Source organism: Pinus tabuliformis, chromosome 7 (assembly GCF_031772625.1).
Source record: "Pinus tabuliformis cultivar Carrire ecotype Pingquan chromosome 7, CPIR1, whole genome shotgun sequence".
NCBI classification, from domain to species: Eukaryota; Viridiplantae; Streptophyta; class Pinopsida; order Pinales; family Pinaceae; genus Pinus; species Pinus tabuliformis.
The window spans coordinates 1,082,411,926-1,082,484,014 of record NC_142293.1 but is presented as its reverse complement, the minus strand read 5'-3'; positions in this window follow the sequence as shown (position 1 = coordinate 1,082,484,014).

The following is a 72,089-nucleotide window of genomic DNA, read 5'->3' as shown; positions in this document are numbered from 1 at the left end:
ATGAACTGATGTAATGTTCTTTTTGATCGAAGTAATAGCATGAGCACCATCTTAGCCTACAAAAAAAAAAAAAAAAATTACTAAGTAAAATGCTTTTAATCTAAATCTAATTTAAAACATGTAATTGTATTCTAATTAACAAAAATATCTAATTCTAAAAATAACCTGGGATTCAACTTCTCAGTTATGCGATCTAAAATAATTTCTAACAGCAGTTGGTAATAAAGATCATTCAATTGCTACGAGAAAAGAATTTGATAAAAATAAATTGTTTCGTATAAAAAGTTAGCCGAAACAATTGTGAGAAGCATATCGTATAATAATTCATTCATACATTAAGCATAAACGGAATAGTCATCACCGTACAAAAGTGCCAAATGACAACTCAAACATTCAAGCCTTCATATATAAATAACTGAACATAAATATCACTTTAACACATAAGCAGAAATCATTAAGAGATAAAAGTACCATTGATAACAAGTTCTACTCATGAGCTTCAACAATATAGATTTATCTCTTCCTAATTCAACATCTACTAAGAGTACAAAATTGCATTTCAGTAGCATACATTAAACACAGATATCAATAAATCCTGTTCCATTCATTCATCAAAACCTCCTTCGAGGATGCAGAAGTGCATGTTCTGAGGAAATTTTTTTGACAAATATCAGGACCCTTCTCTAAATGCATGAGAGGGGTTGAAACACTACTAACTAAATACTAAAAATAGTCTATTACAAAAATATAGGAGGAGGTTTAAATGACCATCCTCATCTAAGGAAAAAATAAATCAAAACTAAAACTAAAACTGAATTTGGAAATTAATTATCTATGTATTTGTACTCTGAGATTGCAAGTATTCAGCATCGGCTTGAGGAGCATCAGTTGGCCGACCTCGGATTTTAGTTGCCCTGTGAAAACAAAATCGGCAAGTGTTGGCGCTATCTTCTCAGCAAAGTTCGTAAGGCATTTTAGAGTCATGCATTGACTGTGCGGTTTAACCAAGTACTGCTAGTAAGAATCCCAATTCAACTTGGTTAACTTTTTTATGGACTCTGCTCTTTCTTCAGTCTTTTGTCTCCAGCTTGTCTGCAAATTCTAAGCCAAATAATCAGAAATTTGCATAACACCTAAGGATATCCCCGATAAATACCACTAGTTTTGGGGCGCGGGTCTCGTCTTTAGCCTTTAGCACTTTTTCTACGATTTTCCAAGCTTACAGTTGACTGAGCGATCAGAGGCTTTCCTTCTCGAGGGGTTTTTCCCAGCGATGCATGATTAGCGCTTTAGTGCTAAGTGCTAATCACGCATCAGAAACTTCCTCCTTTTCCCAATCCGGGCTTCCCTGATGCTAGTTTTGCCTCTTGTGCGGTTTTGGTAGATGATACATAAACTGTTAATCTTGTGCAGTGAATGACCCAATGAGGTCCTGACTCTGAGTCTTGAATTTTCTGTCTGTTATATCAGCATTGTCCAGTACCCACTTAATCATGTCTGTGTATGGAAGAATCTTGGGTCTTGCCGCTATCTGGTGCAAGAACGAACATGCAAGTTTTGTGATTGATCCTTCAGACGACCCGCGTGAGTCTTCTATTGCTTTAACCTCCATAACTCTGGGACTTTCTTCTTTGAGCAGACTGTACATGCCTTCCCAAGTAGTTATGCTGGCATCTCTGTTACAAGTGGTTTCTGTGTATAAGGGTGTCATTTCTTTTTCCTCAGCAACCGAAGCTTTTCCCTTCTTTCCCATTACGCTCTGAACACTACTGCATATATTTTTTTGCTTTCCGCTCCTACAAATTTACAAGTAAGGAAAGAATAATGATAAGAGATAAGGTGACGGGAGACCTCTTAATGCTAAAATCATATAAAATATATCACCCTACGTGAAACGACCTTTTGATTAGATCTAAATCTTATCTCATTAATGACCATCAACTAACCCATTAAATAGACATTAATGCCCATAACTTGGTATCAGATTACGAGTTAAACTTTATCGAATGATGAGCCCTGCAAATTTGCAATAAAGCGATTTTGTGATTTGCTTCGCAATATCGCTATTTCATTTTTTTAACAGTCATTTATCACCACATGTTTCTGCGAGATGTGAGTTGCGAGATTCCCTATCGTATATCGCTAGTTCAGGATATCTTACCTTGAGTGATACTTGCGTCATAGGAAAGCTGTGACACACGATGAGTCTTCAGGGCATGCGATCTTGCATCGTGTTTTTGCAATTTTGGTAGTTTGCTTATATGATGCCCTCCATTACCCTTTGCGATGCAATGTCTTATTGTTGAGAGAACTATTTTATTTGGGACTTATCATAAAACTTAAGTTATTTGGGTTTTGAGGGTGGTTTCCTAAGTTTATGATAGTATGTTTTATTCAAAGGGGAATATAAGTGCTACATTTTATTTTTTAGAAGTGTCCCCATTTATTTAGTGTTAGTAATAAAACTAAATAAACAAGGGGGGGGTTGTTGCTGGCCACAAAAGAAGGATAACAAATAAGAAGGATGACTCTTTCAAGAAAAAAAATTCAAAATTTTATTTATCTTTCCCATCCATGTGAAGTTGTGCAACTGCTAGAAGGGGGCCGAAATTCTACAGTTACTGGGAGGTCAAAATTCTGTTGTTGGGGATCAAAATTCTGCATCTGGGAAGTCGAAGTGCTAGATTGTTATTGGGTTGAAGTTTTTGGATAAGAAGAGACTACTACATCATCTTGGAAGGTTTACTTGGTGAAGAAGGAAGATCTCTTGGTCTAGGGTCCTGGTCCATCTCAATTTGAATTACTGAAGGAAGAGTTCTTGACTGGGTTTTCCCCTATATGGGGGTTTTATCCCTAGTTGTTTACCTACATCTGGTGTCCCTGATCTTCTTATTTTTCTTTTGATAATTTCTTGATGAAACAAAGATAAAATAATACCATAATAAAGTTAATGAGAATATAAAAGTATCACAGGTGATTATCAACATAAGAAAATCTTTCTTCCTTTATAATTTTTGTAATAGAGTCAATTCCAACCACTACCACTATAATCCCTAGGTGCCTACATAGCCCCTTCCACAGACACAGGTTAGTCAGTAGGATTTGAACTCCAATCACTTCGATCATAACTCTTTGATTTACATGGGCTTGTGAGTCGAGTTGTCCCCCGGGGAGCCTCCCTAATATCATATTACCTAGAAAGAAAAATGAAAATATAAAAATATGTGATGTTGTATTATAAAAAAATTTCCTTGGGGCGGAATGCTTAATAGAAAATTAATTTAAAATTATATTTTAACTTTAATTTCAAAGAAAACAAGCAAACCTAACCCTAGTGTCAGGTAGAAATAATAGAAGGAAATATCATAAATTATTTCATTATTATTATGATCATTATTACTATTATCATTATTATAAAACAATGTAAATAATGTTGTGGTCTTGATATTTAGCCATGTGATCAGGGACACTTATATCAACCCCCTGAATCATCCCTAAATCTAGTAGGAATTATTCCATAAATTATGGTTCCACCCCATTGTTCAGGACTTTTCTCGTGGAACGTTTCCTTCCAAATAGCTCCAACAAATCCACCAATAAGATGAGAGACAAAAATATCTTGCAATATTGTGATGCAAAACGCAAATATAAAGATGTTAATTATGTATGGTCCTATTGTTTGTGGGATGGAGTGTTGTCCTCTCCATTCAAGTTCTATTTCTATAAATGACATGTTGAGCTCATAATGAGTATTCTTTTGTAGTGAATTCGATCCCTATTGTTTACTTAACCTTGTGCCCAAAATAATTTCGAGATTACTCTAGGTACCATCCTTGGAATGAATAGAAGTGCTCAAAGAGTTTCCCTAGTATCATATTTCTTAGAAAGAAAATGAAAATATAAAAATATGTGATGTCCCATTATACAAAATTTTCCTTAGAGCATGTTGATGGTGCTGGAAATTCGTCATCCAAGGGGTCTCCCTGATGTGAAGTCCCAACTAGACCTCACACAATTTGGAGAAGGAACCCCAACTGAAAACAAGGTTGGTTGCCATTGTCCTTGGGGATTTTCCTTGGCATCAATTATTAACATAAGCGTTTACACAACATTCTTTGGAGCAAACAAGTAAGTTTACACTGTGAGACATACAATTGCAATGTATAAAAAATACTTTCACGGTGGGGAGAAAGAGAGTGAGCCTATAGAAGAAAATTAATAGTGCTATCCTAAAAGAGACACACAAGAGTATAATAGGATTGCAAGTTAGCCTGCAAAGTAGTTCACAAGACAACTGTGATCATAAAACCAAATACAACTTACCTTCAATAAGATAAGTACCAAACCCACCGAAATTGTTCTTCTTTTTCATCATTTTCCTCTATTTTATTTTATTATTACTCTATTTTATTTAATTGTTATTTATTTATTTATTTATTTCATTTTTATTCATTTGTTTGTATTGCCATTTCTTCCTCTATCCTTCTCAATTTATTCCATTATTTTATTTTATTTTATTTTATTTTATTCTATTTACTTCCATTTCATCTATTCCTTTTGGGTTAATCAATTAATTTATTTTATTTTATTTTATTGTTTCGTGTTTATTCATTTCACCTCTTCTTTCTACCATAGGTCTTGTATTCCCATTGACTATTGATTTATTTATATTTATTTTAACTTTAAACTTTATTTCTATTTATTTTAACTTTAAACTTTAATTTTATGGCGTCTTGTGTATTTATTTTATTATTTTTATTTTTATTTTATTTAACTTGATTTTTATTTACTTATTATTATACCTCCTATTTATTATTTTCCTTTTATTATTATTCTCGCCATTCTTGTTCTCTTGTTATTATTTTTCTTATTTTATTCTTATTTGGTCGGCTATCTTATTCAATTGTTTCTCCATGTCCTTCCTATTGTCTTTTATATTTATACGGAATCACTTGACATTCCTCTCTCTTCTCTCGACAATCTCGTCCTAATGCATTAGGGGATTTTTGAGGTCTAAAATGGGCCTCCTTAGGAAATTATAAAATAAAAGTGGAAATAATCAAATAAGATTAGATTACATCATCAAATTTTAGAGGGAAAAATAAAAAAAACTATTTTTTCAACTTATCTCCCTATGGGTTTACTCAAATTTCTAGTTGAAACACTCATTGGATGAAAATTTTGATTCTTCATCCAAAGAGTACCCATGTTGCATACTTTTGATGGACCCTACTACACGAAAAATGAGAAATACATGAAAAAATGTTATTGCAATCATGTCCTTCCATGCATTTCTCATTTTTCGTGTAGCAAGGTCTATCAAAAGTATGCAACATGGGTACTCCTTGGATGAGGAATCAAATTTTGTATCCAACAAGTACTCCTGCTTGAAATTTGAGTAAAACCTTAGGGAGATAAGTTAAAAATACGAGTTGAAAATGTAGTTTTATTATTTTATTAATTTTTAATATTTTTACTTTTTTACTCCAAAAATGGTGAATCATCCCCTATGGTTGACATCATCATCTTGAATCCTATTGGTTCTTATAAAGTTTATTTTTGTTGTACAATTTTCTTAGGACACCTATTTTAGACCACAAAAGTCCCCTAATGATGAGTCATGTTTTTGACTCGAAAAGTAGACGAAAAATGACAACGGTCGATATAACTCTAGAACATCATTCTTCAATAGTTCAATTTCCTTTGTACATGTGAGAAAAACATATACCGCAAGCATATAAATAATAGCCTTACTATATTTATGATACATGCATGAAAATGTGTTGGCTCATTAAGCTTCATATATTAAGTGGAAGTTCCAATATATACAAGTACAATGTTGCCACACTAGCCCCAATGGTGGTACATTAAGTCACCACTTGCTTCTCCAAAGAAAGATCTTCTCTCCTATGTCAATGCTAGAGAATCCAAGGTGAAAGTTCAAGTCCCAAAAGTCCATTTTCTTGAGTTATGAGGGTTCTTCTATAGAAATGAGGTGACTCTTCACCTCCCATGTGAATCTTAACCTCCCTCATGACTCCTGAGCTTATACATTGACTTTTCAAATTCTTACATGACCTTTGAACTTCTACATGACTTTAGAACTCAATACTGACTCTTCATATTCCATGTGGGACCCTTGGTCTTCCACCCATTTTACATTACATAATTACTTTCCACAAATGATGTGGCAAGACACTATGACACATGTGACTCTTGAGAGGACTCTTGACAATGATGACATGGAACTTCATGATGATGTGGCATTTCCAAGCTACTCCTTTTGTTTCTTTCTTTGCATCTTCATGATGGATCTTGCATGTCCTTTGTATTCATCCTCCAAGGGGTTTATTTATATGGAGTCTTCATGTGATCATGATATTTGATCTTTTGTTGGAAACTAGTGTCTCTTCATCTTCTCTTCAATGATAAGCTTTGTCTTTGCAACTACAAAGGTGTCTTTTGACAGGGTCTCCTTCATATCCTTCATCATCATCTTGTCATAACATGATATGATACATTCAACTAAGATCCACTCATGACAAGACGACATTAGTTTGATAAACCCCTAGTCTCACATGCTTCATAACAACCATTAATTGAGTTGGAACCTGATGATAGGCTCAGATATAGGCTCAAGGATTGCACCATTGTGGAACTCAGGAGGTTAGGGGCCACGACTGAGCCTTGAGAATGTGCAGTTCACAATTCATGTTGACCAAGGAAAGACTAAGGGATCAGGCTAGAGGCGTGAGGTTTGAGGTTTCCCACTACGCAATTTAGGAAAAACAGAGGCCTAGGGATTGTGTAGTTGCACAGTTCAAGAAGTCAAGGTCGTGGCTTGTTGCTTGAGACTGCATAGTGCGCAAAAGAGGTTGACTAAAGGAAGAGAATGCATAGCTCTAGAGGTCAAGGATGTATTCTTGAGCCTTGAGATTATGTAATGTGTAGTTCTGGAGGGAGACTGATCGGTGGATTGCATAATTGTGAAGCTCAAGGACTCATGGATACAACTTGATAACTAAGAATTTACAATGTGCAATAAAAGACGAGCTAGGAGCAAGGTTGTGTAGTTTTAATCTCAATGGATTAGGGTTGAGCTCTAAGACTACATAGTGTGTATTTCCAGAAGACAAGGACTATGCATTGCACAATTCCAAGAGGAAAGGTTAAATCTTGAGGATAGATACTACACAGTGTGCAGTTTGGGAAGGTTGAGAAAGGCCAAGTTGTTCGGGAGGGGAATTTTCTGTATTTGAATGAGTGTGGGACCAGTGAGGTAAAAGTGAACAAGGACAATACTTGAGGATGATCACACACTTAGAATAGTTTAAGATGCAACATTGATAACTCATAACACATGAACAACATACTTCCCTCAATGCGACGACATTGTGATGCCTTACCCCAAGTGCAACACAAAAGGTACACTTTGTGACGATGGTGACAGCACTTGTGAGACAGTGCTTGAAAATTTTGGAATGAGTTTGATACATGTATATATGATAAGAATAACTCATTGACACCAAGGTTACCCCTTGAAACATACCAAAACTACATTGTGCGATATGCAATGATTTTCATGCCAAAAGATGACATTTGCGACGACACTTGCAAAATGTGAATGACATTGAAAGTGACACATTCTAGAGGATAGATAACATGAAAGTGACACTTATTGAAGTGAAAAAAGAAAAAGATGCAGTCATAAACATGAATGAAACACTTGAAAAAGCAAAGCTGTGTAGAAGCGAAGCTAAAACAAATCACTGAAATAAAAGTACAATCCCAACTAAAAGTGAGAGACTTTCAATTAAAGGTGTGCACTAACTGTACAATCATAGGTTGAACATTGCATAGAAATTGTCTTGATGGAATGTGGTATTCTTATTCAATATTGTGTAAAATAATGTGCCCATGAATTTATTACAGACTTAACATGCGTATGCAAGTGGCCACGACACTCAGAAACCAAGAAGAAGACTTAAATAGTTAGCATAACTTGCATCGATCATGAGGTGAATAGATCACTAGATCCTCAGTAGGCTCTAAAATTCACATGTAGGAAAAAAATTGGAGGGTGTTGATCATGACGTCAACACTCGGCGACACACTGGCCGAACTCCAACTTCTTTGCCTTGGTCAAATATTTCATGCAAGGTTTATTTTCTCAGGATGTATAAAATTATTCTCCAAGTAGATTATTGTAGTTTCCCCACTTAACTTAGTTATAGATATATTCCCCTTCATCTATTTCTCTGTTTAACACAATCATAAAGTTAGTTTTATAACAATGTTTCGAATCGGGAGAAGGGTAATGTTATTCGTGAGCTTAAGATTTTCAGAGTATAGTTTTTCATCTCTGGTGTTTCTCTACTGCCAGCAAGCCTTGACAGTACCCCAATAGAGACTTCAAGAATACAAGCATTGCTTAACTACCAGAAACCTTGGACAATACCTTGACAAAGTTACTTTCTTCACCTCCATGCACAGGAAGCCTTTCTCTTCTGTCACCCTTTATTTATTTATTTTATATAGGATTGTGCATCGACACTTATTTATTTCATGGGGTGTGTTGTTGGGAAAAGTATCTATTCAGAATGCCCCTATCCCACTCTAAGGTGTGATAGTGCCTTAGCAACAAACAAGGAAAACTACTTGAGTATTCTTCTTTATGAAATGTAAATGAGGAGAAAGGATGTAACTAACCTGTGTCTTTTGCTAGTTTGTTGATCCAATTGCTCCTCTCTTCAATAGCTCCCAGCTCCCTGCTCCCTTACCGGCCCAGCTTCACCGAATTCCTACAAGATCACAAAAGGGAGAAACTACACGAAGATATAGATATACATTCATAAAAAGCTCAGGATCAGATTAAGCTAAACATGCAAATATAACAAAACATCATTGATACATAGCATGTAGGAGAAACTCAAATAGTTTATTGATAGAATAAGAAAGTCCAAGAGGAGATACAACCAAGTGAGTCCCGATCCAACATCTACCTCCCAGCAAAGGAATCCCTTCCTCTCCTCCAACAAAGCATAAATCACCCAATGTACTAATCTCAATCTCAAACCAACAACAATTCTCTGCAAAGTACAAAATTCCAACCTCCTGGATCTCTGGGATGAGGGATCCATATATAGATGTAAGCAGAGAGGATGAGTCAGCTTATGTTTTGACTTGTGGCTTCTCTCTGTCAGTTCTTTCTTCCACTTGGAGACTGAGAGCCTCTTACTCATCACTTGGTCGAATTCAGTGAGGCAAGTGTCATTGGAGAAGATTCTGGAAGCTTCCATGGTCTTTCCACCTCGTTGGATGACTCTGCCACTTGTCATTTCCCGCTCAACGCACCTGGGTAGTGCATTCAAGTGCGTTGCAACTCACCTAGCTAGTGTACTGGGGTGCTTTGCAACGCAGGCAGCTAGTGGAGCTTCTGAATTGATCCTGATTTGACTAGTTCTGAGTGGTTTTTGGTGGAGAACTTCTGGGAGAAGCTGTCATTGGTTGACCTTGTTCCTTTAAGAGCTGTAACAACATCTTTAGGGACTTTGGATCCCTTGGATTATGGACATTTCATGCTTATAGCTGCAAGGCACAAAAATGTCTATAACAGTTGCCCCCTAAAGTATGAGGTCGTTTATCGGGTGAAATGCTTTATTAGGAGGATCCGAAGTTCATTCAATGTTGGGAGGAGACCTGTAATAAGATACAATACAATACATTATTTTTCATACTGTTTTCATGATCTAGCTGAGGCGGGCATTCCCATGCTCAGTTTTATAAATTCATTTTTATGTACATAGGACAGACAATCGTCTGATGGTAGACTGATGATTCTGATGAAATCATCATCCTTTTGGTAGGATGATTATCTGTTCTGCAATGTTGTACATGTCAATGTCTTTATTTTTCCTGAATATATATCGCAGCCCGGATGGATGAAACTAGATCCGGGGTCTTCAATCTCGTCCGATCTTCACTCGAAGTACAAGTTGATCCATGTGAGAAATGTTTTGAAGTCGAACATGGAAAGACATCGCTTGATTACCAGTCAATGAGGTAAACTGTTAACAAGCGCGAGAGGAATCACCGATAATGATAATGACCCTCAAGGTACTGCAGTACAATTCACGTGGTGTGAATAAAGGACTTGGCATCGAACACCACGAAAAATCTTTCGGTCGAAGGTCATTGATGTATACCTATCGCTGGAAGTGACAAACTTGCCATTGAGGCATGCAAGCTTCAAAGTACTGAAGGGGGTGTTCCTAGATCAACTTCTTGGATAATGAGCTGATGTCGACAAGAAGCGATCCGTCAAAGGAGGGCCTTAATGAATCCCACATCGATGACACGGGACGGAGCAAATGATTTTGATGGAGGTGAAAACGATCTGATGATATATGGTTCAGGGTGGTGGTCATGAAATAATGAAGTATAATGTATGGTAGTGGATGGGACACGGGTGACTTCTCTGGATGACTTCTCTTGAACATATCGGCGACACTTATATGATGGATTGGTAGCATTTACCCCAAAGGTGGATGGTATGGTGAGACCATGGTGATGTGGCCGGTGAATGAAACAACCCAACCCGACTCAAGCACGGAGTGGAAGTGTCATGTTCAAGAGCGACTTGCTACCAATAAAGGTTCTTTGAGTTTCTTCCCAATTTTTCCCCAATAATTGCTGACCAGTACCTCTTTATTTTTGTCAAGCTTGAGGAGGATAACATATGCTTGTTCTATAATTTGCCCTTCGGGCAAACCCATCGCTATGTTTTAACGAGCCTAGCGATAGTGAAACTCGTTCTCATCTAAAGACAAGTTTGTCGCTATTAATCTTTTTAACGAGTCTAACGACAAAGATAACTCGGTCCTTTTCATTTTTAGAGAGTCTGAAAAGGTACGTAAAGTTAACTCCGAAATTCCTTTTTCGTCATCTAATCCCTTAAGTCCAAAAAAGTATAAAACAATACAGAAGGGATGAATTTTCGATAGTTTTAACGAGCCGAACAAAACAAGCGCTCGATCTTTTTGTGCAATAATCCCTCAGGTCCAAAAAGATTAAAATCTAGAGGAGGGATAGCTCTTCCTGTCACTTTAACGAGCTGGAAGGCCAAAACTCGGCAATCTTTTCATATTTTACGAGTCAGATGAAAAGAGCTTAAAGAAGACTCGTCTTTTGAGGAACGAGTGATAAAATGGGTGGCAGCTGATTCCAGGTAAGGGTTGGAATTTTCCAAGCACGGCAGTGTCACAAGGATGGCTAGTGAAATCACTCTTCGCAGTTGTTCCTCAAAATGGGTAAACAATCAAATGGAAGTGAATGATCGGCCAATGGAAAAGTGGAGGTGACGGTGCAAACATGACCAAGGCTTTAATGGCTGATAATGTTACATTCACGGTGGTTATTTACCGATGGATAGTTCATTTTTTTAACGAGCTTAAACACGGGTTGAAACACTTGCTCGATCTTATGTTTATTTTTTAACGAGCATGAACTATGTGCTAAAACTGCTCGATGCAGGTTTATTTTTTAACGAGCTTGAACCCTGCAGTAATACTGCTCGTGATAAGTTTGCATGCCCCCAGCATAATAACGCAAATCGAGGTGCATGCCCCCCAAGCTCCATTGCATTCAACTCGGTGGTTGGAATGAAGGTTTACCTTTGAGATTTGAAAAGGGGATTTGTTTCATTTTTTAATGAGGTTGACACAGTAAAAGAACTATCCTCATGAATCCTTGTTTCATTTTTTAACGAGGTTGACACGAGATAAGAACCATCCTCGGAACCCACTGTATTTACAGTATTTGATAGAAAATCGAAAACTGAAGGATGATAAAGGTCATCTTGAGTATCTTCTCCGCAATCCGGGAGAAGGGAACGATGGTGGGAATCATTCCATGGTGCCCCGTCAATTACCATTGATTGGACAATTCCTTCATTGGTGACATGCACTTGTGACCAAGGATCTGAAGGGGTACCATATTCTTTAGATCTATCTATCCAAATGCTTGGTGAGCATTGATTTGGGGTTGCCCCCCAGGCCAAGAAAATTGATTGCTACAATATTTCTAAAATGGCGATGATCCATGCTGACAAAATGTTCAGGAATCTTTGGAATTCATTAGATATAGAAGATTTCATATTGTAGGTTTCCACTGTGGCCACTTCCGCCAGATTACTTGGAGGCGGTAGGGCAAAAGTACCCATTAAGGCAGGGTCTTTTAGGAGACCTACTCCAATATTTTGAAGCGAATGATTGCTTCCATGGATCATTGGAATGCTTCCCGTAACTTGTGAACTGTCGGGGAGGAAAGTTTGTTGGTCGACGACTATAATTCCTCCTTGAAAGGGAAATGCAATCTTCCTGAAGTAGGTCGACACAACTGCGGCCATGGCATATATCCAGGGCCTTCCCAGTAGGATGTTGTAATCGAGGTTTCCATCAATTACTTCAACATCAATTCCTACTGTTTTGCCCCCTAGTTCAACTTGCAAGTTACTTAAAATCCCGTATGGAGTGTATGATCATCCATCAAATGCTTTTAACGTCGTTTACGATCTCGACAAGGGTGGTGAGCCTAAATTTTTCCAGCAACTCATCGACATAATACACGTAGATGCCCCCTCATCAATAATTGTTCGATGAACAGTTTTGTTGAGGGATTTCACTTGAATAAGGAGAGCTAGTTGAGCTGGTAACTGAGGGTCATATCCTTTATGATCAAAGGCCTCAAGATTGGAATCCATTGGGCCAATCCCACCTATTGCTGATAATAAAGCTTGCTCTTGGGAGGGGCAATTTTGCGGTACTTCAAGTGTCGACATAGCAGACGACGATTGGGCCAGGTCCTCTATTATATTATAATTCTGTGCTATTTTTGCACGAGGATTAAATGTTGATTTTTGTACTACTCCCTTTGGCGAATTTAACATTTGTTCAGGAATGATGGGTGGCATAACTTCGGTCAAAGTTGTTGTCGAACTACTAGGTTGTTCATTAGCCTTGTTATTCGACAGCTGTGGATTCCCGTAATCTTTATTCCTTGTCAAAGCATCATTTTGCTGCTTTGAGATAGACAACATAAGCACTTGGGATCGGGAAGCATTTTGATTAGCAACCAGTTTGGTTCCCGGGTTTGGAAACGGATCAGTCAATACTGCTGAGGGTTTTGAACTCTTAAAGAGTTTCTTAACTTCAGCTTTATGTGGACAATCTCTCGTCTGATGATCCTCATCGCATATATGACACCTCGTAGAGGGTTTCCTTTGCCTAGAAGGGTTTGCGGAAGGTTTTCCAGGAGATGACTCATCCTTCTTCCTTTTTCTCCCTTTGTTTTTCTTCTTGCCCCCTGGTTGCTTCAGTTGTTTGCTCTTGTCAGTCGACACGGCATTTACTTCTGAGGAAAGAAGTTCCTCATTTGCATTTTGACTAGAAATCTTACGGGCCTTTTTAGATGTAGCCTTTGTCGATTTCGTGTCTGTTGTGCTAATCATGCCATCGCCGGCATGAGAGTCATTGTTTGATTTAGGAGGAGGAGGAATTGAGAATTCCAGTCTAGGGGCGTCAGGTATTTTGTCGTAGAGCGTGCCAGACTGAGTATAGACCAAGTCCAGATATTGCGCACGAGCGATGACTTTCTCTTCCGTTACGACTCCCCCCTTTGCCACATCTTCCGTGATTGTAGGAAGTAAAGACTTGATAAACCATTCAACTAATAGCTGATCGGGAACGTACGTTTTTACCATCCTTCGACGACGTCGCCACTCATGTATATGATCAGATATGTGGGTGGCCGTCGTCTGTTTGAAGTTGGTAAGGAGTTCTGTTCCTATTTCATACCTTATCGGTAATTGAAAATGGGTTAAAAAGGTTGTGGCTAAGGTACTAAAGTTGTCGAACGAAGCTCTAGGCAATTCAATGTACCATTTTGCCGCTGGACCCATTAACGTCCTCTGAAAGAGGCGAAGTCTTATCGAATCATCATTCAGGGTGTTTGATGAACACCATAGATGAAATGTCATCACGTGATTCGATGGATCTTCACCCGGATTTCCATTAAATTTAGGAATATCTGATGGAAGTTTATGTGGAATCGTTGGCCACCAAGGGGCATAAGCAATTGGATCATTCGTCAGCCGGTTTAGATCTGGTAATTATGGAGTTGCTACAAAGTGCAACTGTTGATTCAGGTTAGGCGAAGCATACCCAGGATAAGATGGAATCACCTGAGCAGTGGGTCTTTGCATACCAGCATAATGCTGGCAACTTTGACAAGGTTGGTGGGCATAACCATTATAGTACGGTTGCCCGTTACTTACAAAGACTTGTTGCTCAGGTCCTTGATATGATTGCTGGAATGGCGGTTGTTGAGATTGAACCAGCCATGGTTGTTGGACCATTTGCTGATGCCCAATACTGGATGATTGACCAAGATGAGGAGTCATAGTACTTGTTTGAGCCTGAGTCGCTCCAGATAAGGAGGCACTAACCTGAGGGTGTGAATGAGTCGTTGAGACAAGAGGTTGTTGTATTGCAACCTGAGAAACTTGGGGTTGACATACAGCAGGTAGAGCTTGTACTTGTGATGCAGTCACCATAGCAGGTATAGTGGGAATATTCGACACAGGGTGGACTGGTTGCATTGAATATACAACCCTTGGTTGCTGAGGTAGTATTGGTACCCAACCGCTGGATGTAATTCCAGTTTGACCTGAACTTTGTTGTAAACTCTCATATGGTTGTTCTCTGGGCGGGAACAATGAAAATGCATACTGCCCTCCATATGGTGGAAATCCAGTACTTAAAGGGTAGATTGGCCTTTGAAGACACATTGGATCGATTTGTTGAGTTTCAACATAAGAAATACCAGATGATAATCCGGATGAAGAAATAGGAACTAACCATGTCGTCATCCCTGATTGGACTCCGGCTTATTGTTGATAACTTGCCGGGACAGATGGTATACCGGCGAACATTGTTGGAGTAGCAGCAGGAGGTTCTGCTGCTACTGTGTCGGATGACACAGTCCTAGATGTTGACGGTTGTTCAGACATATCTAGTCTATCCAAAAGATTTCTTAGCGATTCTACAAGAATTTGTGATGAAGGGAGACTAACTTCGAAGATCAACGAGGGAAAGGTGATGATTATTCCGTTTAAAAATAAATTTTAGACGCTTTGACACAACTTTTTTTTTCAATTTTAAAGAGTCGAGAAAAAACAAAAGATGACTCTAGTCGCCTTTGATTTTTAATGAGCCTAAAGTGACAAGTGCTCAGATGGACCTTTTCCGATAAGGAGTCTGAAAAGGAACGAAAGGGACTACTCTGGAGTTCTAGGTAGAGGGTGTGCCAAACCAATCGCAAAATCGCAGAATACTTTTTAAGGTACGGGCGGTCAATCTTCCCGAATGCTGTGTTCAGTGCATTGCGATCAGTAGGGCGGCCGACACGGCTTCCTATGGATAAAGGTTTTATGCCTATAGGGGTCTCCCAATATATACTCGACGGTACGTGGGAGCACAATCCGTACTGGCACTTATCGTCTCTCAGGAGGAATCACCCAACCATCAGTGAGGCCGATAGTAACCAGGTTTTACGAAGCCGGAACACGTCTCTAGCCTAGACCTCTATGTTGTGCGTTAAGTTCCAATGCGTTGTTAAGTTCATTCAATTCATTTTAGGTTGATCTTTCTTAGAAGCTTGCCTTTTTGGATCACCACGAGATGTATATACAATTCCTAAATGCAGTCTAAAGATGATAAGCAAGCATTTATCTCTTTTCAACAATGAAAATCCTAGCTACAAGGGGAAAAGAAAGACACAATATTTTCTCAAACAGCAAAGAGCACACTGTAAATGCACTTTTTCCTAAATCAAACCATACAAACGATCAATATGCAAATGCACAAATGCATGTATTTGTTTTCACTTTCTTAATATTGATGCCTAAAAAGAAAGTTGTTGTACAAATTTGAATTTGATTTCAAGTGAAAAACACAAACAAGCTTCTTTTTGAAATCAAAAAGACGATTACGACACTTATGATTTTGAAGTAAACGCTTGTTTCGACACTAGAAATTCACAAATTCAAACCAAAAGACAAAAGTAAAAGCGCAATCAACTGTCAACAGCAAACAAATTTACTCCTAAGATCAAAACAACACTTACGACAGGTCTAGATCTAAAGGAGACAGTATGACTAGTTTACTTTTGTAATGGGAAACTGCAAATGATGTAACAAATACACAAAAACAAATACAGTTTCTTTTATACAACTGAGGCGGAATTAAGGCAGAGAAAAGGGGTTTTTAGATAGGTACACACACTGATAACAGGCTGCAAAAACAGAGATAAAACTGAACACAAGGATGCAAAGAACCACAGCTGCACATGGCAAAGGCTGATCAGCGCACCTGTTGCACAGAGAAACTGAATTGCAGCGCAGGTAGCCCTCTCGGGACCTGCGTTGAAATGTAGAGTCTCTTCACAGAGCCTGCGCTGAAGCAGAAACGAGAATTGTCTCTGGATTCTGGGTCACGGTTTGCAGTTTGATCTAAGGTTTCTGGCCGGATAAAAGCTATCAATAAGGTACAATTAGGAGGATGATTTAAAGGAGGACTAAGAGCTATCGCAAAGGGCAGTTAGAGCATTTGTGGATCAGCTGTTCAGATCATAAACAGGCCCAGTGAATGGACTAGAGTGGCAGATCTCTACTTTGCATTTGTAAATGGCAAATGCAGTTCGATTCGCCACTCCTAAGTTTATGAGAAGAACAACAATAGAAACACAAATAAACTAACTAGATACAATCCCCAGCGGAGTCGCCAATTTGTTGTTGGGAAAAGTATCTATTCAGAATGCCCCTATCCCACTCTAAGGTGTGATAGTGCCTTAGCAACAAACAAGGAAAACTACTTGAGTATTCTTCTTTATGAAATGTAAATGAGGAGAAAGGATGTAACTAACCTGTGTCTTTCGCTAGTTTGTTGATCCAATCGCTCCTCTCTTCAATAGCTCCCAGCTCCCTGCTCCCTTACCGGCCCAGCTTCACCGAATTCCTGCAAGATCACAAAAGAGAGAAACTACACGAAGATATAGATATACATTCATAAAAAGCTCAGGATCAGATTAAGCTAAACATGCAAATATAACAAAACATCATTGATACATAGCATGTAGGAGAAACTCAAATAGTTTATTGATAGAATAAGAAATTCCAAGAGGAGATACAACCAAGTGAGTCCCGATCCAGCATCTACCTCCCAGCAAAGGAATCCCTTCCTCTCCTCCAACAAGGCATAAATCACCCAATGTACTAATCTCAATCTCAAACCAACAGAAATTCTCTGCAAAGTACAAAATTCCAGCCTCCTGGATCTCTGGGATGAGGGATCCATATATAGATGTAAGCAGAGAGGATGAGTCAGCTTATGTTTTGACTTGTGGCTTCTCTCTGTCAGTTCTTGCTTCCACTTGGAGACTGAGAGCCTCTTACTCATCACTTGGTCGAATTCAGTGAGGCAAGTGTCATTGGAGAAGATTCTGGAAGCTTCCATGGTCTTTCCACCTCGTTGAATGACTCTGCCACTAGTCATTTCCCGCTCAACGCACCTGGGTAGTGCATTCAAGTGCATTGCAATGCACCTAGCTAGTGTACTGGGGTGCTTTGCAACGCAGGCAGCTAGTGGAGCTTCTGAATTGATCCTGATTTGACTAGTTCTGAGTGGTTTTTGGTGGAGAACTTCTGGGAGAAGCTGTCATTAGTTGACCTTGTTCCTTTAGGAGCTGTAACAACATCTTTAGGGACTTTGGATCCCTTGGATTATGGACATTTCATGCTTATAGCTGCAAGGCACAAAAATGTCTATAACAGGGTGTAAGAGGGATAATGACTTATTGAAAGAAGAAGAGGATATTCCTTCTTAAAAGCATATATAAAACCTCTTATATTAGTTTTCTCATTTAGATTTTCCCCTTGTCCTTCTCTACTAGATCGGATCAGCATGGAAACCACTGCAACAAAAATAACTAAGAATAGAAGCAAGGCTCCTAGAAAAGATATGGGTGGCATGGTTTCACACAAAGCTCTCCTTACGCAAGGATCATATTTTCCATCAAAACATGATCGACGAAAAGATATGAAACCAATATGAAGAAGAAGGACTAAAGGTTTTCCAAATGTTGTAGTGTCACAAGACCCTTTTCTATTTTTCCACATTGTCTTTTGAGCCAATTGAGAACAACTTTCATGTCAAGTTTTATTAAACAAGAAATACAAGACAAGGAATAACAAGAATATAAAAATAAAAATATATTTAAAGTAAACCTTAACTTGAAACGGAGCATCGAAAACAAAAAAATAAAACAAACCAAATGCAAGGACTAGTGCAGGATCATGCAATATAACTAGAAAGCTAAAATTCATCTAAACCTACTCCTATCTTAAAGGGCTATAAGTGCAGGCTAACTGTAATGGAATTTCCAATGTAGCCACCATAACCACTCCTGGCCTGCAATCACAAAGATACAAGAAAATAAAATCAATATAAATTATTGTGTGAGAGTAAAGATAGAAACTTGAGAAATTTGCACAATGAACTTAAGGTCTTTCTTATCAATAGAAAGATGTGCCAAACTTACTAATTTTAACTAGTTTCAAGCTTTACCTTGTTGCTTGAAATGACAATCATAAAAATCTTGAATGCTTTTCATGAAAGTACGTTCATTCATGTTTTTTGTTTTTGCAAACATCAATAAAGATAAAAACTTGTTATTTGCAACATGTAGGTTTTAACCCCGTACAGAAATTACCTACATACGATTCTAGAACACAAAAAATAAACAATGCAAGAGCATAACACATAAAACACATATACAGAGAGATTTACCCTAGATCCCAAAACCAGGACTACCAGCTTGATTTTTCATTATGTTCCTTTCAATGTTACAATACATATTTATACATGCCAAAGCATCCAATACCATGGACCGAAAAAACCATCGTGTCCAAAACCATGGACCAAAAACCATCGCATCCAAAACCATGTGCGAAAATCATGCACAAAACCATAGGTAGGTCCACCCAACCTAATATAGGGTCCAAAAAACAAAATTTTCCGGGGCCGGACCCCATAGAGGGGCGTTACCTTTACCCCTCAAACCCCCTGTGACCCCCCCACTATGCAATTGGCGCAATGAAGGAGGGTCTCTGCCCCCCTCTAACCCCCCGATTAACTATGTGGGATAGTCATGGAAAGAATATAACACAACCCAACATTCTCCCACTTGTTGTTTTCTTTCCAGAGGGGTCCACGAGAGAGCTTAGTCATTTATCCAGCCCTACAACGCCCATTGTTTCTCTACACCAAGAGAACTTCTCAGAGCTCACAGATTTTGTCAATGCATCTGCAGTATTCTTCAAAGTGTCCACCTTTACCAGCAACACCTTTTTGTCTTCTATTGTATTCTTCACAAAGTGATATTGAACATCAATGTGCTTTGTCTCTGAATGATATGCAGGGTTCTTTGCCAAGAAAATTGCGCTTTGGTTGTCAAAATCTATCCTTACAGCTCCCTGTATTAACCCCATACTTGAACTCAATCTCTACAACCAAACTGCTTCCTTGCTTGCATGAGTGGCTACCATGTATTCTGCCTCTGTACTTGATAGTGCCACTACAGATTGTTTCTTACTCATCCAACTGATTGCACCTCCAAATAGGTTAAACACATACCCACTTGTAGATCTTCTCTGATCTAGATCTCCATCCTAGTCTACATCAACAAAGCCATGAATATCCAACACTCTATCCAATCTTGGTCTTCCTTGGTAGCACAAACCATAATTACTAGTGCCACGCAAATACCTGAAAACCCGCTTCACTGCTGTCCAATGCTCCTTCCCTGGTTTTGACATAAACCTGATCAATACTCCCACTGCATGTGCAATGTCTAGTCTAGTACAGACCATTGCATACATCAGGCTATTGACTGCACTTGCATATGGAACACGAGACATGTCCTCTCCCTCTTCTTGTGTCTTGGGACACTATTCAACAGATAACCTCACACCTACAGGAATAGGAACTTTCACCAGTTTACTATCCTGCATATTAAACCTTTGCAGTATTGTCCTAACATACTTCCTTTGGTTTAACCAGAGCTTCCTCATTTCTCGATCTCTTTTAATTTCCATGCCCAAAATATAGTTTGCAGCACCAAGATATTTCATGTCGAATTTGGAGGACAATTGGGTATTCAAATCCTAGATAATTTCTTTGTCATTTCCAACCAGCAACATATCATCCACATACAAGACCAGATAAATAACACGGTCACCAATTAATTTAAAATACACACAGTGATCTGATTTGCTTTTGGTGAAGTCAAGTCCCCGTATAAATGTATCAAATTTCTGATACCATATTCTTGGTGACTTCTTTAACCCATACAGAGACTTCTTTAACTTGCATACCATTTCTTTCTTACCCTTCACCACAAAACCTTCAGGTTGCTTCATGTAGATCTCCTCTTCCAGATCCCCGTGAAGAAATGTTGTCTTCACATCCATCTGTTCTACCTCAAAATCAAAAGCAGCAGCAACAGAAGAAAAGTAACCTAATAGAAGCTACCTTGGTAACAGGAGAAAAAATATCACCAAAATCAATTCCTGGCACCTAGGAATAACCTTTTGCTACCCAACCGAGATTTGTATTTCTCCACCTTTCCTTCTGCATTTGTCTTCTTCTTGAACACCCATTTGTTGCCAATGGGTTTCCTTCCAGCCGGCAACTCCACTAGATCCCAAGCCTCATTTTTTTGCAAAGATGTCATTTCATCAACCATGGCCTCTTTCCATAGTTTGCCATCCTCTGAATCTACTGCTTCCTTCACAGTTATGGTATCATCATCAGTAACAGATAAAGAAAAGTTTGAATAGAAAGCAGATGGACTATACCTTTCCGGCTGCCTTCTTTCTCGAACTAATCTTCTCACACCCAGATTTTGTGGCTCTTCATCTTCTGATTCCTCCTCTACTGTAGAGTCTAATTCTTCCTCCTTAAGCTCAAACTCTATCTTGTCGGGTTCCTTTGGTTGGAATTCATGTTTAATAACATATTTCACCTCTCTGAACACCACATCTCGGTTGTACACAACCTTCCTTGTTATTGGGTTCCAAAGCTTATAACCCTTTAAACCATCCTTATACCCAATAAAGATGCACTTTTTAGATTTACTATCCAACTTGGTTCTTTTCTCCTTTGGAACATGTACATATGCATCACATCCAAATACCTTCAGATGTGAAAGAGAGGGTTTCTTACCAGTCCATACCTCTTGTGGAGTCTTATCCTCCAATGCTGATGAAGGTGATCTGTTGACCAGGTAACATGCTATCTCCACCACAGCTGCCCAGAATTCCTGTCCTAACCCGGCACCATTGAGCATGCTTCTTGCCCTTTCATCAACATCCTATTCATTCTTTCTGCAAATCCATTTTTCTCAGGTGTGTATGGAGTAGTCTTCTGTCGTGCTATACCACACTTCTTACAGAATTATTCAAATTCCTTACTACAAAAATCTCCACCGTTATCTGTCCTCAACACCCTTATCTTCTTCTCTGTCTAGTTTTCCACCAAAGCCTTATTTCTTCTTAAGAAAATATATCCATGTATTCCTTGAGAAGTCATCTATAAATGATACATAGTACACAGACTTACCCAATGATGGAACCTTCACAGGTCCAAACACATCACTGTGCACAAGTTCTAATATATGTTTCGCCCTCTTAACACCAGAGGGGAAACTCACCCGATTCTTCTTCCCGTATACACAATTTTCACAGAAATCAAAATCCAAAGAACTATTACTCATACCTACTACCATACCTTTACCATGAAGTATTCGAAGGCCCTTCTCTCCAATGTGTCCAAGCCTTTGATGCCATAGCATCGTCTTCTCTTCAGAGACCACTAGATTTTCTGCTCCACTTTCAGGAACCATAGAGTTGTTGCACCCATCAACAATAGTGCTAACTTGCAGCTTGTACAGAGCTCCAATCCGAACTTCCTGCATCAATACCAGTGCTCCCCAAACCATCTTGCTGGTATCCTAATCGAACATTGTTTTTACACCTGCATCATCCAGCTTGCTTACAGAAATCCGATTTCTAGCCAATGCAAGAATATGCAGAACACTCAAAAGTGTTCTAACCCTTCCACCTTGCAACTTCAACTTTACTTTTCCGCGACCAACGGTTCTAGCCATCCTATCATCCCCTAAGAAGACATCACCACCATCGTATTTTTCATACTCACAGAACCACTCTCTATGGGGAGTGAAGTGAAAGGATGCACCTGAGTCAATCAACCATGCCTCGTTATCTACATGTGTACTTGAAGAAGCCAAGTACACATCCCCACCTTCATCTGAGGTGGTTTTTACCTCTGCAGAAGGAGCATCATCAGATCCCTTTCCTTTATCAGGAACTTTAGATTTACAGTTCCTTTTGTAGTGCCCTTCCTTTCTACATTTCCAGCACACCACCTTTACAGGTTTTCCTGGAGATTTAGATCTCCCTCTAGATTTAGATCTCCCACTCAATGACTTATTTTTGTGTATGTTCTAGGACCGTCCTCGTACAAATAAGGCATCACCATTCTGGCTCTCCATATTTTTCTGTCTCATCTCCTCTGTCAGTAAGGATGAGACTATTTCATCAAACTGCAAGGCAGTTGTATTACTACCTATTGCAATAACTAGACTATCCCCCGAATCTGGTAGAGAACACAACAAAATGATGCACTTATCCTCATCTGAAGTTTTAATATCAACAGATAATAATTGACTTACCACAGTATTAAATGCGTTCAGATGCTCTGACACCGAGTCTCCATCTTTCATCCTCAGTTTATACAGCTTTTTCCGTAAGAACATTTTATTCACTAGAGACTTAGATTGGTACAAAGTCCCTAACTTGTCCCACAAAGCCTTCATCATAGCTTCCCTTGATAAATTTAGCAATACTGAATCTAAGACACACAATCGTATTGTTCTCTTTGCCTTTTGATCCAACTTATTCCATTCTTCATCAGACACTCTCGATGGTTTAGTACCTAGATCTACTGCGATCCACTGATCTTTATCCACCAAAAGATCCTTCATCTTGAGTTTCCACAACTCAAAACTCTGACCATTAAATTTCTCGATCTCTATCTTTCCATTGCTCGCCATCTTCTTTCACCACCAGAATTGATCTCGCAGATCTCCCACTGAACAGGGTCTACCACAGGCCTGAGTGAAACCCCTCAACAACAAAGGTGTCCCCTCGAAGCCAAAATAGCTCTAATACCAAATGTAGGTTTTAACCCCGTATAGAAATTACCTGTATACAATTCTAGAACACAGAAAATAAACAATGCGAGAGCATAACACATAAAACCCATATACACATAGATTTTTCCTTAGATCCCAAAACCGGGACTACCAACTTGATTTTTCATTATGTTCCTTTCAATGTTACAATACGCATTTATACATGTCGAAGCATCCAAAACCATGGACCGAAAACCATCGCATCCAAAATCATGTGCAAAAATCATGCACAAAACCATAGGTAGGTCCGCTAAACCTAATATAGGGTCCAAAAACAAAATTTTCTGGGGCGCTACCCTGGACCCCATAAAGGGGGGTTACCTGCACCCCTAAAACCCCTTGTGACCCCCCCGTTATGTAATTGGCACAACGAAGGGGGGGCTCTACCCCCCCCTCTAACCCCTCAATTAACTACATGGACTAGTCGTGGAAAGAATATAACACAACATAGCTTGTGATGTAAGATTGCTCTAACCATTCGGTGATTAGATCTTGATATTTAGAACAATCAATTAAAAAACCTTGATGAGGAAATAAATTTTCAATTAACACGTTTGAATCACAAAGAGAATATTCTGAAGGGAATCAAATTTGAACTCATTCATAAGCCTTGACAAGAAGGTGAGGGCCTAACATAACCATCATCTCATGCTAAAGTGCCTCAGCTACCTGACAAGTATCTGACTCGCAAAATGATAAAGCATGAAGATTACTGGGTTCAATGGAATTAATCAAACTAGTATTGTGATCAGTTAGCACATATGATTCTTGATTCACCATTGGTTCCCTTTCTATTTGATTAGATACCATACCAGCAATTTGAAAGCTTAAGGAATTTAAAACAATCACTAACATTGGAAATTCAAGAAACCAATTGAGATACCAGGATGGTGAAATATTGGAAGCAAGGATCAAATCAAACCAGGTATTCATATCAACACAAGGGTTTTTATTTTTCAGATGAATCAAGCATTTACCATCTCTCAAGAAGAGAGATTGTGCAAAAAATATTATTAGATCCATGACATGCACAAAAGTAATAGGAAGGTGACTTATCTCATAAGTATTTAACAAAGAGAAATTCTTCAACACATAATGACTTTTATCGTGGTAATCAAAATGATAGGATTTGAAACTGTAGGGATCCATGAAATATTTTCTCTCAAACCCTAAGTGTGATGCAAGGGATTAACATGATGAAGAAGTATTAATCAAAGAAGAATTTTTCATCCGATCAGAAATATTGTCTTGAAGATGTTGAATATCAACTTGAAAATATTTAAAGTCTTTTAAGAATGAACTCACAACCAGTGGATAGATGTTAAATAAATAATTATGCATGAAAAATTGGATCTAGCTCAGTTCAGAGATCTCAATGGGATTGCAAGAACCTAACATAACCATCAGCAGGGGTTGAAGTGCCTCAACTTCCTGGTAAGTCCCTAAACTTTCTGATGGTGGATCATCGAATTTGGGTGGCTTAGGAAAATGAACAAGTATGTGAGAACCATTGTCATCAGATGTATCAATGAAATACTTTTAATGCCATTGGTTTGATCAAACTCAAGATTGAACATATAATATTCTTGATGGATGAATAATTGAGATGCATCAGTAAAAAAACTCCCTTGATCATTTATAATTGTAACATCTTCCTCCTGATGTATGAAAGATTTACAATTGAACAGATCATGGAGAGTAGATTTGATCCTTTCATCCTCTGATCATAAGACCACACCATCTTGTACCTAATTGTGACCATGACCAGCTAGATAAAGATCTAAAGGATTTAGAGAGATCATTGGTATAATAAACTTATCGCATGTGTCTCGGTACAATGAGTAGTGTGTTAAAGGTGAGGAAAGATGAAAAGACTCAGGTGGAGACATACTAGTTGTAAAATCATATTGGGCTTGTAAAATCAACGAATCAACATGCATGTTATGTCTCATAATATTATATTCATCATCATAACGATCGAAGACAAGCATACCAACGTAACATTCAGATTGATTTTTCTTTTCTTCAATAGGGTATACCAAAGATTCAAAATCCTGATAACTTGTTTCTTGCATTCTGAAATGAAAGAGATTCCCATCACACAAATGAATATTGTAAGCTATGAGAAACAGGTTTTGAATCGATACCGTACAAATCCAAGTCCTTAGAAAAAGGAAAGACACAATTTGATGTACTTGGATATCCATCACCATGTGTGTTAATGGAAATAGTCATGGTGATGGTTGTCCAAAGTATCAACTTGAATGAAGGATTTGAAATTGATTGATAAGTTATCAATATTATGATATGAATGATTAGCTGAGAATGTGAGATTGTCATCTTGAAAGAGGGAAGAAAGGTGAAGTATATCTTGAGCACTTTATTCCTCTACATGTAAAATGGAATTACCTTGTTCTTGATTGTTGCTTCAAACAACAAGTTGAACATCATTCAAATTTGAAGTAGGTTGATCTAGTATATCATGAAAAAAGGAATCATGAGATGTAGATGGTAGAGGTTGAAAAGTAACCCTTTGAGGAAATTCATTTTTCAATTGGGACAACTTTGAGATTAGGATTATGTACATTAATGTGATATTGAAAAAGTAAGGGATCGACTTTTACTTCAGGGTCCATATATTTGCTATACCATTCCAAGTCCTCTTTAGTAGGATCTGAGTCATGGGAATTGGGTGGATGTTGAATGGATGGAAAAACAATTCAATTTTCATATTTTCCGACTTTAATATCATCACCAGGAGGCACCAAAATTTGTACTCACAAAGGAGGACAAGGAACAAACGAAATAGTAGGTTCATCCTCACAAAATTGGGGTGTCTCCTAATAAACACAAGTTGGGGGAGCAACATCATTCGGGGGGTTGGATTCTCAAGATTTCAAGGAAAGTAGAATCAAACTCTGAAATTTTTCACTGATAAAATCTAAATCAATCACTTGCTCAGGAGATTCACAGAAAAGGTGAAATTTTTGATTAAGAAAATCCTCTATAGATTCACCAAATTTCATTATGAGTAGATCAATTCTATTACATACATCTTGAAAATCATACTTGTCGAAGGTTTGGTGAAGCTCCTTGAGAAATTGATCGAATGAATGAATGGAAGAGGATGGAAAAGTTTGACACCACTTCGTAACTCGACCTTCGAGACTAAGGGTGAATAATATACAAACAAAATCTTCATCATCAATTTCATTAGATTTTAAAAAAACTAAGAAAATTGAATATGTGTTTGGATATGAATATACAATGGTCACCATCAAACCTGAATTGAGACAAGTCATGAAACTGTTCCACAGAGATGAAAATTTTACCAGGATATAGGTTAGAAAAACATTCCGGGATTATGATTTGAGAAAGAGCCATTTAATATCAAAGGTTCAAAACAGACTCAACAAGCATAACTTGTCATCTAGCCCTCCTTCTAGAACCAACTGTTGACAGTGTTATAAATTCATCAACCAAGGAGGTCTCTTCAATGCAAATTCCCAACTAGACCTCACACCATTTGGAGTAGGAGCCCCAACTGGAAACATGGATAGTTTCCATTGTCCTTAGGGATTTTCCTAGGATACAATTATTAACATAAGAGCTTACACAACATTCTTTGGAACAAACAAGTAATTTGACACTGTGAGGCATATTATTGCAATGTATATAAAGTAATTTCATAATGGGGAGAAAGAGAGTGAGACTATAGAAGAAAAGTAATAGTACCCTAAAAGAAACACACAAGAGTGTAAGAGGATCATCAGGTAGCCCACAAAGTAGTTCACAAGAAAACCACGATCATAAAACCAAATACAACACACCTTCAACAAGATACGTACCAAAGCCACTGAAATAGTTCAATTTCCTTAGTACATGTAAGAAAAACATATACCGTAAACATATAAAGAATAGTCTTATGATATTTATGATACATGCATGAAAATGTGTTGGCTCATCATGCTTCATATATTAAGTGGAAGTGCCAAGATATACAAGTACAATGCTACCACACTAGCCCTAATAGTAGAACATTAAGTTGCCACTTGCTTCTCCAAAGAAAGATCTTCTCTCCTATGCCAATGCTAGAGAAGCCAAGGTCAAATTTCAAGTCCCAAAGGTCCATTTTCTCAAGTTATGAGGGTGTTTTTATACAAATGAGGTGACTCTTCACCTCCCATGTGACTCTTGACCTCCCTCATGACTCTTGAGCTTCTACAATGACTTTTCGAATTCTTACATGACCTTTGAGCTTCTACATGACTTTAGAACTCAATAGTGACTCTTCATATTCCATGTGGGACCCTTGTTCTTCCACCCATTTTACATTACATAATTACTTTCCACAAATGATGTGGCAAGGCACTATGACACATGTGACTCTTAAGAGGACTCTTGATAATGATGGCATGGAACTTCATGATCATGTGGCATTGCCAAGCTGCTCATTTTTCTACTTTCTTTGCATCTTCATGATCGATCTTGCATGTTATTTTTATTCATCCTCCAAGGGGATGATTGATATGGATTCTTCATGCGATCAAGATATTTGATCTTCTGTTAGAAACTAGTGTATCTTCATTTTATCTTCAATGATCAGATTTTTCTTTGCGGCTACAAAGGTGTCTTCTAGCAGGTCTCCTTCTTCATCTCCTTCATCATCATCCTGTCATAAAATGATACGATACCTACAATTGAGGTCCACTCATGACAAGATGATATTACTCTGATAAACCCCTAGTCTAACATGCTTCATGAAACCCACTAATTGAGCTGGAACTGGGTGATAGGCTACGATACATGCTCAAGGATAGCGTCATTGTGTAGCTTAGGAGGTCAAGGGCCAAGACTGAGCCTTGAGACTATGCAGTGCGTAATTTAGGCTAGGCAGGGAAAGACAATTACAAATTTGAGGGTCTTAAGGGGTTAGGCTATAGGCTTGAGGCTTGAGGTTTTCCACTGCGCATTTTTGGAGGTACATAGGCCTAGAGCTTGCGTAGTTTCATAGTTCAAGAGCTCAAGGATGAGGCTTGTTGCTTGAGATTGTGCAGTGCGCCAAAGAGGATGATTGAAGGAAGAGACTGCGTAGTTTTGGAGGTCTAGGAGGTAGTCTTGAGCCTTGAGACTATGAAATGTGCAGTTTTGGAGGGAGATTGATCAGTGGATTATGTAGTTCCAAAACTCAAGGACTCAGTGATATAGTTTGACGACTGAGATTATGTAATATGTAGCAAAATATTGGCTAGGAGACAGGGTTTCACAATTCCGGAGCTCAATGGTTTAGGGTTGAGCACTAAGCCTACGTAGTGCATAGTTCCAAAAGGCAAGGACTACACATTTTGTAGTGCCAAGAGGTAAGGTTGAAGCTTGAGGATTGAGACTGTATAATGCGTAATTCAGGAAGCCTGAATGAGGCCAAATTACTTGGGTGAGAACTTTTCCATATTTGGTTAAGTGTGGGATTAGTGAGGTTAAAGTGAACAAGGAAAAGACTTGAGCATGATCACAAACTTAGAACAATTTACAATGCAACATTGATCACTCAAAACACATGAGAAACATACTTCCCTCAATGTGACGATATTGCAATGGCTTACCCCAAGTGCAACACAAAAGGTACACTTTGTGACGACGCTAACGACACTTGTGTGATAGTGCTTGAAACTTTGGGAATGAGTGTGATACATGTCTATATTATAATAATAACTCATTGAAACCAAGGTTACCCCTTGAAACAAACAAAAACTACATTTTGTGATGTGTGATGCTTTTTATGCAAAAAGACGAAATTTACGACAACACTTGCAAAATCTGAATGACATTGAAAGTGACAAGAAGATAACATGAAAGTGACACTTAATGAAGTGAAAACAAGAAAAAGTGATAGTCATAAACATGAAAGTGACACTTGCAAAAGTGAAGGTGCACAAAAGTGACAGTTGGAAAAACTCACCGAAATAGAAGTAAAATCGCAACCAAAAGTGAGAGACTGGAAATTAAAGGTGTGCGTTGACTGTCATTATAGGTTGAACATCGCACAGACACTATCTTGATGGATTGTTTTATGCTTGTTCAATCTTGCGTAAAAAAATGCACTCATGAACTTATTACGGACTAAACATGTGTATGCATGTGACTACGACACTCAGAAACTAAGAAGAAGACTCAAACACTTAGCATAGCATGCATTGATCATGAGGCGAATAGATCGTTAGATCTCAGTAGGCTCCAAAATTCACGTGTACACAAAATTTTGGAGGTTTTTGATCACAACATCAACAAAGCACAATGCTTAAAAGAAAAATAATTTAGAAGTATAATTTAACACTAAGTCAAAAGCAAACAAACAAGCCTAAGCCTAGTGTCATGTATAAATTATAGAAGAAAATGTCATAATTCTTTCATCGTTGTTGTGATCATTATTATAAAACCATTTAAATAATGTTGTGGTCTTGGCATTTAGGCATGCAATAAGGGACACTTAGCTCCCCCCCCCTCCCCTAACTGTCCCTAAATCTAGTAGGAATTATTCCATAAGTTATAGTTCCACCCTACTGTTGAGGACTTTGCTCGTGGAACTTTACCTTCCAAATAGAGCCAACAAATCTACCCATAAGATGTGAGACAAAAATATCTTGCAATATTGTGATGTAAAATGTAAATATAAAGATGCCAATTATGTATGGTATGAGTATCTATGGGATGGAGTGCTCTCCTCTCCACTAAAGTTATTTTTCTATAAATTACACGTTGATCTCATAATGAATATATTGTTTTAATGAATGTGAAGCTTGTTGTTGACATAACCTTGTTCCCTAAAGAATTTAAAGATTACTTTGGGTGCCATCCTTGGAATGAAGAGAAGTGCTCAAAGAGTTTCCCTATTATCATATTATGTAGAAAGAAAAATGTAAATATAAAAATATATAATGTCCCACTATACAAAATTTTCCTTGGAGCACAATGATTAATAAAAAAATAATTTAAAAGTATAATTTAACACCAATTCTAGAGAAAACAAACAAACCTTATCCTAGTGTCATGTGGAAATTAGAGAAGAAAATCTAATAAATTCTTTCATTGTTGTTGTGATCATTATTATAAAACCATTTAAATAATGTTGTCATCTTGATATTTAGGCATGCACTAAGGGACACTTATCTTGCCCCCATTAATTGTCCCTAAATCTAGTAGGAATTATTCCATAGGTTATAGTTCCACCCCATTGTTGAGGGATTTTCTCTTGGAACTTTGCGTATAGGAGCTTTGGCCCATTTTAAAATGAATCTAGTTATCAACTTTTCCAAAAATAAATAGAAAAAACTAAAACCTTAAATTACAAAAAAACGACCCTACTAAAAATAGAATGATTTGAATGTCCCATATACACTACCTAATATTAAAATTGAGAAAAACATACAATATTAAAAAATATAATCATATTTTTAATAACATTTTATTTCAACCCTGGATTCAAGTGCTCGTGAGACTACTGGGATGACTCCCCATTCCCACTGTCAGCGACCACCACCTAGCATGTTTCCATCACCATGTGGAAGACACGGCTTTTAAGCCTCCTCGTTGGCACCTGGAGTCCCTATAATAGACTCCCTTGCTCGTGCGCTCCTATAATAAATAGACAAAGTTCATGGACATTCTCTTCTCCAGTCATCATTCTCCCTCAGTTATTCCCTCTAGCATTCCCTCTGTCCCCTTCAACTCCATCTCTATGACCCTACCTTACTTCCACCCAATGACGAATCATGACAGGGGAAGAGGTCGACACCCTAGCAGAGGTAGAGGTCATGGGCATCTCCCCACCACCTTTGACAAAGCCACCATTGCAACTATGTTTGATTATGGCATCCCAGAGTCAATCAGAAGAGAGGTTCCTTCCATGGAGGAGGCAGAGACACAAAGGTTTTCCAATGATTTGGGCTCTCTAGAATGTCCTCGCCCGCCAGCTCAAGGAGAGATACCGAGAGAGGCTAAAATCCTTTAGCAGGATAGTTAATCAATTAGCCCACTAGAGCCATTCCTTCTCCTTGCTGAAGCGCTTGGCCAGAGACCTTCGTATCAAAATTCTTCCAAACATCCCTTCCTCCTCTTCACTTGCTCCCCCTCCCTCATAGTCCCCTCTTGTCGACTCCTCATTTCCACCTATCACCTGCGCTCCCATGGCCCATCCCCTTCCCTCCCACACTCTAGTTCCCTCGATGGCCAACACCCCTCCCTCTTCCCCTCCTCGCCCTAGTACCTTCGGTTGTTACATCCTGAAGGAGCTCCTAGTGGATTTTGGCAATGCGCAAGCCCAAGGTAGCACCCAGGTTCAGTGTAACTCTAGTGTGGCGACCATGCAGTTCTAATGCTGAAAATCTAGCACTCTGAAATTAAGACAATTCTCAGGTTAGCTCTGTCAGTCTAGTCTGGCTCACTAGCAAACTCACAAAAATGTTCATTTTGATTTGGTTGGGGAATATGTGGCGCAGAGCCTCGAGGCTCATTGGTGGTTTTTGGTACCTCACCAATTTTGGTCATTAATGCAAATCAATGAAATGTTAGATTCTAGGCTCAGGTTTTTTTATAATGGCCAGTTTGAATGTAAGACTTCTGAGCTTTGATTTCTTCTTAAAGCGCATCTTTTCAGTTCTCATCTATAATTTCCTCACACAAAAACAAAGAATGCATTTATGAATATAAACTATATAAATTTTTATTTATTAATATATATATATATATATATATATATAATACTTGAAACAAATACTTTACACACATTTATATTTTTATATTTTTATGGGGAAGGAGAATATATCAATTTGCCTACATTGAATGTAGGCCTATGATAGATTAATTGTTTACAACGATAAACATTAGTTTCCAACGTCGAGGTGACCCAAATTTCCTCGAAGTGAAGAAGAAGGTTTATAGGGATACCATTATCAATATAGATGAAATCAATTTGAGAGCTGGGTTGGTTTGTTTTTTCGTTTTAATAATTAAAAATAACAATAATATTATTAAAAAATAGATTTTATTATAATAAATTTAATTACCATAAAAAATTATTATTATTATTATTATTAATAAAGTAGTTATAGTATTATTACTATAAATAAATTATTTTAAATTTAAATATTATTTAATTCATTTAGATTTGGATTTATTATTTTTTATACAATACAATAATTTTAGGTGTGGAATTAAATTTACTAGTTATAGCTTAAATTATTATTCTTAGACCAAAAAAATAATTTTTTTAATATATAAATTTTGGTTATTATTTAATTTATATAATGTATTAAATTTTTATATTCAAAAATTTAAATATTCAAAAATTTGATACAAGCGATCAGAGACTTCTACAGTTATTCATAGTGTTGTTGGAGATTTCTGGAAGTGATCTATGTAATGTTAGTGATTCGTCCAAGGTTTTGGATGGTTACACCATCCAACCTTAAAGACCAAAAAGCGTTTTGGTATTACATTACCTCCAACAACAAAATTTAATCCATCTTGATGTTTATTAAATTCGAATCTTAAATTAAAATAAATTAATTTAATTTTTAAAAATATCATCACAAACATAATTTAACTAATTATTTTTTAATTAATTTAATTTTATATTATTTTATCTGAAGTCAATTTCTATTCTGACTTCTTCTCCTCCTAATAATTTTATCTTATGTTTTCTTCTCCTCCTAATAATTTTTTCTTATGACTTCATGTGATTATCATTTTTTAATTAATAATATGAATATAATTTATTTATAACAAATAAATTTTGTATTTTAATATTTCTTTTTTGAGAAAAATTAAATCAATATTTAAAATTTTCTCTTTTATTATTAATAATTCTAACTTATGTCTGCATCAAATATAGATACTTAGATAATATATTATAAAAGTATATTTTAAATGTTTTACATTCTTCACTTTTGTGGACATGTTTTCTTAAGTGAATTATTTTCAAAATTTGGTTAGAAATTTTGAAATTTAATATTTTTATTGTTAAGGTTATATAATTCTATTATCTTAGAGGTATTTGATGATGTATATTTGTGTTCAAGAATATGTGGGTTGCATTTATTTTGACTGTTTGGGAGGAATGATTGTTATCATTTCTATATAATTCAATTTTGATCACTAATATATTGAACTTTGTTGTATATTCTTCATATAAAATAATGCAATGTGTAAATGAATAAGTCATAATTTGAACATTTATAGTCGAAGGGGAGCAATGGGTAGAGTGGCTAGAACCCTAGATGCCCTGGCCCCCTGGTGTGTGACTCCTTGTCCATGGGCAGGCGGTCTTTCTTCTTTCTCCTCGGTGAGTGTCACCATTTTTGCAAGTTCCCTCTCGATGTAGTGGTTTTGTGGTGTGTTGTGGGCTTCCTATTTTTCTTGGGGTTTCATTGGCGTTTTCCTACTCACCGTTGTCGTTTGGTCATGCTCTATTGCCACGTTTTGCCAAGCCGTTTGGATTTTTCGTAAACTTTCCTGTTGCGCTTTGTGGCCCTTTTCTTGCCACCGAGGGTTTGCTTTCATTTTCATCGTATGAGGGTGTTGTCTCTAGCATTTTTTTTCCTCAGTGGCTCACGCATTTGTTCCTCGGTGCATGTTTAGGGCTTGTTTCAGTGGCTATGGGGGCATCTTGTGCCCCTTCATGTTTTCAGTGTGGGTTTTTAGTTGGCCATTCTTTGCTAGGTTTTCCTACTGGGTTTTTTCAACTACCTTTGCAATGGTGGCTTTGTTTTTTCTAGGGGGGTTTTGGCCCAAATGTACTACTTAGTGCATATGCGTGTGATGAGGCATGTTGGAGCATCTCTAGGGGCGTCCAAGACAGTCGAAGCATCTTTCAATTTTTTTTTTACTATTAGGTGCATGTGCGTGGGATGAGGCCTGTCAGAGCATCTCTAGGGACTTCCTAACCAATCATAGCATTTTCCGACTAATTTTTTATGTTTACAGACTTTGACCCTTATTTTCTTTTAGATTATGTTGAGATCTGCTGACCCACATTGTAAAGATTGATCATCCATTTATTACACTATATTTGATGCTCTCTACAAAAATCTTTTAGTCTATCATCGCTCAAATAAATATTTTCATTTTAATAAAAATTATTGATTTTGTCTTTAAAAAAAAATCCTTAATATAAAAATATTTTCCCAAAAAAACTTTTTTTAATCATGTAAAATAGTGATCTGCCGATATATAGAGCAACTCACTTGACAATCAGCGTAAATCCTGGTAAATCATGCCAACCAAAAAAATAAAAAATAAAAAAGATTTACCAAATTCTTATCTTTCTTTAAAAAACAAAAACCGCTCTTTGCGGCTATATTCTTATTTGACATTTTCAACGTTTTTCAATTTGCCTCATAGAACTACGATCACCGTCGGATATGAATAAACGGTAACTAAGTCTTTTTATAAAGATTATTGGACCGCAAACCTAGCATCAGATTAGCTCCGCTAAAAAGATTCTTAATAAAAATAAAATCTGTTTAAATATTAATAACAAGATTCTTTCTATTTAATATAAATTAACACGGAAATTCTTTAATAAAAATGGAATCTATTAAATATTAATAAAAAGATTCTTTCTATTTTATATAAATAAATTAAATATTTATTAACAAAAAGATTCTTTATTTAGTAGAAATACGTACCATAAATGAAGTGTCTGATTAAGATACGTGAGCAGACATATTGTTCAACCATATAATGCGTTATACATGTTGTATACATTAATCGCAGACATCTGGACAAATCATAATTTCAATTATTAATAAAGATTACAAATCGCTTTCTGTCGCTAATGGTTAGAATTAAATTTAATTAATAATTGTATTTAAGCTATTTTATTTGTTAAGCATTTAATATTAAATAAGTTTCGGTTAAAAATGATATTCCTTTCCAATATAATAATTTTCACATTCTATTGGGTATAGTTAATTATAAATATAATTTAACTTTATAATAAAAATGATTTTTTAATTAAGAATCATTGTTTTATTTATTATTTTGTATATTAGGTTGAATTAGTCATTTATTGGAGTGATTTTAATTGTCACTATAACACCAAGAGTAAATTTAATATCTTTCAAGCTAGATTTATCAATAAATTATAACTTCTTGTATTAAGGTTTTCGCATCCATCTCATTTGTGTTTCGAACCCTTTATTGAGATTCATAATCAAGATGTAGAAAGATAAGAAAGATTGATCTTAGGAATGTTAAATGAATATATTAGTGTTAGGTGTAGAAAAGAATGAACCGACAAGGTAATCCCAAATTACTAAAAAGTAAGTTTAATTATATAATATTAATTGAATATAATAAATATTATTATATTAATATTTTCATATTAGTTTTAATATTGTTGATTATATATTATATCATTGTGTTATATTATATTAATTCTAAATTAATAGAATTAAATTATTTGATTAATGTTAATTTCATATAGTTTGATTTCAGATTATATTAATTATATATGTATTGTTAACCTATGTTATATGATAGGTTAGATTAAATTTTATTTTATATCATTTTATTAAAGATATAATATTATGTTATATTATTGTTAATTATATGTTATATTAATAGGTGATGTTATGTTATATGATATTAAAGCTATATAAATAATGGAAAATTAAAGTTTTAATTAATATCTTAATATTATTACTTATTTATTGTTTTATAGAGTGAAGTTCTATTAAAATTATATTAATTTTTTATTGTTCGCATATGTTATAAGTGGGTGAGATTGAATTTATTACTATGTGAAATAAATTAGTTATGTTAACGGCAATGAGTTTTAAAAGTAAGTTACATAGATATGTGATTAAGCACAGGAAATGAATTTAAGTTATTAAGTTTTGAGAGCGGGTTGGTTTAGAGGTTAATGTGGGAACCCAATTCTCAACAATTTTCTATCCATCGTCTTGGTTAAGGTTATTGGGATGTTTATGGATTTCTAGGACCTCTTTGAATTTTCTATGAAAATAATGACGAATTTTAGCTATGATACTAGAATTTTCAATGCAGATATGATGTTTACTATTGTTGGAATGATCAACTAGAGCAGAGGTTTTGGAGTGATAATGTTTAATGTCCGTAGAGTGTTCCTGGAGACTAATTCTAATGGAACAACCAGTTTCCCCAATGTAAGGTTTACCACATGAGCAAGGGATCATATAAACACCTTTTTGGCATTTATGGTCAAGGGGATCTTTGACAAATTTTAGGTTACTACGAATGGTGTTAATGGATTTGAAAGTGGCAAAGATGTTTTTTCTTAGGATATTGGAAATCCTATTAGTGATACCTAGAATGTAAGGTAAGCTTACTTTTCGAATAGTGTTATCTTTTATTGTTATTTTTAGGTTTGTTAGCATTGTGGAAGGCCTTAATAGCTTGATGTTTATTATACCCATTTCTTAAATATACATCCATTAGATGTGCCTTTTATGATTCCAAGTGTTCTTTATCAGAAATTCTCATAGCTCTGGTTGCTAGGGTGGTTAGAACTCCAATCTTTTGAGTCGGATGATGGTGGGAAGTGGCATGGAGATATTGCTCAGTATGAGCCTTCTTCTTGTATACTTGGTGGGATAAGGATCCATCAGGTTTTCGAGGGAGGATAACATCTAGAAAAGAAAGGTTGGCATTGATCTCAGTGAGAATTGGATTCCCATATTAACCTCTAAATCAACCCCCTCTCAAAACTTAATAACTTAAATTCATTTCCTATGCTTAGTTACATATCTATCTAACTTGCTTTTAAAACTCATTACCCTTAACATAACTAATTTATTTCAAATAGTAATAAATTCAATCTCACCCACTTATAACATAAGTAAACAATAAATAATTAATATAATTTTAATAAAACTTCACTCTATAAACAATAAATAAGTAATAAGATTAAGATATTAATTAAAAATTTAAATTTCCATTATTTATATAGCTTTAATCTCATATAACATAACATCACTTATTAATATAACATATAATTAGCAATAATATAACCTAATATTATATCTTTAATAAAATGATATAAAACAAAATTTAATGTAACCTATCATATAACATATGTTAACAATACATATATAATTAAAATAATATGAAATCAAACTATATGAAATTAACATTAATCAAATAATTTAATTCTTTTAATTTTAGAATTAATATAATATAACATAATCAAATAATGTATAATCAACAATATTAAAACTAATAGTAAGGCATTAATATAATAATAATTATTATATCTAATTAATATTATATAATTAAACTTACCTTTTAGTAATTTGGGATAACCCTATGGGCTCATTCTTTTCTACACTTAACACTAACCTATCTATTTAACATTCCTGAGATCAATCTTTCTTATCTTTTTACATATTGATAATGAACCTCCATAGAGGACTCAAAACATCAATGAAAATTTCACAAATGTGATTGATACAGAAACCTCAGTGTAACAAAACATTAATTGCAGAAGTCTAAAATCTAGGAACTTATGACTTAGCAAGAGCCTTATGACTTAGGGAGAGTCTAGAAATTCCGAAGTCCTCGAAAGTGTGATCTATCCCAAATATTGATCTCTTTGAGCCTTAGCACAATGGGCCAATCATGTTCCTTGAAATTCGGTTTAATATAAATTAACACTGAAATTCTTTAATAAAAATGGAATCTATTAAATATTAATAAAAAGATTCTTTCTATTTTATATAAATAAATTAAATATTTATTAACAAAAAAATTCTCTATTTAGTACAAATAGACCTCTGTGTAGATACGTACCATAAATGAAGTGTCTGATTAAGAAACGTGAGCAGACATATTGTTCAACCATATAATGCGTTATACGTGTTGTATACAGTAATCGCAGGCATCTGGACAAATCATAATTTCAATTATTAATAAATATTACAAATCATTTAATTTTAAATACGTTTCAGTTGAAAATGATATTCCTTTCCAATATAATAGTTTTCACATTCTATTGGGTATAGTTAATTATAAATACAAATTTAACATTATAATAAAAAAAATTAATTAAGATCAAGTATAGTTATTTTATTTTTTATTTTTTATATTATGCTGAATCGGAGTGATTTTAATTGTCATTATAACACTAAGAGTATGTTTAATATCTTTCAAACCAGATTTACCAATAAATTATAACTTCTTGTATTGAGGTTTCCCATCCATCTCATTTATGAAATTTTCATCGATATTTCGAACCCTTTATTGAGGTTCATAATCAATATGTAAAAAGATAAGAAAAATTCATCTTAGGAATGTTAAATAAATAGATTAGTGTTAGGTGTAGAAAAGAATGAACGACAAGGTAATCCCAAATTACTAAAAAGTAAGTTTGATTATATAATATTAATTGAATATAATAAATATTATTATATTAATGTCTTAATATTAGTTTTAATATTCCTCGGATGCAGGTGGTAGATAAGTCATTAATGCGCATGGGCCGTCGGACAAGCAGGTGGCTAATCTGTATGGCAACCTGCGCCTTCCCCTATGGGGAATTATGGCAAGTCCTAGCTCTTAGGCCGGTGCCATTAACCAATTTGGAAAATCGAGAAATTCTATGCAAATTCAGAAATATGGAGCAGAGCCCCCCGCATTCCCCTATTCGGCCTCTCAATTGCTCTTGCCATCCCTCTGCAGCAGAGCTGAGCCTTCGCACTGCCACAGGAAGATGTTGCTCTTCTGCTGCGTCGACCTGGGCAATGGTCACCATTTTTCTCAGTCCTTACTCTGCCACCTGCGTTTTGAGGTCTCGGCCCCTTCCTCTAATCCGGATTTGAATTCCCCTGCTCCCCACATCATCCCTTCTGTCGCTCTTAGCCCGCCTCCTGACCCTGCAATTCACCGCTCGCTACAGCTTTCTAATCAAAGAATCATGTGCCATCGTCATAGAATGAGGAGCAGGCGAGGTGGTAGTCGGGGAGGCACCACTCGCCCTTCGTCCCTGCCCCCTTCTGTCTCTACTTCCCCGTCTGCCTCCCCTCCCCTAAGCCCCTCCAATTCCCGCTTCCTTGGCAGGTACCTGGACACTCGCAGCGGCCGAGGAAGATTGGGCACCAGTGAGGTTCGGCGTTCAGGGGGATTCGCCCAGCACACCGCTACCACTGCTTCCTCCCAACAAGCGCAATTCCAGTTTCGTTGCTCCATGGACAAGCCGCTCATAATTGCCACCGTCACGGTGGATTTCAGAGAGGTCCCTGCCTCCTGTCCCGAACCAACGATCAACCGGGAGATTAACCAGGATCCTCCTTCGTTCGGCATCTTTCAAGGGGAGCCGAGCTCCAGCCACCCACCAAGAGACATGGACAACCCGTCTAGCAACAGACAGAAGACTCTAGGAGGCGAAGCCACCTGTAAGGACAAAGGAATTCAAATGGAGGACATTGCAGGTGGCGGGCATGCAGAGGATACTGGTTCAGAAGAATTTGGCTGGTGTCCGATCATGGAGGAAGAGCCAACAGAAGCCACCTTGCAGCTGCATGCCAGGTCACGTGTCGGGCCCTGAGTCCGATTTTGATTATTTTCGTTTCCAGCTCAATTTTGAACTTCGTTTCATGTCGGGTCAATTTTTGAATTTTGTTTCCAACTCGGGTTACAAGCATTGGTTCATATGAGCTGTTTTACTGTGGAAAATTTTGAGTTAAACTGTGGATGTATTACTAAAATTTACAGTCTTTTGGTTACAATTTTTGAATTTTGGAACTGTAGCCCCTGCGAGGGTAGAATGAACTTTCCTTATCTCGTTCTCGGACTGGTTTCCCCAACTGGGGCAGTCGCGATATCAAGGCTTGATGTTCAAAATGGTCACACAACTGACCCAATACCGCTGAGGTCGGAGCCTCTTTGTACATTATGTCTTTATTAATAGATCAGTTTTACTCAAAGAAATAATAATAATAATAATAATAATAAATTAAATTAAATTAGTTGTAATATTGTTGATTATATATTCTATCATTGTGTTATATTATATTAATTCTAAAATTAATAGAATTCAATTATTTGATTAATGTTAATTTCATATAGTTTGATTTCATATATATATATATATATATATTGTTAATCTATGTTATATGATAGGTTAGATTAAATTTTGTTTTATATCATTCTATTAAAGATATAATATTATGTTATATTATTGTTAATTATATATTATATTAATAGGCGATGTTATGCTTTATGATATTAAAGCTATATAAATAATGGAAAATTAAAGTTTTAATTAATATCTTAATATCATTACTTATTTATTGTGTTACAAAGTGAAGTTCTATTAAAATTATATTACTTTATTGTTGGCATATGTTATAAGTGGGTGAGATTGAATTTATTACTATGTGAAATAAATTAGTTATGTTAAGGGTAATGAGTTTTAAAAGTAAGTTACATAGATATGTGATTAAGCATAGGAAATGAATTTAAGTTATTAAGTTTCAAGAGGGGGTTGATTTAGACGTTAATGTGGGAATCCAATTCTCAACAATTTTCTATCCATCGTCTTGGTTAAGGTTATTGAGATGTTTATTGATTTCTAGGACCTCTATAAATTTTCTATGAAAATAATGATGAATTTTAGTTATGATACTAGAATTTTCAATGTAAATATGATGTTTATTGTTGTTGGAATGATCAACTAGGCAGAGCTTTTGGAGCGATAATGTTTAATGTCCATAGAGTGTTCCTGGAGACTAACTCTAATGGAACAACCAGTTTCCCCAATGTAAGGTTTACCACATGAGCAAGGGATCATATAAACACCTTTTTGGCATTTATGGTCAAGGGGATCTTTGACAAATTTTAGGTTACTACGAATGCTGTTAATGGGTTTGAAAGTGGCAAAGATGTTGTTTCTTTTTAGGATATTGGAAATCCTATCAGTGTTACCTAGAATGTAAGGTAAGCTTACTTTTCCAATAGTGTTATCTTTTATTGTTATTTTTAGGTTTGTTAGCACTGTGGAAGGCCTTAATAGCTTGATGTCTATTATACCCATTTCTTAGATATACATCCATCAAATGTTCCTTTTCTGATTCCAAGTGTTCTTTACCAGAAATTCTCATATATCTCGTTGCTAGGGTGGTCAAAACTTCAATCTTTTGGGTCAGATGATGGTGGGAAGTGGCATGGAGATATTGCTCAGTATGAATCTTCTTCCTGTATACTTGGTGGGATAAGGATCCATCAAGTTTTCGAGATAGGATAATATCTAAAAAAGGAGGGCTGAAATTGATCTCAGTGAGAATTGGATTCCCATATTAACCTCCTAAATCAACCCCCTCTCAAAACTTAATAACTTAAATTCGTTTCCTATGCTTAATTACATATCTATCTGACTTGCTTTTAAAACTCATTACCCTTAACATAACTAATTTATTTCAAATAGTAATAAATTCAATCTCACCCACTTATAACATATGTCAAAAATAAAGAATTAATATAATTTTAATAAAACTTCACTCTATAAGCAATAAATAAGTAATAAGATTAAGATATTAATTAAAAAATTAATTTTCCATTATTTATATAGCTTTAATCTCATATAACATAACATCACTCAATAATATAACATATAGTTAACAATAATATAACCTAATACTATATCTTTAATAGAATGATATAAAACAAAATTTAATGTAACCTATCATATAACATACATTAACAGTACATATATAATTAAAATAATATGAAATCAAACTATATGAAATTGACATTAATCAAATAATTTAGTTCTATTAATTTTAGAACTAATATAATATAACACAATCATATAATATATAATCAACAATATTAAAACTAATATTAAGGCATTAATATAATAATAGTTATTATATCTAATTAATATTATATAATTAAACTTACCTTTTAGTAATTTGGGATAACCCTATCGGCTCATTCTTTTCTACACCTAACACTAACCTATCTATTTAACATTCCTGAGATCAATCTTTCTTATCTTTTTACATATTGATAATGAACCTCGGTAGAGGGTTCAAGACATCGATGAAAATTTCACAGATGTGATGTATCCAGAAACCTCAGTACAACAAAACATTGATTACAGAAGTCTAAAATCTAAGAAATTATGACTTAGCAAGAGCCTTATGACTTAGCGAGAGCCAAGAAGTTTTGGTCCCCCAGAGTGTGATCTATTCCGAGGGTTGATTACTCTTTGAGCATTATCACAATGGGCCAAACATGTCCCTTGAAATTGAACTTGAGTGGATGGAAAAGCAAATTGTGCTTCAAACCATTATAGCTATTAATTCGGGACTAGCCAAGTATCAAATTAACATATGAGACATACTTGTTAATGGGATAAGGGACATTTTTCATATAAGGGTTTTGACTTCTTAATGTATAGAGATGTACATACCTTTTCCCCTTTGGATTAAGGTATAATATGACTTCACCATCACCATTGGTTCTTAGTAGTGAATTAATTTCTTTAGAATTAGGGGTTTCTTATTGGTGATTTAGTTAATTGGACAACATGACATTATCATTGTTTCTATCCTCAGGCACTAGCTTTCTTATGTTGGCCTGTCATGGGCACTATAATGATTTAGGATTGTTAAAATTTCGGAGGCTTTTATTCTCTTGTACATTGGGGTATTATGCTTTCACACATATATGGTTTTATTATTCTAAGTAGATATTACCCCCTTTCATATCGTTTCAGAAGTTGTAAAAGGATGATTCTGCATTTTGTTTCTCTACTACAATCACTGCCCCTTTACATGAAGACAATCTTTTTTTTAAATAAAGGTTTTTGTTCATGTATGTATTGTTTTTCCTCTTATGTTTATATATATATTTCCCATTTTCATATATTTCTAGTCACATTCTTTATCGATTTTATTTTATACCTTTCTTTCTTTTCTACCTTAAGTTTGTATATATGGTGATAATCCACCTATTTTCTATTTTCTAGTAATGTGATTAGGTGTACTCATAATATTTGTATTAATATAATTTTGAAATTTATTTAAAAGATGAGATCTAAATATAACGAAATAATTTCCTAAACAAATTTTTTTATAAGATAACTTGGAATGTGACCCATCCACTTGGCATATGGAGATAAAAGTTGATGGCTAATGTTGGGATGGGGTCCCGAGGGGCAGAATGAAATTAATTAGTCATTTTTTGTAACAAATTTTGTAAAATATGTAAAGTCTCCGCAATATATGAAAGCAGAGCGCGTAGATGAATAAGAGTCAAAGGGGCTTAGCCCCTTGTTTTAAGTAAAGTTGTGAGTCGATTTTGAGATTCACCCATGGTCCACGTACCATGACATTTTATGGAAAATTCTATAAATAGTCAAGTCCTAGTGAGTATTGGGACAAGTTTTTGATAGAGAATTAGGTTCATTGAAGAGTTTTGGGAAGAAACTAAGTGTGGTGTAGGAATATCCTCTTTGTGGATAGAGATGATCCCTCTAGCCCAAGAGAGTGGGTCTAGCCACAAACAAGACAATCTAATGTAAATTTCCTTAGATTAGAATCGAATAAGAGGGCATACCTCTTATAACGCTAATCCACTTGATGGCGATCTTGCTTCATTTCTCCAGCTTCCTTTCACTCCTTTCATTCAAGTACCAGAAATAAACATGCAAGAAACCACAGTAAACATGATAGCATAAAATCGAATCCAATATACTTAAAATGTCAAGGATTTATAAGCTATTAAATGTAATATTACACTCAATATAGGAAATAAATCATTAGTTGTATTAAAATAAACTTCAAAAAGAAATACAACCGAATCCTTGACATTGGGGATCTCCTTTGTGGTATCCAAGTCCCACTACATGCCTTTTCAGCGCTCTTTTCATCCTCTAGCTTGACATGAAATTGCTTCCAAGCTCTAACTCTCTCTCCTTAGGCTTTAGCTACCAAAGACTAGTCCTTTTTCATCTAAGACTAATCTTCTTCTATCAAAAGCTAAAGATTTCATAATTTTGCAGCTAGTTCTATCTCTCCACCACCTTCACTATGTGTTGTATTATAACCAAAAAGGGTAAGAGGAAGTGGTTTATATAGGGAGAGGAGGATAAGAATGAGATCCACTCAAGGGGGAAGAAGGTCTTATCTCCTTGGGAAGGTCCACTTTTAAGGGGGAAAGAACCTTATATGGAGTTCTCGGCCCTTATCCAACCAAACGAACATCCAGCACATCGCCACTAGAAGTTTCTAGACGTGAAACTCCATTTCCTTTTATAAAAACATTCCAGAAGTAGACTGACGCAGGTATTGGGCTAACAGTAGTGTCAATCAGCACGGGTCATAGTGTAAAAATTTGCCATCGACACGGGTGAGACACTGGGAAAGAGCACTGATCTTAAAAACTGGGTTTTAAGAAGGATTCTCTGGAAATGTTCTGAAGGGAGTGGGGGCTACTTTCTTCAAACTTCAAGGGATATAAGAGCATAGGTTTCATGTTGAAAGTATAACACAGTAGTCAATACTAGGGTTCTCCGAGATCAGGAATGGGGATTGACAGGAGAGTGAAAAATTACTATGTAACAAATGCCCCCTAAAGCATGAAGTCAGAGCTAAGAGCAATGGCTGAAATGCTTTAAGACGGAGTGAGGACTTAGAATACTAGCATCAGAAGACCTGCAACTCAAACATACATGTACATATCTGAAATCTGATAGTCATGCTTGATAAACATGAGAGGCATATAACAATACATGAATCCATGGTATAGGCGCAACTATCCATCAAGAAAAGGATCATGTGCATGGATCCTCAGCATGGACGCAATCATCCGACTAAAGGGATCATATGAAATAGATCCATGGCATGGGCGCAACCATCTGCATAGAGAGGATCAAAATGAAAAGACCCATGGTATGGTCGCAACCATTCGACTGAGCAGGATCAAAATGATACCCACGGCATGGTCGCAACCATCCGTCTAAAGAATCATGTATATAATCATGAATGACTCATCACTCCTCGCAACCTGGACTTTTGTGATCTAAGCCCGAGGTCTTGCGCTCCAACACGACCTGATCAAAGTACAAATTTTAACATGTGAATAGACATACTGAAGTTGTACATGCTATAAAATCACTTGATTTCCAGCCAATCATGTGTACCATTAACAAGCGCGAGAGAAACCACCCATAATGTCAATGGATCTCAAGGTACTATCAGTATAATTCACGAAGTTTGAATAAGGAATTGAAGTCGAACACCTATGAAATCACTCGATCGAGGGCCAATGATGATAACCTGTCTTCGAGTGCGAAGAACTTACCATTGAGGCATGCAATCTCTAAGGTACTGGAAAGGTGTTTCTAGATCGACTTCTTGGATAATGAGTTGAAGTCGATAGGAAGCGACCCATCAAAGGAAGGTCATAATAGATCCTTCATCATCGGAATGAAATGGGAAACACAATGAATGAGAGTAATCCAAGAATGTGACAGATGATTAGACAATGTACATGTAAGAAGACTTATCTTGAACATGTGGACGACACGACTCCAGAGTTTGGCAAAATTTTACATCATAGGATCAAAGTTGATGGTGACGTGGCAAAGATCAGATAATAGGTTAAAATGGATAACCCAAACCTAGGAAGGAAAGCGAGAGAGTGAGGATGTCCCAAAACCCGACACGAACAACAAATGAGTGTCAATGTTCAAGAGCGACATGCTGCCTCAAGTGAAGAATACAATTGATGAATACTTCCAATTTTTCCCCACCATTTCTTGCGAGTACCACAGTTATTTTTGAAACACAAGCTTGAAGGGGATAGAGTATGCTTGTAATATAAGCCCATCCTTCGAATGGATCCTACCTAGTAAATTTTAACGAGCCCTAGGAAGGATAAGCTCGGTCTCGTCATAATGACAAGTTCTATCTCGTTTAATATTTTAACAAGTCTGACAAAGGTGAAACTCAAAATATTTTTCATGTTTAGAGAGTTTGAAAAAGACATGAAAAAGAAAACTCCAAGGGTCCCTTTTCGTAAAGTTGTATCTCGAACCCAGAAAGGTAGAAAACAATATTCTAGAGAACCTCCTAGTGATGTTTAACTAAGGTATACCTTTTTTGTAAATAGTTTTATCCTAGCCTGAAAAAGGGGTAAATGTATACTGGGTAAAAGACGTTTCACAACCTTTAACGAGTTCAAAACAACAAGAGCTCGGCAATCTTTTCATACTTTAAGAGTCAAAAAAGAGCTCAAAGATGACTCCCTGCTTTTATTTTCTTTAACGAGTATAAAATGGAAAAATACTCGGAAGTCTTTTCATTTTTTACGAGTCAAAAAAGAGCTTAAAGGTGACTCATCCTGGAGGAACGAGTGGTATAAAGGGTAGCAACTAATTCTGATTATGGTGGAGCTGTTCAAAAACTAAGAGGTCAAGAGGCTGGCTAGTAAAACCACTCATCGCTGCAGTTCCTCAAGAAAGGGTAAAACATCCAAGTGAAAGCGAATGATCGGCCAAAGAGATGGTGGTGATGGAATGGAGAAAAAAACAAGGCTTATTTGACGGGGGAGGTTGATAAAAATGTAAATTGCAAGGGTTAAAATGGAGATGGATTCATTTTTATACAAGCCTGAACCACGGGGAACTATGCTTTGATTCAGTTTCATGTTTACACAAGCTTGAAATGAAAAACTATGCTTGGATTCGGTTTCATGTTTACACAAGCTTGAAATGAAAAACTATGCTTGGATGAAAAAATGGCATGCCCCCAACATGATGAGAGCCGAAGCACATGGCCCCCAAACTTCATTTCATTCAACAAAGTAGACATTAGGTTACTAAAAGGTGGATGGAATGAAGTTTCACTTTCGAGATCAAGGAAAGACTCAACTGGAATTTACGAGATCTTAATCAAATACTCGATTTGGAAAATGGAGTTGTTTCATTTTTTAATGAGGTTGACACAGTAAAAGAACTATCCTCAAGACTCCTTGTTTCATTTTTTAAGGAGCTTGACACAAGACCAGGAACCATGCTCTGACACTTTGCCTCATTTTTTAACGAGGTTGACATAAGACCAGGAACTATCCTCATGACTCCTTATTTCATTTTTTAAGGATATTAACACAAGACCAGGAACCATGCTCTGAGACCTTGTTTCATTTTTAAACGAGGTTGATACAGGAACAAACTATCCTCAAAATCTATTTCATTTGTTAACAAGGTTGATACAGGAACAAAATATCCTCGCAATGTGTTTCCTTTTTTAACCAAGTTGATATAGGAACAAAACATCCTCACACATTGTTTCATTTTTTAATGAGGTTGACACAGAAAAATAACTATCCTCATACGTTGTTTCATTTTTTAACGAGGTTGACACAGAAAAAGAATTGTCCTCGTAACAGCTAATCATGGACCATACGAGAACATGGCCCTACTAGAGTTGCCAATTTGTGGTGTAGGAATATCCTCATGATGTCTGTTTCATTTTTTAATGAGGTTGATACAGGAACAAACTATCCTCACACGCTATTTCATTTTTTAACGAGATTGACATAGAAAAATAACTATCATTCTTACAGTTGATCATGGACCATACGAGAACATGGCCCCCAAGAGGTCTTCACTGGACGGGATAACTATGCTCTGGGAGGGACACATATCAATTAGGACAAATGACAGACCAGGTTGCAAATCCCCCAATACATAATGTACCATGCCATCTGCATGATTATTAGTAGATGTAGAGACAGAATGGGTAGCCACCTAATTGACCTATGGCAGGGACGTACTAATTGCAAAAGAGAACCAATAAGGGATGATGGTAGGATTGGATCCATCTAGTGACCGACGAACAATAATTGATCAATGGTCACTATTCTCCCTTCCTGTGGAAAACAAACCACACGAAAAAGTGAAGAAACAAGAGCTCCCATGACATAAAATAGCCATGCCTAAGGAGAATATCATAGTCTAAGGGACCTTGGACTACCATCATGTCTATATAGACAATCTTTCCTCCCAAAGTAATAGGGAACTTCGAAAGGATCCCTAAAGGTTGATTGGCTCCTCTGTTGAAAGCCAATAGATTCTGGGTGACAGGGACACGATGTGGGGATCTCAAAGCTTTCCAAGTAGCAGAAGACATGATTTTAATAGATGAGCCTTCATCTAATAGAGTTCCATGTACTACCATATTATAGGTTTGTACCGTAATCTATAAAGGCACATAAGTTTGGAGGCAAAATGCAGTCAATTGACTCCAATCAAAAGAAACAACATAACTACTTGGTGGGGGTATCATAGGATAGCCCCCATGTTGTACAGGAATAGGAGAAGGACTCTCCTGAACAATTGGGACGGGAGGGCCACTCTTCGATTCATGAGAATCTAAGGAGATGAGAAGAACATGAGCAGTATGATCACTACTCTCTTCGGGAACAGAGTGAACAACTGAAGGTGGAGCTAAGTTGACACTCTTTTCGACCAATGGTTGGTTGGGAATAAACACAAGAGAGTCATGCTCAGGAAGAGCGGAATGGGAAAGAGATGAATCCAAGTCAATCTCTTTACCAACTAGGAGAGGGTTAGAAGAAAGCCTCTGATAACCAACATGAAGTTGGGGTTGAGGAGCTGTAAGGTTTTCCAAAACTTTGGAAGCTTTATCCATAAGAGGACAAAGGTGAAGAAGATGCTCTCCTTCACATAACCTACAAGGGAATTTAATTTTTCCCTTCTTCTTACCATCACTAGCTGAGGGTGTAGCATCGACATGATCTCCAGAGGTCGATGGGGATGGTCGATCTAGATTTTGAGACCATACCTCTAAGACTCTAGGAATACCAGGATAGTCTCGAAGGAGATGGTCAACCTTACATAGCCTACAAGGGAATTTTACCTTCCGCAAAGGATCATAAGGTTTGTCAATGGGAAGTGCATTTGGAGTAATAGCTGAATGGTTATCTTATCTGACTTCTTCGTCTTCTTCTTCTTCTTCTTCTTCTTCTTAGCCTACTAGATTTCAAAATTTCACCAAGCAAAGTAGAAGAGGAGGGTGAAGAAATAGGTGAATAAGGTGAGAGGTCAACCTTAGAAAGAAATAGGTGAAGGAGATGGATGGACAGAAGTCGAGACACTTGGGACCATCGAGGTTGAAAATAACTAGACAAGTAAACCAATAGTTAACCAGGAATGAAAAACATTTCCATATAAGGAGCACCAACATTTCCAGAAGAAGGAAAAGGACCAGGATGCCATTGGAGGGGAATCATTGACTGGTAAACTCCAGAAATTTTTCCATTGGAGTCGACCCTAAAGAATCACTAAGGAAGATAATTTTAACCATTAATATTTCATGGGAAATTAATTTTAAGAACTGAAACAAAACTTTTCCTTTTCATGTTTTAAGAGTCGAGAAAAGGACGAAAGGTGACTCTAGTCACTTTTAGATTTAACGAGCTCGAAAGGACTAGTGCTCGATGATAGTTTCAAATTTAAAGAGTCAGTAAAGATAAAAAAATGACTACTCAAGGTACTCTAGGCATAAAGGATTACCAGGTAACCGTGAACTGTAGAATACCTCTTGGCGAACTGAAAAGTACGAGCAGGCAAGCTCCCCGAATGATGTGTTCAGTGTATCACATTTACAAGGCAGTAAAATCATCTTCCTTTGGATAAAGGATTGCAACCTATAGGGGTCTCCCTTTATATACGTGACGGTACGGGGAGCACAAGTTTATGCTAGTGCTATCTAATGCAAGATCATTGTGAATGATAACGGCTAGGTTTAAAGACGTCAGAACATGTCTCTAGCCTAGAACACTAAATGTGAGCATTAAGTTTCAATGCTTCCTTAGGTTAATTCAATAAATTTTAACAGTTCATCTTGAATTAGGTTTCAATTTCAAGGCCCTACCGTTGTCATCTTAAAACTTCTATATGCAGCTATATGAGAAAATAAATCTTTGTCTTCGATGAAAGTTTACATTAATTGAGGGACAGAGAACACACAATCAATGCAACAACCAAAGAATGAAATCTCTTACTAATACATGTCCTAAATGCACTTAATCTTCCTTTAACAACAAAAAGAATTATTTCATTTCTCATGCCTATGATGATGCAATTCTAGTTTATCAATAACGCTACTAATGAAATATTCTTACTTAAGTAAACTAGAATGATTTTCTTCTTTTCATAATGTTAGTCCTTACAATCTCCTAGGCTGAAAAGGAAATCGAGAAGGGTAACCTCAAACCACTTCAGCTCAGTAGCTAGCCCTACTCAACATGAGAGGGATCTGTCTAAGTCTCTTATCAGTGATATGACTTTAAAGAAAATGAATTTTAGGCTAGATATGTGTATTTGTTTGTTTGTTTGTGAAAATTTGAGTTTTAGGGTTTGCTGAACTTAGGGTTTGGAGCCACAAATAGGTCTAGGTTGTAGGAGGGTATGTGAAAATATGAGAAGGATCTAGATATTAGAAGCCATGGTGTATTTAGAATATTGTCAGTGTAGTATAGAGGAGAAAGTATAGGAGAAACTAATGAGCATAAGTAAACATGATTTCATTAGCTTAGGAAGACATAAACATAACTATGAAAACCAAATAACAGACCTTGAAAAAACAAAAATTTTGTATATTTCATTGTAAGGCATCCATAGAAAGAAGAAATATCATGTAGATAAAGATGTTTAAACCATTAGAAAAAAAATAGAATGAAGAACAATCACCATGAACTCACTGGGCTAGAGTTCCTTGGAAATAGCTGCTACATGTCTCTGTATTAGCTGAAAAGATGATTACATGCAAGCCTCCTTCACAAAAAGTTCAACCCTTTTCTCCTAAAGAGAAATGATACATATAGACTCTCCTAGACCACTTGCCCACCATCAGGATTCAAATTCCTTGGTGGAGGAACTGACTCTAAGATTCTCTCAACCAACAGGTGAGAGTGAGAAGGTGAAACTCAAACACTTCATGAAGAGTTTGTTTAGGAGTTTGCTTCTTTTATGAGGCCTAATAAACAAAAAAAACTACCTATGATGTATATTTATTCATGCCTACATCACCTATCCTCGAAACTAGTGCCATTACATAGAGAATCTTGACTTTGACTGAGTCAAACTAGAAACTAGAAATTTTACACAGTGAAATTTACAAATTAAAACACAGAAAAGTGCAGAAGTGTAGCGCCGACTTTGAGCTGATTTTCAAGTGCTTTACAGGGGTCAAAATGAAAAAATGAGAGAACAGTCAACTAGCCCTTCAAGCATAGTTCCCTGAAAAGTTTGAATTTTTGAATTTGGACCATGGAAAGGCCTTTAAAAATATATTCTCCCAAGGTCATTCCCTGTGCATAGCGCTTGTCAAAAAAGGGTCCAGAATGCTAGTTTTTCGCCACTTTTTTCCACTTTTCTCCAAAACTGAGCCACCTCTGCAAAATCTGAGAAAATTGGTTTTTATAGGATTGAAATAGCTTTTAAAAAATGTAGACCTATCCTAAAATGGAGGCCTGAGAAAAAAGCACAGCGCCAAGGAGCTGTGCTTCTAGAGCAGCTGATTTTCTGAATTTAGCCCAAAAATTCTCAAGAAACCTAAAGTGCACAGAATTTGATCAAAATTGGATGGAAGGTGTAAAAATATGTTTGTTAAACCTTCATAGATGCTTCAACAAGAATCTCCAAGTTTCCCTCATCCTTTTGGTCTTTTTTGGTTTCTTTAAACTTGTTTTCAAGCTGTTTAACCTTAACATTGGCGATCATGTTTTGAGCTTGGTAGTGGTGCGCCATATGTCTAAGAAAATGATTATCTATGTTTTCCTTCTCAAGTAGCTTCTCCAAGTGTTCATTCAACCTGTTGAGCCAATACTCCTTGTCTTGATTGACTTCAAGAGAAATTCTATCTTCTAGGTCCATGTCTTCATTCAATAGGATGTGTTTTTCTTCTTCTTGAAAAGCTTTTTTGAGGCCCTTTATTCTTGGCCTTTTCCTCTTTCCTTTCCCTTTTGATCCTCGAGGATCTCTTGAATATATGATCTCTTTGCCCTTGCTAGCCTGCTGTAATAACTTAGCTTGTTCTTTTTCCATGATCAATTACTTTGCTTTGAGCTGACTATTCTCCTATTCAAGGAATGAAATGACATATTTTGCTCTTTCCATATTGATTGCAAGATCCTTGATTTGATAGTCTTTATCTCTAAATGTCTATTGCAGGCTTGAATTCTGATCCTATGCCTTTGAATCAACTAGCTCAAACTCATGCTCAACTTTGTTTTTATCTTTCTCTGTCGGTCCCTACTTTGTCGATGAGGAAGGCTTGGCCCCTTTCTCTCTATGAGAAGAAAACACAAGCCTTTGTCCTCTCTTGTACACTTTAGTCACCTCAGGCTTAGGTACTTGATTTTTCTCCACTGATATGCTAGAGGACCCCCTCCATTTGCTGTTTTGGCACACTAGAAGACTGACCTGCTACATTGGCTTCATGTCGTTTTAGGGTTGTTTCCAAAAAGGCTTCCCAAGCCATACCTTTCTCTGCAAGCTGGTGAAGGACAATAGTTTTGATTAGACTATGATTAAACAATCTTGGGGAGTTCTCTTTGTCCTTCACTTGTATCTTTTTCGACATTTTGGAAATGATCTTGGATAGGTAGTTACACATGTTGAGAGGTGGAATGCATCAAGAGGCGAATATGATAGGCATACAACCTGGAGAATCTTCTTTCACATGTAAATAACTTCATGAAAATCTTCATCAAAGGGGAATATTTCTCCAATAAGTATCTGAAAGGCATAATGTGAGCATGCTTTTCCCTGTATGGTGTTTTTAATAAAGGCTTGTAGTATTCAAGATCTAGGCTCATTCCTTTGAACCAATATTCACCATTATCCAATAACCCTATTGCAAGTGAGATGGAGGCCACTGAAAATATGAACTCAACATGAATGATGACAACACTTTCACCCTTCAATTGAGTTGCCAACCAATCTGTTAATTGTTCATGAAACCCCACCTTACTCACTGTTTTGCAAAACTCCAAGCAATGTACATCCTTGAAGCATTGTTTGATGAAAGGATAGGAGTTGATTGCATTACAATTTTATGGCTCATATCTGAGGATCTTCCCTCCCTTATGATGTATTTTCCTCTCTAGCAAAGATTTTGCCTTCATGATGACAAAAAACCCTAGCAACTGCCAATGAAAAATAAAGTGTGAGGTATGAATGGAAATGAAGTGATGTGAAGGTGGATTTTGACAAAATTATAGAGGAGGTTTGAAAAATGTGGATATGAACTTTGGAAGCTGATGAAAATGAGTGAATAAACAGTGGAAGAGTGATCTGCTTGCAAGGAGGAAAAACAGGGTTTGTAATGAAAAATGCCCAAAAACCTCTAGGAATGAGCTAGGGTTTTACTTTTTGAGGGGTAAAACTTTGTTTTGAGGTGGATTGAATGGTTAAAATGGTTTATTAAACATGTATGCAGGTGTAGGACAACATTTTACATGTTTTAGAAACCAAAAATAAAAATGGCCATTATCACCCTATCATTTCCCATGCAAAATTTCACTACAAACCCTAATTTGAAGAATCATTGACATGAGATGATTTTGAAAAGAAAATGAGGGATAATGATGGTGTAATTACTTGTCTCTTGGCTTAGAAGTCAATTAAATTAAGCTTGCAAGCCAAAAAATGAAATTTCGGAGATTTTTGGGTGAATTCTAGGCACTCTGGCTTGAGCACAGCGCTTTGCTCCTGAGCGCAATGCGTGTGCGCAACATAGTTCTTATGAGCGTAGCACCTCGGCTCTGAGTGCAGTGCTTTTTTCTTGAGCACAACGCCTCTAGATTTTTTCCAAATTTGCTTAGGAAACTGATTTTTTAACTCTCTTGGACGAGATAGCTCGATACTCAAGAGTGAATAGGAGGTAAATGAACCAAGTTTGGGGGCTTTTGAGTTTATATAGGGAAAATTATTTCTATTTTTAAAAAAGAAATGGGACCCACCATCCTTTAAAAAATTATTTTTCAGTTATGAAAACAGAGTTACCTTTACCACTGAAAACCTGAGCTGTCTTTTACTTTCCTGAGTGCTAGAACTCCTTGTTCTGGAAATTTTTGAACATGAGAACATGATGAATGTGTGAAAACTCATAAATCAATACCCATGAGCTTCTTTGCATGCTCTATTCACTGTTGGATTTATTCATGAAAATGATGGACCCCTAGCAACCTAATGAATGACCTAAGACTAAATGGAATGATGATGATGACTGGCATGTCTTTATTATGACACCTCCATAAAAGTGTGATAGGTAACCAACATGAATGAATCTCCAAAAGGTTGACCTCATCTCTAGACTGACCAAACAATGACCAAATTTTGCTGTGTAAACCTAGTGACATAAGAAAGTTGATTTTTATAGTGTTAGGCCCCTATACTACTAGTGTAACCCCTTATTGTTATTAGTACAACCCACTTATTATATTGATGTACCCATGTAGTGACCATATTGTTACCATTATGCCACATAGTGTAACCCCTTATTGTTATTAGTACAACCCACTTATTATATTGATGTACCCATGTAGTGCCCATATTGTTACCATTACCCTTACATTATTATTGTTATGTCGGCTCTGATTATGTTATGACTCCTTAGACTCCTATATATAGAAAGTAGGTCTTTTCATTTGTGTCATCCAATAATTGTTCATTTATGTAATGTAAAGGAGGTTGCCCCCTCAAAGAGGTTGAATTTTAAGGCATTGATCTCTCTTTTCTATCTTTTTATGAGCTGGTTTCATAACATTTGGTATCAGAGCTTTGGATTCTAGGGTTTCGCTGCTCCAAATAGGTCATCGTGGCATTTTCGCTATAACTTTTTTTCTGCGACGTTTCAGAATCTAAAAAAACCCCATTTGAGAAGCAATGCGCACTAAATCTCGAGTCTAGATTTTAGAGCTTTTCGCACTATATTTGCGGAGATATGATCTGCGAAACTTGGTCTTTTTTGCAGACTCCTGAATTACATTCCAAACAGGTGACCTGGGGAAAATTGTCATAACTTTCTCTCTGAGCATTGGATTGAAATTTCGTAAGAAGGTACAAAAAGAGGATGGAATGTAGTTTCTTTTATATATTTTTCAGAGCCAAAGGTCGAAACAGTGACACGTGGCACTTCATAAAAGTTCGCTCTTCTGTAAAGGTCTATAATCAGGTCATCTTGGGAGATTGTGCATAACTCTTTCTTGGAGAATCCAATTTGGATAAAACTGGTGGCATTGGAAAGAGGATGCAAAGGGCTACTACAGGTTGCAATTTCAGAACTTAAAGATCAGAAGTACAGAGTTACAATCGTTTCAAGATCAAGCTCCTAAAATCAAGAAAAAGCAAGATGAGGAAGTTTGATGGCAAGGATCCGGTAAATTGGATACTTTAGATGGAGCAATATTTTGATCTACATGGTGTACCACTGTTACAAAAGGTATGTATTGCATCTTCATATTTAGAACCAGATCATTTTTATGGTATGAAGGGCTTTGTTCTCGTAAACAACTTGTTACGTGGTCAATTTTCACGGAGGAAATGATAGCACATTATGAAGATACAAAGAGCAACACCTTCTTTAGAGAAACACCACAACAATTGGAAAGAGTAAAAGGGCTTTGTGACATAGTGGGAAGAAAAATTATGGAAACCAGGAAGCATACCCCTCACAACTATAAAGATGGAAGTGTTGTTTCTCCCAACCTTCCACAACCTACAAGGGTTACACCACAACAATTGGAAGAAAAAAGAGAAAAAGGGCTTTGTTACAATTGTGATATCAAATGCAATAAAGGTCATAAGTGTGCTGAGAAGAAATTATTTTACATAGAATATGAAGAGGAGGAAGAAAAGGATCAAGAAACATCAAAAAAAGAGGATATACGCCAGGACCCCACCCCAGAGAAAGAAGAAATGAATCAGACCATATCTTGTAAAGCATTGGCAAGAATTACCACTCCTCAAACTCTCAAGATAGAAGGACATATCAAGAAGAAAAAGGTGCAAGAAGTGAAAGATCACATCGAGAAAGAATAAATGAATCCAACCATATCTTGTAATTCATTGGTCGAAATTGCCACTCCTCAAACTATCAAGATAGAAGGACATATCAAGAAGAAAAATGTTCAAGAAGTGAAAGATCACATCGAGCATCAAGAAATGAATCCTACCATATCTTGTAAAGGATTGGAAGAAATTACCACTCCTCAAACTCTAGAGATAGAGGGACATATCAAGAAGAAAAAGGTTCAAGCAGAGAAAGATCACATCGAGCATCAACAACAAGTTCTCCAACTTTTAAAGGATAACGCCACTTCAATGCAAACTCAAACGGAACAACAGGTATATCAACATCGTAGTGAAAAATGTTTTGATGTAGGTGATTGGGTATTTTTACTGCTACATCTCAAGCAAGCTATTTATGAGAAGGAAATATTGGCAATACTACATGCACTTAAAAAATGGCGACCTTACCGAATGGGAAGACTCTTCAAGGATGACGATGTGGAAGCATTGTTTTGTGCTATTTCTATTATCCAACCAGATTGGATAAATGAAGCAAGGGATGAATGGAAGAAGGACGAAGAAGTATGGCCACTTATTCAAAAGTTTCAAAAGATCACAATTCAAACAATATTTCCAAAAATTGAAGAGGAAGGAAAAATCATATTGGAACCTGGAGGAGTCACAAAAACAAGAACCCGACAGCTACGAAATCGATCAATTTCAGAGTATCTCATCAAGTGGAAGAACTTACCCACTAAATATTCCACATGGGAGGACAAGAATTTTATACAGAAGCATCAAGAACTACTCAAGCGTTGAGGACAACGCTTTTTGAAGGAGAGGGGCATGTTAGGCCCCTATACTACTATTGTAACCCCTTATTGTTATTAGTACAACCCACTTATTATATTGATGTTCCCATGTAGTGCCCATATTGTTACTATTGTGCCACATAGAAGCCCACTATTGTTATTATTGTGCCCTTACATTATTATTGTTATGTCGGCTCTAATTATGTTATGACTCCTTAGACTCCTATGTATAGAAAGCAGGTCTTTTCATTTGTATCATCCAATAATTGTTCATTTATGTAATGTAAAGGAGGTCTCCCCTTCAAAGAGGTTGAATTTTAAGGCATTGATCTATCTTTTCTATCTTTTTCTTGAGCTGGTTTCATAACAGATAGTCTTGACAAGCATAGTAAAAGCGCATTTGATCCAGGTGACAGGCTAACAAGACTGACACTAACATTGGCTCCAACTGTGGATGGAAGCTCCTTGGAGGTGTCAAGAACACTGTAGACCAAGTAGACTTATCCATTGGGCAATGGAGTCAACTTGTGTGAAAACAGACTTTTGACTTAAAACTGACTAACCTTCTAACATGAAAAAAATGAAAAGTGAAATAAAAACAAAAACAGTGGCTGACCTAAGAAGCCTTAGGGCCTTCACTTCAGGCTTGAAACTCCTATGACAGCCACCTTAATTGAAGGAAATAAAATACACACTGGTATATACAATGATGATGAATTTTCAGGACTTTTTTCAGACATAGTAGTGCTTGAGAAGCCTACCATTGGTTTCTCCTCCTGAATAATCTCTTCCATCCATTTCTTTTAATAAGAAAACATTCTTTCCTCTAAAAGCAAAAATTATGTAAGGTTCCTTCCATAAGTTTTCAAACTTACCATGTTTGCCCTTTTCTTCATTTCTAGCATCCCACAAAAGAACCAGATCTCCTAGATTGAAATTGTCTTCCTTGGTCTTATGATCATAAATATTTTTAATCTTCTCCTGGAGTTTGGATGTGTTATGAAGAACCTCTTCCCTTGTCCACTATAAATGAATCATCTCATTTATCCTTCTTTGTATGTCATTAGTCTCACTATCTAATTCCTACAGAATTCTCATGACCAAGACAACAAGAGATGAAGGAAACACTATATCAACTCCATACACCAGCTGAAAAGGGGACATACCTATTGATTTTTTAGTGTTGACCCTATCTGCCCACAAGGCATTGATGAGCTTTTTATGCCAGTTCTTCTTGTTCACCTCTAGAACCTTCATGATGATTTTAACCAAGGATTTATTGGAAGATTCAGCAAGACCACTCCCTTGTGGATGATAAGCAGTAAAATTTCCTAACACAATATGGTATTTGGCACAGAAGTCCACCATTATTTTTGACTTGAAAGCAACAACATTGTCAGTAATTATTTTCTGTGGGCATCCAAATCTAGACAAAATATTAGACTCAATGAATTGAATGATGATAGAATCAATAGCTTGCTTGGTTGGGGTTTCTTCAATCCACTTTGTGAAGTAGTTGGTCGCTATCAATATCCATTTATGTTGTGTTCAAGATGAAGGATGGATTTCGCCAATGAAATCAAGACCCCATTACTTAAAAGGAGCTGAAATTAAAATGGGTTGTAATGGTAATGGGAAAAGCTTTCTCTTTCCTTGAAAAATATGACATTCATGGCAGCTCATGACTATTTTGTGTGCATTAGAAAAGAGGGTGGGAAAATAGAAGCCAACTCTTAAGATCTTTTTTGTTGTAGTTTTCCAAAAGTGATGACCACCATAGTATCCTTTGTGGAAATCCTTCATGACATCCTTAGCTTCATTTTCTACCAAAAAGTTTAGTAGCACACTATTAGAATCTTTCCAAAATAAAACACCATGTAGAATACAATATTTTGAAGCCTTCAGTTTCGATGATCTAGCTTTACCTTCGGGGACTTCCGGTGGGGAATTCAAGTGTTGCAAGACATAGACAATGTCGGAATACCAAGGTGAGGACATGAACATATCTGACACCTGTAGGAAAGGATCGTCTTCTTCTTGTTCTTCAGAAAGTGCAGCAATCAAATTGATGTCTAGTGCATGTAGATTTGATTCAGCCATGAGTTTAGCTAAACCTTGTCCTTTGATGAGCTTTGTAGGCTTTATCTCCAAGTCATACTCTAGCATGGTTGCAATCCACTTTCCTCTTCTGCCTTTAGGATCTGTTTTCACAAGAATTTCTTTAACCACCGCAGTAGAAACATAAGCAATGGTGTGAGAATGTAGAATATAAACTTGGAAATACTTGAGAGCTTTCACCAAAGCCAAAGCCTGCTTTCCAATGATATTTTATCTTAGTGTTGCATCTCTTATAGTGCGATTGAAAAACGCTATGGGATGCTCATTTTTCTGATCTTTCTTATGCATTAGGACCGCTGTTAATGTATGCTTAGAGGTAAAGGAAAAGATGATGAAATCTGATGTGTAATCTAGGCTAATAAAAATAGGAGCAGTAGATAATGCAAACTTCACTACATGAAATGATTTCTTAGCCTCTAAAGACCACTTTACCTCACTGTCCTTCTTCAACATGTTTGTCATTTCTTTCAAGTGCTTAGCTAGATTAGGAATGAATCTTCTCAGAAAATTGATTTTCCCATTGAAACTCTGAATCTCTTTCTTGTTCCTTGGGAAGTCTAATTGTTGAATGGCCTCCACTCTTGCAGGATCAATGCGGATGCCATATTTAGAGATGATGTGTCACAATAAATTACCTTCTTCCATGGTGATCAAACTCTTCTTTGGGTTAAGCGAGATGCCAAATTTTTTGCATTTTTGAAAAAAAAGAAGAAGAAGGATGTAAATGATCTCCATTGGATTTTGAAAACAATGTAAGATCATCTAAATATATAACCACAAATACATCTTTTTCATTTGCAAAAGATATTTCCATAGCCCGCTGGAAAGTAGCTCTTGCATTCTTCAACCCAAAAGGCATCTTGGCATACATGAATGTACCCCATGGCATTGTGAAGGCTATCTAGAGCTAATCGTCCTTGTGTACCCGAATTTAGTTGTATCCGGAGTATCCATCTAGCAATGACATCCTAGAGGACCCAACTACTCTTTGTAGTATGTGATCCATCTTGGGCAGGGGATAATTGTCTTTCAAGGACAGCTTGTTCAGATTTATGAAATCAATACATAGACGAATTTTCCCGGTCTTCTTTCTTGCAGGCACTAGATTAGACATCCATTCAGAAAATCGAATAGGGACTATGATTCCAAACTTATAAAGCCTATTTACCTCTTTCTCAATCGATGGCAAAAACTTGGGATTGATCCTCAATTTTTGGTGAAATGGCTTCTGATCGGGCTTAATAGGAATGGTGTGTCGAATGATACTTTTGTAATAAACTTTCAGATCTAAATGGTCCCAAGAAAATACATCAATGAATCATTTCATTAAATACATGTACTTACTTTTTGTTTCAGGAGATAAGGACTTTGATAACTTGACCATTTTAGGATTATCAGTTGTGCTAATGTTTACATCTTCAACTCCTTTTTTTGTAGGAACCATGGTGGGCTTCTTGGTGACATCATCACGGTCAAATAACTCTTCCAAAGGCACCAAGCCTCTTGGAATGTTGTTGTCCTTGAGTTGTAATACTTCAATCTCAACTGAGTGGATGTCCGGATCATTCAAATTGTATGCATCATCAATGTGAGAAAACTGAAATTCTCCTTCTAATTGTAGAAAACTCTCCATTTTTTTATCATCCCCAAACACTTGCAAAAATCTCATGTTATCTGGAACAACTGGGTGATGTTTGACATGGATGGATTACTTCTGATTAGGATGAATAGGGATCTTCACCATACTTGCTGCAGTGGCGAGTGAGTCAGCTATGACATTCTAAGTTCTAGGAATAAGAGACAAAGTGTATTCTGAAAAAAGTCTTGAGGATGTCAAGTACAACATTGCGATAAGCTCTCATTCTTGGGTACTTGGCCTGGTATTCCCCTTTGACTTGTTTTATTACTAATTCAGAGTCGCCATAAACAAAAATATTTTTTTCTCCCAAGTTTTTCAGAATTTTGAGGCAAACAAGCAATGCCTCATACTCTGCCTCATTGCTTGTACACTCAAAAGCCAACTTGTAAGAAATCATTCTCACATTTTGAAGGATTTTATTTAACTGAGGTAATATACCATGTATCTAGACACTAATTCCTGCTCCTTCTCTTCCTGATGCACCATCCAACTCCATGGTCCAAAGACCATTTTCTTCATCCGGGAAAAGGATTTCTGAAGACTAAACTTTTTTATTTTTAGGAATTTGATCAGCTATCTCAAAACTTTCTATTTTCTGCACTATTCTTTCATTTTCCTCAATAGGATTTGTTGGCTACAAACACTCTTCACTAACCTCTTTACCTTATGTTGTGATAACTTCATGCATGCTGCTCATGACCTTGGGAACTTCTGAAATTTCCACTAGCTGACTTTCATCATCAACAAAATTTATATCGGTAAATAAAATGAAAGAATCATGATCAGTATGGACAACACGTATAGGATTATTAACTGGCTTCTTCTTACTGCTGATCATAAATTTCATCTTCTTTTCCCTCTTAAGTTTCTGGAGCTGACCAAAAATAGGGATAGTGGCATATGAAAAATCAAGTTGTAGAGTGCCCTTTAGTTTTTCTCCCCAAGACCTTGAAAGCAACATGCCAAACCTAGGAGGAATATCAGCAACTACTACATTCATGAGTACATTTTTGGCCATGATTTGGTCCAAGGCCACTACCAAGTCTTTAATGACGCTAAGCATTTCACTCTCCTCAAATCAAATGAATAAAGATCTTGGTAGGGTCTGATGATACTCAGTCCTTGTTTATCCATGATGGCTTTAGGCATAAGATTATGTGAGGTGCCAGAATCTAGCATAGGATTATGAAGGATAAAATCATGAAGTTTAAGACTCAGATAAAAAGGAGGGATTTCACTATCTTCGGGAGCTACTTCTAAGGCCGGACCAAAAAGGATTGTTGCCTCATCATCAACTACATTCACTGTATCAGACATCTGGTCAACCTTAAGCATCTTTGCAACCTGAAATTTATATTTGTCATTCCTCACTAGTTCAGTGAGGGGAATAGCAATCTTCAATTTAGAAATTTCATTTTCCAAACTAAAAAAATTAGATTGCTTTTCTACCTTTTTTGCAACGAAGTCTTTCTTTTATGTTTGGCCTTTAGCTTGTGACTCCTTCTTGTGGCTTTCAGTTTGTAATTCTTTGTCTTTCCTCACATCGCTAGTAGAGGCTTCATTTGTTCTATCCCGATTCAGTATGACAATGTCCTTCTCTTTATTCTGACCTGTAGGAGAAGTTTCCTTATTTGGTGTGTCGTTTTGTACATTTTGTCTTTTCTGAGTTAGAGTAATAGGTACATTTCTATTCCTCAAATTGTACTGCTTATGAAGATGGCTAAGGGCATTCTGATATCCTCTTTGGTACTCTTCAGTTTGAACAACCCACAGATCGTCACTTGCAAGCACAAATTGATGATCACTTGGTATGAGAGAATCTTCGGAAAAATGATCTTCTTCTATTAGGAAAGTAGGCAGTTAATCTTCTTGAAAGAAATGATTTTCTTCTACAATCTCTTCTTCATCTTCTTCCTGGCCTTCAGTATAATTTTGCTGAAATGAAGATCTTACTTGACCTTGAGGATCTTGGTTTAGCTGCTCTTTCTGTCGATTTCCGAACTGTTGTTGTTGCTATCCATGAAAGTTAGGATTCCTCACTGAGGGTTTTTCTTGTCTATCAATTATGGATATTCTATCCATCATCCTCTCCATATTTTTTATTAGATTATCAAGCTTTACATAAGAAGATGATGCAAGTTCTTTTTTAAAGACAACTTTCTTCTCAATCCTCTTTGGCTTTGATTTTGACTTCTTGATGAGAAAATTGGCTTCGACATTAATCGCATTCCACTGCATCTCTTCAAGAGTAGTAGGATCTCCCTCTCTTAGCTGGTATGCCATGTTCGAATCGAAGGCATTAGGATAATGAAGAAGAGCCAGACCAGGAGGAGGCTTCATATCATCAGGTATGGAATTGTACATTGTGTTGAATCTTGCTGTAAATTCTTGAATTGTTTCATTTGAGTTCCTTTTCATTGAATTATACTCAGCCAATATCTGTAATGAATTTTTCTTCTCTTGTCAACAAGCTAAGAATAATTCAATCAATCTTTGAGAACTGTTAACATAATTAGCAACCATACTTCGAAACCATTTCTTAACATCTCCTGAGAAACTTTGAGCTATAATCCTCATCTTGGCATTATCTTCATCAATTTATTCTAAATCAATGAAATCTATTAACTTGTCAACATTCTGTTGAGTTGTAACTTCTGCACTTCCATCAAACAAAGGGAGTCTTTGACCATAATTCTAAGGCAAAGAAGCAAGTTGAGTAGGCAGTAAGATAGGTGTAAATCTTACCATGACTACTGGAGATAGTGGAGGTGCTACAATGGACTGTGTAAGTAAGGATGATGATATTGATGGGGGTGGCAGAGCTACTACAATTGGTTGTAAAGGAAAAGATGGAACAAATGGATGTGGTATGAAAGATGATGAAACTGAAGTCTTGGGAGATGTAGTAGATGTGCTTGGAGGTGAAATAGAAGATGAAGCAGTGGCTAGGTATTTGTTACACTAAAAAATGTCACCATGACTATTTGCAGTTAGTATGGCTCCATCCACTGTCATACTATCCTCCTTGGCAAGTCTCATGCCTCTGCTCTCCATGTCAAACTTCAAGAAAGAGAGAAAAGTCATTTAAAGTCAATTATCTCTGGTACGCAATTTCTCTTAGCCTTACCTGCGGGTACGCAACCCAAGTTCACAATACCTGCGTACTTGTACGCTCTGTATGTAAAGGGGTGGGTGCGTACTCCTGTAAAGGTCAAAAGGCGCAAGTTTCACTCCAAAAAAGTTACTTGTGGTCATTTCTAGAGTTTTCTAGAAGCATGTTTGACGTGTATGAAGCGCCTCCAGATGGTTCATGTATCCCTACCAAAGAGGAACTTATCCCATCAATAGGGGAGCTATCCCATCCAAAGAGGGGCTTATCCCATTGATGGTGGACCTGAATAACTTCCTCTAGAGCACTATAAATACAGGCATTGGGCCAAAGGGAGGAGAGGTTGAAAGCTGAACATTCCTAAGGGTAGATGCTGCTGGAATTAGGACTTCCTTGTAGAAGCTTATGAGGAGAGATTACCATCTTTACTTGTTTCCATTGGGAGGTGGGTGAGCTGATCAGAGTAAGGGAGAACTCTTGTGGACCCTGGGAGGAGCTTGCACAACACCAAGACTCAGGTTGTAATGGTTCCTTTTGTTACCTTTTAATACAAATTAGTCCATTCTTCTCAACAATTTGTTATTAATGAGTTGTTTCATATACTCCTTGGTCTATATGTTAAATATGTTTTATTTTATGTGATATTCAGGTGCTATTTAATCGTTTGATTGTTGGTGAATGCAGGTTTCGAAGGGAAGGAGGAGCTCATCCGGATCAACGAAGCTGGACTACTACAACAGCGTTGGATTACAGGTAGGATCTAAACACTTGATTTCTCATATTGTAAAAGCATATTTAGGGAAGGATTGCTCTTATTTGTCTTGTTTGTCATTAGAAAGTCTTAGGCTTTCTAGGAAGGTCGGTTGTGTTCGCACTAACGACTCTTTCCGCGTGACAAAATGGCGACCATACTGGGGACTCCATGAATGTGTTTGAGTTCTTTTTGATTTGATATTTTGGTCTGAGAAAAAATTGCTTGTTTTCTGATTTTTGGTTGTCTAGCTGTGTATTTGGGTGGGTTAGCTTAGAGTCAATTTAGTTTTTTATTTTCTTAGCCTTGCCAGCAGTACGTAGTCTCTGGGTTTAACACAGTGCGTACTTGTACGCACTGCGTCTTTGTGCACAATGCGTACCCGCACCTGTGTAAACAGATGACCTGCGTACCCCTGTCAATTTTGAGAAAATTTCAATTTTTTGCTTTTTGCTTTTTAGATTTTGCTTTTACTTTGTTTTTACTGCCCATATCCATCAGTTTACTGTCAAAGATCTTCACCTGAGCTTGTACCGTTAGTGTCGAGGGTTTTGGTGGAATTCATAGGGATTTTGCCTTAGGGTTTGGTTTTTAACTGGTCCTGTAGTGACTTTGGCGTTAGAGGTTGTCAAACTTTGGATCTCCCTGGTTTTGTTCAGTCCTCTTAGGAGTCGGGCCTGTCATAGAAGTCACCCTAGTGAGAGACCTACCTTTGTGTCTTCTCTTTGCGAATCTCGAAAAGTTTGTTTGTTAAAGCCTTGAATTCCATTCTTGAGAAAAAAGAACAAAAAGATTTCGATTTTGTTTTTTGGTTAGTTTATGATTCTGCATGAACTGATCCTTAGTTGCATTTTGACTAAGTAAAACATCCGGGAATCATCCTTGTAAGCTTTTGTCCTCATTATTTTTTTCTTTTAGGTAAATTTCCTTTTAATTTGCTTTTGAGTGAATTTGATTTGACTGTCTTAGATTTGTTAAATTCGATTTGATAAAATAGTTTTACATGCTTTATTAATATAGAAAAAACACAAAAATTCTTTGGAAAGAGTTTGCTTTGGTAGCATTTGTAGACTTTTGGGAGAAAAAGGAAATTTCGTAGAGTAATTAGTGGTCATGAGTGGTATGTTTTGAAAAGATAAAGAGAATTATTTCTTTGATTGTCTTTACTAAGAAAGTTGTTTTCTATAAAATTTGCATTTTCCAACTCTCTTAGTTAGGGGATTCATTGAAAAAGAAAAGTAGTGTAAATCATCTTAGGTGCATTTTTGTAGTGGTTGCGAGTCGAGTCTACACACCACCAGTTTCATCTCCATCACCTTTTTGTCTTTAAGAAAAACCATAAAATTAACGCTTAAAGTAAAATCAACTTAGTAACTTTTATTTACTAGGACTCTGAAACACCAATTTAAATCAGGCTAGTGTCTTGGAGTAGGAGAGTAATTAACTCTCCAAGACAACAAAACCAAACAAGTAGCTTATCTTGTGTTAGAATAAATCCAATTGTTTCATTTGTACTCTGGGAAAGCTCCTCTTAAAGGAGAAGCACGAGCTCGTGTCCGAACCAGTGAGGGGATCAATCCTCCCTCATTGGGAACGACGCCAGACACGCACGTATTACAAACGGTAAACCTCGGATTAACCATTGTCGAGGAGCCAGGGGTCACTTGTCGGTAAACCTTGGATTATTGTCAAGGAGCCGGCAAGGGGATTGAGCTTGATACTCTGCCCTTGCGTGCTATCGGAGTGTAGACTGTTCCCCCAGGTGCATTTGTTGCGGTTGGTAACCTTAGTGACCATTATCTTTAGGATTCTACTGAGGTGACGGTGGAGGGAAGATCCCACTGTACCTGGAGTAGACGTCGGCTAGACTCACTTGGATTTTCCGGGGGGTTCACTTCACTCGAGACGGTTAAAGTGGAGGAACTTGTGCCGGTCTATTCATTAAGCAGGTTGCCGGGGTAACTGTTCCACCCGCCACTTCTGTACTGAATCCAGCGATGTTGGGTTTCATCTCCAACTAGCGTTTTCGGTCTGGAAGGCTACTATTTGTGCTTGGTTTGACGCCCTAGATTCTTTAGGCGTATGATTCAAATTTGTTTGGTTCTTTAGAGACTTTAGGTGGTTTGCTTTGAGATTTTACTTTGTTTTCGTGTGCAGTAGTTAAAAGTTTTTAACTGTGGCGGAATTACCGAGACAGTCCCGTAGACTTCGGGGCAAGTCTCCTGAGGTTGTTTCTGTGGCCGAATTGTTGAGAAAATCCCGTAGACTTCGGGGCAAGTCTCCTGAGGTTGTTTCTGTGGCCGAATTGTTGAGAAAATCCCGTAGACTTCGGGGTGAATCTCCTCAAGACGTCCCAAGTCATTACGAAGGTTTAAAGGTCCTTGTAACTCCTCCTAGCGGCAGTAGAGTAGGTTCACCAGAAGAAGGAGAGTCTTCGTTGGTAGTCCATCAAGATTACCAAAGTCTAGAAACAGGTTATAATCCTGAAGTAGTTGAAGTTTCTGAGCTTGCTGGTAGTTTTTAATCTACTAGTGATATAGGCGAAGAACCTGAAATATCTGAACCTGTTACTCCAACTTCTAGTGTACCAGATTCACCTAGGGTAGAAAGAGTCATCACCGAAAATCTTCCTACTGGTTTGATAGCTATTGAAGAACTTGCTCGAGAGGAAGAATTAGGCGTATCTACCCTTGAAGATCAACCTACTATTGATCTAAGGGAGCGTGAATCTATCTTTTACAGTCCTCCTAGAAGTACTACTTGGTATCTTTCGTTAACCAATTATTTAGACAACTCAGGGGTAGGTTTTTCTCCACCTCGTACTCCTTTTCCACCTGGAGGTATTTATACTCCTGTAAATATGTCTGGTCAGTCGTCCGTGTTTACTCAATCTCCTGAATCTTTCTTACACGGCGGTCCTTCTGTTCCCACCGGGTATCAATCACTTTCTGGTACCTTTGCGGGGGCATCTCCTCAACCCATTGATCATGGGTTATTAGCTGGAAACAATGGTAATAAACCGTTGGGTGTAGGGGAAATTTACATGATGTCAGGTTCAGTTCCCGTTTCTCAACCTCAAGGTGGTCAATTACCGCCTGGGGGGCAGCCTCAATTAACGCCTGGGGGGCACCCTCAAGGTACACAAATTGTGTCTGGGGGGCAGCCTCAAGGTCAGTATGTACCTATGGTACAATACATGCCTCAAGGTCAACCCCAGCCTCAATATGTACCCCAGGGTCAACCTCAGTATCAATATTTACCTCAAGGGTATCAACCCCAAGGGTATCAACCTCAAGGGTATCAACCTCAAGGTCAAGGTCAACCCCAGTATCAGTATTTACCCCAAGGTTATCAATCTCAAGGTCAATACTCGAGTCAAGGTTATCAACCACCTCAAGGTCAGTCGTATGTTCAAGGTATGGGAACTATGCCTTTCAGTTATCAATCCTATCTGCAATCCGGTTATGGATCTCAGTATCCTCAACCTGTTACGGGTCAATACCCCGGAATGATAGTGTGGGATCCATCACAGGGTCAACAGGTGTTGCAGCCAAGTACACAGTTGTTACCTCAAACTGGACAACCCGTAGTTTCTGGTTCACCCCAGCAACCGCAACCTGTCCAGTCAAACGTTCAAACTTCTGTGACTTCGGTAGTTACTCAGCCACCAATTGCACCTAGTACTCCATCTCAAACGGCTGCTGCAACTACCGCAACATCTACCGCACTTACCTCTGGAGTATCGACAGATCCGGTTTCTACTGTCTCTGCAACCACTCCTCAGACATCTTTACCGTTGTCCGGATCCACGATTCAAACTACGGTCCAGATGCCTATAGGACAGCTTGGTTTAAGTACTGTTGTAACAAGTCAACCTCAATTTACCTACCAACAGTACCAGGGACAGTACCAATTCGGTCCTGCTGTCCAACAACCGGTTTACCAGTATCAACCGTATCCTGGGTACACTTATCAACAACCTCAACAACCCCAGTACGGTCCGGTTAATCCTGGTTTTCCAGGAGGATATAATATCCCTAATGCGATTCCTGTTCCTAGTTATCCTGGATATCTTCCTCCTGGGACTGGTCTTGTGACCCAGAGTTTTAGAGATCCTAACCCGCAGTTACCGTTTATCGCAACTTTGGATTTACCAAACTTGACGCGCCTAACGAATGATCCAATTCAATATCTTCCGTTCTAGCCGTCAATGCCAAATAAGTTGCCCAGTGATATACCCAAGTTCGAAGGTAAGGTTCGGAGAGGATCCGTCCAATCACGTGATGACTTACCACCTCTGGTTGTTTAGTCAATTTAGTGTTGTCTAAATTGCTATCATAAATTGTCAACCCGGGGCTCGTAAGCTGATGAAGTGAAGGTGTACAGTATATACTTAAGTAACCTCTTAGATCTTTTTGTCGTTTGGGGGTGTTGTGGTCAATTTAACTTCCTAAGATGGAGTGATGATTTTATAAACAAATGAGTGATTTGTGTGTGTATGGTGGTTTCTAAATGAGTGAGTGTGTGTAAATGGTGGCTCCTAACTAAATGAGTGAGTGTGTGTAACTGGTGGTTTCTAACTACCTTCTAATCTTGCAAAGAAAGAGCTTGAAAGAAATAACTTGAAATGAAACTGAAAGCAAAGCATAAAAACCACTTTCTAATGGCACTAGTCACTACTCATGTTGCTGCAATAAAAAAAGGTAAGAAAAACCACTTTAAAGACCAATTATAATGTTCATCTCTTCCTAAAACTCTGTTTCCAACATATAGTACTATGTGAAACACGATTAAGAAGTAGTTAGATATAAGTCTAAAAAGTAATCAAGCTCTAAGATGACAAATTATAACACCACTGTGCCTCTCTCCAACATTCTTCTTCCAACATACATTGTAATGTGTAGCAAGTGAAGAAAGAGTTAGTGATATAAGTCAAAAACTACTCAAAGCAAGCTGTGATTTATTAGTATTCTGATCTCTTAAAGATGAACAACTTATGATAAGGAGACCATCAATATGTTAGCATACAACTTGAGAAACTAAACTAGAAATCAAGCTAGAAAAACAGCATAAAGGCAGCAACTATGAATATGACAACTGAAAATACCATTAGAGATAAAGCAAATACAACAAAGACACACAATCCCGGGCTAACACCTGCAGAAAACAATCCTGATCAGTTAAAGTAAATGCTGGAAATGAGATGATAGTGAAAGTAAATCAAAACTGTACATGTATTAAAGAAAAGGAAAATTGCTGAATTCAAAAGAAGGAAATGGCAAGAACATAAAGGTAAATTTACTGTACAAAGGCTGTTATGAATGGGGGCCCTCCATCCACAAAACCCAAGGAAAGATCAGCTACTTGAAGGGGTCAAAACAGCACAGTCTTCTATTAACTCATATGCAAAAATTACAGTAAAAAGTGCTGAAACAACAGCTTCAAAACAGAGTTTCTGTACACGCTAAAATTGTAGCAATTACATAAACAAAGCAACTAAAAACTAATCCTTAAGCGTGCGCAGACGCTGGATTTTATAGGCGTGTGAACAACTGCCTACTGCGTAAAACATGAAACTAGAAATTAACTGACAATCATGCTAATTAAATGGTACAGCAACACGTAAACAGGTCCGTGTGTTATCTGGAGGGTACGGTCGTCATGGAGGTTGAATCCAAGGTTGGATCCTGTCTCCCATAACCTGCGTAGCGTGGAGGAATCGCCATCTGGAGTGACGTGACCTTTCAGCTTACGCAGCACCGTTTGAGCTGGCTTTGTTGACCGAAGTTTGATCCACGTTGACCGGAGGTGTGCGTGGCGTTGCTGACCGAACCAATAGCATAGGAACCTTTAACACCTTCATTCCCACGTGCCCATGTGATTCGTTTTTCAAAATGACACGTGGAACATAGAGATCAATGAAAAGGTTGCGGAATGACTAGATAGCTGCGGAATTGCTGAATGGCTGCGGAATTGCTAGACAGCTGCGGAATCTCTGTGCATATGTCAAAAATCTAGACAAACAGTCAAACATTAGCAAAGTTAACCAATCATGCTTAAAGACATCAAATGTAATGATCTGGATAGGTTTATGAGGAAAATAGGGCAAAAGAGAGGGATAAGTGAGGAAAAGCTGTAGGTAATGATAGATAATTAGGTGCAAGTTAGAGGCTCTACATACCCCCACTACGAGGGTGTTGCATGTCCTCATGCAACGAAAACATTGTTTAATCCACCTGCTGAGATGCCTCTGCTAGGACATCTAGTCTTCTCCTCTTCCTCTGTGTAGCCACATTGACTCTTGGTTTCCTCACCAAGCATCTGAATTTTAAATTGACCAAAGCTCTGCTTAGCTTCCTGCATTTTTTCTTTAGCTTCCTGTTCTCCTTGTGCCAAAGGCCCAAATGAAGCATTGTATTATTGTGGACCATTTTGTCCACTTTACCTTGTTCCTTTAATGCTTCATTCTCTTGTGTGATGTGGCGGTTTAAAACTTCAAGCTCAAAATTTTCTTGTTTAAGTGAGTGAACTTGCTGTTCAAGAGGTAAAACAGTGCTTGGACCAGCAGAAGCTTGTTCTAATGTCTCCAAGTAGTTATATACTCTCTGCTGATCTGGGTCAATCTCTGGTGACCTCTTTGGACTAGGCTCATGCTCAAATTCGATTTCATGCTCATGTTGAAAAGGGCTTTCCTCTCGTGGAGGAGTAACCTCAACATGTGGTGGCCTTGCCTCAAAGTCAAGTCTTGTAGCAACCTTTTCAGGTGTGCTCAAGTCAATAAAGAGTGACTCTTTGTCCTTTGTGGCCCCCACTTTGTCTTGTAGCCTGCTGCTCCTCCTCACGGTGGTGATGCTCTGTTTTTCCTTTTGTTGCTTTTGCTTTTGTTTTTGCATCTTCTTGGAAAGGGCAGCCTCATGAAGTTGGGCCAATCTATGTGCCAATGGCTGAGTGTCCTCTTCACTGGAATTTTCAGGAGTAAGGTAGGTTTCTTGGGCTATAACTTTTCCCTTATCCTTCTTTTGTCTCTTCCTACTCTCCTTTTTCTTTTGAGCAGCCTCTTGGACAATTTCTTGCAGGGTTTCTGTAATGATTTCTTGGGCTGTTTGGTCAATATCTACAGCAAGCTCAGGGTCAATTTCTTCCTCAGAGTTATGGGCAGCAATTTCTTCTTCAACAAGGTCTTGGACAGT